The following is a 64,318-nucleotide window of genomic DNA, read 5'->3' as shown; positions in this document are numbered from 1 at the left end:
TCGTCCTCGAGTAGGTAAATGATAAAAAGAGAATTTTTGATGCGGAGTGCTACTTGGCATAATTTCAATGTAAATCTTCTTAATTGTGATATGAATATTCAGATTCGAAAGATTGAAGACAAAAGTTCATATTGACATAAAAATAATAATACTTCAAGCATACTAACAAAGCAATTATGTTTTCTCAAAATAACATGGCCAAAGAAAGTTATCCCTACAAAATCATATAGTCTGGCTATGCTCTATCTTCACCACACAAAGTATTTAAATCATGCGCAACCCCGATGACAAGCCAATCAATTGTTTCATACTCTAACTTTTTCAAAACTTTTTCAATCTTCACGCAATACATGAGCATGAGCCATGGATATAGCACTATAGGTGGAATAGAATGGTGGTTGTGGAGAAGACAAAAAGGAGAAGATAGTCTCACATCAACTAGGCATATCAACGGGCTATGGAGATGCCCATCAATAGATATCAATGTGAGGGAGTAGGGATTGCCATGCAACAGATGGACTAGAGCTATAAGTATATGAAAGCTCAAAAAGAAACTAAGTGGGTGTGCATCCAACTTGCTTGCTCATGAAGACCTAGGGCAATTTGAGGAAGCCCATCATTGGAATATACAAGCCAAGTTCTATAATGAAAAATTCCCACTAGTATATGAAAGTGATAACATGAGAGACTCTCTACTATGAAGTGGTGCTACTTTGAAGCACAAGTGTGGTAAAAGGATAGTAACATTGTCCCTTCTCTCTTTTTCTCTCATTTTTTTATTTGGGCCTTTTCTTTTTTTTATGGCCTCTTTTTTTATTTGGGCTTCTTTGGCCTCTTTTATTTATTTTTCGTCCGGAGTCTCATCCCGACTTATGGGGGAATCATAGTCTCCATCATTCTTTACTCACTGGGACAATGCTCTAATAATGATGATCATCACACTTTTATTTTTGTTATAACTCAACAATTACAACTCGATACTTAGAACAAAATATGACTCTATGTGAATGCATCCGGCGGTGTACCGGGATATGCAATATGACAATGGTGGAGTGTGTCATGATGAACTAGTTGGTGGAAAGTTGCATGGCAATATATCTCGGAATGGCTATGGAAATGCCATAATAGGTAGGTATGGTGGCTGTTTTGAGGAAGGTATATGGTAGGTGTATGATACCGGCGAAAGGTGCGCGGTATTAGAGAGGCTAGCAAAGGTAGAAGGGTGAGAGTGTGTATAATCCATGGACTCAACATTAGTCATAAAGAACTCATATACTTATTGCAAAAATCTAGAAGTTATCAAAGCAAAGTATTATGCGCATGCTCCTAGGGGGATAGATTGGTAGGAAAAGACCATCGCTCGTCCCCGACCGCCACTCATAAGGAAGACAATCAATAAATAAATCATGCTCCGACTTCATCACATAACGGTTCACCATACGTGCATGCTAAGGGAATCACAAACTTTAACACAAGTATTCTTTAAATTCACAACTACTCAACTAGCATGACTTTAATATTATCACCTCCATATCTCAAAACAATTATCATGCTTCAATCTTTTCTTAGTATTCAACACACTCAAAAGAAAGTTTCACAAATCTTGAATACCAAGCATATTATTATTAAGCAAATTACCATGCTATTAAGAGACTCTCAAAATAATTTAAGTGAAGCATGAGAGATCAATAGTTTCTTTAAAACAAATCCACCACCGTGCTCTAAAAGATCTAAGTGAAGCACATAGAGCAAAATTATAACGCTCAAAAGATATAAGTGAAGCACATAGAGCAAAATTACTTAGCTCAAAAGATATAAGTGAAGCACATAGAGCAAAACTACTTAGCTCAAAAGATATAAGTGAAGCACATAGAGTATTCTATCAAATTTTAATTCATGTATGGCTCTCTCAAAAGGTGTGTACAACAAGGTTGATTGTGGCATACTAAGACACAAAGACACAAATAATACAAGACGCTACAAGCAAAACACATATCATGTTGGTGAATAAAAATATAGCTCCAAGTAAATTACCGATGGAAGTGGACGAAAGAGGGGATGCCTTCCGGGGCATCCCCAAGCTTTGACTTCTTGGTGTCCTTGGATTATCTTGGGGGTGCCATGGGCATCCCCAAGCTTAGGCTCTTGCCACTCCTTGTTCCATGATCCATCAAAAGAATTCACCCAAAACTTGAAAACTTCACAACACAAAACTCAAAATAGAAAACTCGTGAGCTCCGTTAGCGAAAGAAAACAAAAGACCACTTCAAGGTACTGTAATGAACTCATTCTTTATTTATATTGGTGTTAAACCTACTGTATTCAAACTTCTCTATGGATTATAAACTATTTTACTAGCCATAGATTCATCAAAATAAGCAAACAACACACGAAAAACAGAATCTGTCAAAAACAGAACAGTCTGTAGTAATCTGTAGCTAGCGCAAGATCTGGAACCCCAAAAATTCTAAAATAAATTTATGGACGTTAGTAATTTATCTATTAATCATCTTCAAAAAGAATTAACTAAATAGAACTCTCCAAATAAAAATGATAGCAGTTCTCGTGAGCGCTAAAGTTTCTGTTTTTTTTACAGCAAGTTCAACAAGACTTTCCCCAAGTCTTCCCAACAGTTCTACTTGGCACAAACACTAATTAAACACAAAAAACACAACCAAAACATAGGCTTTTATTTATTACTAAGCAGGAGCAAAAGGCAAGGAATAAAAATAAAATTGGGTTGCCTCCTAACAAGCGCTATCGTTTAACGCCCCTAGCTAGGCATAAAAGCGAGGATAGATCTAGGTATTGCCATCTTTGGTAGGCAATCCATAAGTGGCTCTCATGATAGTTTCATATGGTATTTTGTTTCTAGGAAAGTGTTCCATGCCCTTTTTAATGGAAATTGAAATCTAAATATTCCCTTCCTTCATATCAATAATCGCACCAACCGTTCTAAGGAAAGGTCTACTAAGAATAATAGTGCAAGAAGGATTGCAATCTATATCAAGAACAATGAAATCTACGGGCACATAATTTCTATTTGCAACAATAAGAACATCATTAATCCTCCCCACAGGTTTCTTAATAGTGGAATCCGCAAGATGCAAGTTTAGAGAGCAATCATCAAAATTACGGAAATCTAGCAAATCACACAAAGTCTTGGGAATAGTAGAGGCACTAGCACCCAAATCACACAAAGCATAAAACTCATGATCTTTAATTTTAATTTTAATACTTGGTTCCCACTCATCATAGAGTTTTCTAGGGATAAAAACTTTCAACTCAAGTTTTTCTTCATAAGATTGCATCAAGGCATCAACAATATGTTCGGTGAAGGCTTTATTTTGACTATAAGCATGTGGAGAATTTAGCACGGATTGCAACAAGGAAATACAATCAATTAAAGAGCAACTTTCATAATTAAATTCCTTGAAATCCAATATAGTGGGTTTAGCAACATCTAGATTTTTATTTCTTTCTATCACACTTTCATCAATGTCATCATCAAGATCTAAATACTCCAAATTTTTAGAACGCCTTCTAGGTAAACGAAGATCATATTCAGTTTCATCAAGATTTATATTGCAAAACAAAGATTTAATAGGGGACACATCAATAACTTTTAGATCTTCATCTTCATTTTCATAGGAATTGGAAGAACACCCTTTAATAAAGGCATCTTTGGAAGCACGCATCCTAGCGGTTCTTTCCTTGCACTCATCAATGGAAATTATCATGGCTTTGAGAGACTCATTGATATCATGCTTAGGAGTAATAGATCTAAGCTTTAAAGAATCAATCTCAAGAGAAAATCTATCAACGTTTCTAGCCAAATCATCAACTTTAAGCAATTTCTCTTCAAGCAAAGCATTAAAATTCTTTTGTGAATTCATAAACTCTTTAGCACTATTCTCAAATTCAGAGGGCATCTTATTATAATTTCCATGAGAGTTGTTGTAGGAATTCCCATAATTATTAGAAGGATTACTATGATATGGCCTAGGATTAAAATTCCCTCTATAAGCGTTCTTACTAAAATTATTCCTACCAACAAAATTCACGTCCATAGATTCATTGTTATTCTCAATCAAAGTAGACAAAGGCATATCATTAGGATCATAAGAAACACTCCTAGTAGCAAATAATTTCATAAGTTCATCCATCTTTCCACTCAACACATTGATTTCTTCTATCGCATGCACTTTTTATTAGAAGATCTTTCAGTATGCCGTTGAGAATAATTAACCATAATATTATCTAGGAGTTTAGTAGCATCTCCTAAAGTGATTTCCATAAAAGTGCCTCCCGCGGCCGAATCTAAAAGATTTCTAGAAGCAAAATTCAATCCGGCATAAAATTTTTGTATGATCATCGACAAATTCAAACCATGAGTAGGGCAATTACGTATCATTAATTTCATTCTCTCCCAAGCTTGTGCAACATGTTCATGATCAAGTTGCTTAAACTTCATAATATCGTTTCTAAGAGAGATGATCTTAGTGGGAGGAAAATACTTAGAGATAAAAGCATCTTTGCACTTGTTCCATGAATCAATACTATTCTTAGGCAAAGACGAAAACCAAGCTTTAGCACGATCTCTAAGTGAAAAAGGAAATAGCTTCAATTTAACGACATCATTATCGACATCTTTTTTCTTTTGCATATCACATAAATCAACGAAGCTATTCAGATGAGTAGCGGCATCTTCACTAGGAAGGCCGGCGAATTGATCTTTCATAACAAGATTCAACAAAGCAGTATTAATTTCACAAGACTCAACATCGGTAAGAGGAGCAATCGGAGTACTAAGGAAATCATTATTATTGGTATTGGTGAAGTCACACAATTTGGTATTATCTTGAGTCATCGCGACAAATAAGCAAACTAGCACACAAGCAAACAAGAGCAAACGGGCAAAAGAGGCAAATAGAGAGGGAGGATAGAGAGAGAGGGCGAATAAAACGACAAGGGTGAATTGGGGGAGAGGAAAACGAGAGGCAAATGGCAAATAATGTAATGCGAGAGATAGGGATTGTGATGGGTACTTGGTATGTTGACTTTTTGCGTAGACTCCCTGGCAACGGCGCCAGAAATCCTTCCTGCTACGTCTCGAGCTTGCGTTGGTTTTCCCCGAAGAGGAAGGGATGATGCACCAGAGTAGTGTAAGTATTTCCCTTAGTTTTTGAGAACCAAGGTATCAATCTAGTAGGAGGCCACGCTCAAGTCCCTCGTACCTGCACAAAACGATAGCTACTCGCAACCAACGCGATTAGGGGTTGTCAATCCCTTCACGGTCACTTATGAGAGTGAGATCTGATAGATATAATATTTTTGGTATTTTTGGTATAAAGATGCAAAGTAAAAAGTAAAGGCAAAGTAAAAAGCAAAGCAGATTAAAGTAATGGAGATTGATATGCTGAGAATAGACCCGGGGGCCATAGGTTTCACTAGTGGCTTCTCTCAAGAGCATAAGTATTCTACGGTGGGTGAACAAATTACTGTTGAGCAATTGACAGAATTGAGCATAGTTATGATAATATCTAGGCATGATCATGCATATAGGCATCACGTCCGTGACAAGTAGATCGAAACGATTCTGCATCTACTACTATTACTCCACTCATCGACCGCTATCCAGCATGCATCTAGAGTATTAAGTTAAAAACAGAGTAACACCTTAAGGAAGATGACATGATTTAGAGAGATAAATTCATGCAATATGAAATAAACCCCATCTTGATATCCTCGGTGGCAACGATGCAATACGTGCCTTGCTGCCCCTTCTGTCACTGGGAAAGGACACCGCAAGATCGAACCCAAAGCTAAGCACTTCTCCCATGGCAAGAACTACCCATCTAGTTGGCCAAACCAAACGGATAATTCGAAGAGACTTGCAAAGATAACCAATCATACATAAAAGAATTCAGAGAAGATTCAAATATTATTCATAGATAGACTTGATCATAAACCCACAATTCATCGGTCTCAACAAACACACCGCAAAAAGAAGATTACATCGAATAGATCTCCACAAGAGAGGGAGAGAACTTTGTATTGAGATTCAAAGAGAGAGAAGAAGCCATCTAGCTACTAACTATGGACCCGAAGGTCTGAGGTAAACTACTCACACTTCATCGGAGAGGCTATGATGATGTAGAGGCCCTGCGTGATGACGGCCCTCTTCCGGCGGAGCTCCGGAACAGGCCCCAAGATGGGATCTCGTGGATACAGAAAGTTGCGGCGGTGGAATTAGGTTTTTGGCTCCTGTTCTGATCGTTTGGGGGTACGTGTGTATATATAGGAGGAAGGAGTACGCCGGAGGAGCACCGAGGGGCCCACGAGGCAGGGGGCGTGCCCCCCACCCTCGTGACTGCCTCTTTTGTTCCTTGGAGCAGGGTCCAAGTCTCCTGGATCACGTTCGGTGAGAAAATCACGTTCCCGAAGGTTTTATTCCGTTTGGACTCCGTTTGATATTCCGTTTCTTCGAAACACTGAAATAGGCCAAAAAAACAGCAATTCTGGGCTGGGCCTCCGGTTAATAGGTTAGTCCCAAAAATAATATAAAAGTGGAAAATAAAGCCCAATATAGTCCAAAATAGTAGATAATATAGCATGGAGCAATCAAAAAGTATAGATACGTTGGAGACGTATCATGTAGCAAATAGTGTTCTAAAGGATCACTAGGAGGTACGGCAATAAAAGCAAGACCAATAATTTCATCCTTACTAGGTAATTCTTCCTCACGATGTTGTTTACTAAATTTAGAGAAATTAAACTCATGAACCATATCATCCAAGCCAACAGTAACAACATTCTTTGTGCAATCTATGGTAGCATTGACAGTATTTAGGAAGGGTCTACCAAATATAATGGGACAAAAACTATCTTGTGGGGAACCAACAACAAGAAAATCAGCAGGATATTTAGTTTTCCCACACAAGACTTCAACATCTCTAACAATTCCCATTGGTGAAATAGTATCTCTATTACCAAGTTTAATAGTAACATCAATTTCTTCTAACTCAACAGGTGCAATGTCATGCATAATTTCTTTGTATAAGTCAATAGGTATTGCACTAGCACTAGCACCCATATCACATAAGCTGTGATAACAATGATCTCCTATTTTAACAGAAATAACAGGCACGCCTACCACATGTCTATGTTTATCTTTATCACAAGGCTTAGCAATTCTAGCAGTTTCACCTTCGAACTGAATAACATGCCCATCAATATTATCAGACAAGAGATCTTTAACAATAGCAATATTAGGTTCTACTTTAACTTTCTCAGGAGGTGTATAAGTTCTAATATTGCTTTTACGAACAACAGTTGAAGCTTTGGCATGATCCTTTATTCTAACAGGGAAAGGTGGTTTCTCAACATAAGAAGTAGGAACAATAGGATCATTATAAGTGACAGTTTTTTCTTCAACTTTAATAGGTGCAGCTACTTTTACTTCTATGGGAGGATGATATTTAAACCACTTCTCCTTAGGGAGATCAACATAAGTAGCAAAAGATTCACAGAAAGAAGCTACTATCTCAGAGTCAAGTCCATATTTAGTGCTAAACTTACGGAAAATATCAGTGTCCATAAAAGATTTAACACAATCAAACTTAGGTTTCATACCTGACTCCTTACCTTCGTCGAGGTCCCAATCTTCAGAGTTGTGTTTAATTCTATCCAATAAATTCCATCTGAATTCAACAGTCTTCATCATAAAAGAGCCAGCACAAGAAGTATCGAGCATGGTGCGATTGTTATCAGAAAGTCGAGCATATAAATTTTGAATAATCATTTCTCTTGAGAGCTCATGATTGGGGCATGAATATAACATTGATTTAAGCCTCCCCCAAGCTTGAGCAATGCTTTCTCCTTCGCGAGGCCAGAAATTATATATATAATTGCGACCACGATGAACAAGATGCATAGGGTAATACTTCTGATGAAATTCCAACTTCAGTCTTTTATAGTCCCATGATCTCATATCATCATATAGCCTATACCATATCAATGCGTCTCCCTTCAAAGATAAAGGGAAGACCTTCTTCTTAGCAACATCATGGGGTATACCTACAAGCTTAAATAATCCACAAACTTCATCCACATATATTAAGTGCTCATCAGGATGCTTTGTTCCATCTCCTGTAAAAGGGTTAGCTAGCAGTTTTTCCATCATACCCGAAGGAAATTCAAAGGGAGTTTCATTTTCAATAGGTTCAGTAGGTTGAGGAGCAACTCTTTGCTCTATTGGATGGGGTGAAGATACCCCGAACAAGCCCCTCAAAGAATTACTTTCCATAGTAGCAAGTGACAGTAAATTTCAGCACACTATATAAATTTTTCCTTACCAAATTCCACCTACCAAAGGCACTACACTCCCCGGCAACGACGCCAGAAAAGAGTCTTGATGACCCACAAGTATAGGGGATCTATCATAGTCCTTTCGATAAGTAAGAGTGTCGAACCCAACGAGGAGCAGAAGGAAATGATAAGCGGTTTTTAGCAAGGTATTCTCTTCAAGTACTTAAATAAGTGGAAACAAATAGTTTTGTGATAAGATAAATTGTAACGAGAAACAAGTAACAAAAGTAAATAAAGTGCAGCAAGGTGGCCCAATCCTTTTTTAGCAAAGGACAAGCCGGAACAAACTCTTATAATAGGAAAAGCGCTCCCGAGGACACATGGGAATACCGTCAAGCTAGTTTTCATCACGTTCATATGATTCGCGTTCGATACTTTGATAATTTGATATGTGGGTGGACCGGTGCTTGGGTGCTGTTCTTACTTGAACAAGCATCCCACTTATGATTAACCTCTATTGCAAGCATCGGCAACTACAACAAAAGTATTAAGGTAAACCTAACCATAGCATGAAACATATGGATCCAAATCAGCCCCTTACGAAGCAACGCATAAACTAGGGTTTAAGCTTCTGTCACTCTAGCAACCCATCATCTACTTATTACTTCCCAATGCCTTCCTCTAGGCCCAAATAATGGTGAAGTGTTATGTAGTCGACGTTCACATAACACCACTAGAGGCTAGACAACATACATCTTATCAAAATATCAAACGAATACCAAATTCACATGACTACTAATAGCAAGACTTCTCCCTTGTCCTCAGGAACAAACGTAATTACTCACAAAGCATATTCATGTTCATAATCAGAGGGGTAATAATATGCATATAGGATCTGAACATATGATCTTCCACCAAATAAACCAACTAGCATCAACTACAAGGAGTAATCAACACTACTAGCAACCTACTAGCACCAATCCCGGACTTTGAGACAAGAATTGGATACAAGAGATGAACTAGGGTTTGGAGATGAGATGGTTCTGGTGAAGATGTTGATGGAGATTGCCCTCTCCCGATGAGAGGAGCGTTGGTGATGACGATGGTGATGATTTCCCCCTCCCGGAGGGAAGTATCCCCGGCAGAACAGCTCTGTCGGAGCTCTAGATTGGTTCCACCAAGGTTCCGCCTCGTGGCAGCGGAGTATCGTCCCAAAAAGTTCCTTCTGATTTTTTTCTCATCAAAAGACTTCATATAGGAGAAGATGGACGTCGGAGAGCCACCAGGGGGCCCACGAGGTAGGGGGGCGCCCTAGGGGGGCGCCCCCACCCTCGTGAGCAGGGTGTGGGCCCCCTGGCCTTCATCTTTGGCGAGGATTTTTCTTTATTTATTTTAAGATGTTCCGTGGAGTTTCAGGACTTTGGGAGTTGCGCAGAATAGGTCTCTAATATTTGCTCCTTTTCCAGCCCAGAATTCCAGCTGTCGGCATTCTCCCTCCTTATGTAAACCTTGTAAAATAAGTGAGAATAGCCATAAGTGTTGTGACATAAAGTGAAATAACAGTCCATAATGCAATAAATATCGATATAAAATCATGATGCAAAATGGACGTATCACCAGGCTGACCTGGGCCTGCTCACTCCGACCTCTTCCTCGGCGGCCGGTCTCCAAATGGAGCCTCCGGGGCGATAGGGTCGTCCCCGGCCCCGTCCCCCAGTTCTCCCACTGGAGGTGCCCCGCCCGGACGTGGGGTCGGCCATACAGCCTCCGTAGGCTGCTATGACTCCGGCTCCGCTGGCTCCGCGTGGCGCTCCCTGCTCGGTGTTCCCTGCTCCTCCCTTGGTGCTTCCGTGCTCCGCTGCCGAGGAACTGTCGGTGGTGGTGATCACCCCGGTGCTCCCCCGCCCTCCCCCTCAACGGCGGCCCTCTCCAGGAGGGGCAGATCAACCTCAACCCTGGTGACTTCCTCACGCCGTAGTGCTCGGATCAAGGCGGCCAGACCAGTGGGTAGTCCGGCTCTGCCTATCCCCAAGCAGGCGGCACTCTGGGCCGCTGCCCGGAACCTCGAGCCAGGTACCATGTCCATCCCGGCCACCTCTGCTACATGCTCCTTTTCTGCTTTGGAGTCGGCTCCGCTTGGCCACGTCGCTAAGGTGGTGGCGGACTCAACCATAGTGTTTCGGGGGGAGGTTGCCCCCCGCTAGTTCAGATTGAGGCCATCCGTGCATGGGAAATCCTAGATGCTCGCCTCGCCGAGGCCCGTGCACAGGCCCCGCCTCCCTCGGGCGCGCCCTTCGGGGCTGGCCCGAGCAACCCTCCCCGTGCGGCAACCGCTCCGAATGAGATCCATGGCCGCACCCGCTCCCGCACCGCTGCCCAGAGCGCCTCACTTGTCTTGGGGTCAAGCAGCCCCCCGATGGATGCGTGATGCGAGCCCTCTTCTGGAACATCCGCGGTTTCGGTGAAGATGGTCGATGCCACCAACTTATTAAATACATGTGAACCGAGTGAATCAACATTGTGGCCATTCAAGAAACGATGCGTACGGAGTTCTCCCTATCGGAACTTGAGCATTTGAGCTCTGACCTATTTGCTTGGCACTGGCTCCCTTCTAGTGGGAGCACGGGCCACTCGGGTGGCATCCTCCTAGGAGGAAAGGATGCACCTTTAAGGGGGGCAGCATGGACCGGGGCGAGTTCTTCGTTAGCATGAAGGTTTTTGAGCGGCCCCTAAACTTCAAATGGGAAATCATTGCGGTTTATGGTCCGGCCGATCACCGCCATTCGGAGACCTTCCTCGCTGAGCTACGTAGGAAGGTAGTGGCCTCCCAGCTACCGGTGGTAGTGGGCGGCGACTTCAACCTCATCCGGATGGAAGAAGAAAAGAGCAATAATTTAGTGAACTTTCCTCGGATGCAAATGTTCAATGATTGCATCGCAGACATGGGGCTTCGTGAGCTCGATCTGGTTGGAGCCAGGTTCACTTGGACAAACCGCCAAGTTGATCCGACTCGATCAGTCCTCGATCAGGTCTTCGCCTCCCCTGAGTGGGAGATTCGTTACCCCCTAGCATCGCTTCGGGCGATCACACGGATTGGTTTAGATCACGTCCCCCTCCTCCTCTCTTCGGAGAACGAGTGCCCCCCTGCCACCATGCTTTCACTTCGGAACCTTCTGGTTGCCTCAGCCTGGATTCACCACCGCGGTAGTCGTCGGGTGGCATGAGGCGCGTGATGCCCCCCACCGCTCCCTTTCAGCCGTGGATTCGTGGCATTTCTGCGCCAAGAGGGATCGGCAATTCATGAAAGGCTGGGGTGCCAACATGGGTCGGGACATTCGTGAGCGTAAGAAGGCCCTTCTGTAGGGCATCCAGGCCCTTGATTTGCGGGCTGGCATTGCTGGCCTCTCGGCCGACGAATGGATGCTTCGGTGCGACCTGGAAGACCAGCTCACGGTCATCTACACGGACAAGGAGGCCTACTGGCGCATGCGGGGTATGCAGAATTGGGTCCTCAAGGGGGACGCTAATACTACCTATTTCCAGGCCATCGCTAACGACCGTAGACGCCGTAACTCCACCCCCTCATGTGGGATGGAGCGACCCTCCTGCAGCGGCCGGAGGACATCCGGGCCCATGTAGATAGCTTTTACAGAGACCTATTCTCTGCCTCCCCTCGGGGAGGTCTTGCCCTAGCGCAAGACATTTGGCCTGCGCACAGTTGCATTTCGCCCTCAGATAACGCAGCCCTCATGGCACCATTCTCCGAGGCTGAAGTTTGGGCGGCAATTAAGGGCATGAACCCATCCTCGGCACCCGGCCCGGATGGCCTCCTAGTGAAGTTCTTCCAGACCTTCTGGGAGATGATTAAACCTCACGTGATGGACCTATTTGATGAGTTCTTTTTTGGGTCCATCGCCCTAGCCCGGCTGAACTATGGGATAATCACCCTCGTCCCCAAAGTGACTGGGGCCTCGGACATCCGTCAATTCCGTCCGATTACGGTGATTAACGTCATCTTCCACATCCTCGCGAAGGGGTACGCCATCAGGGTGGCCCCTTTGGGCGACCGGATCACCCACCCTGATCAGTCAACCTTCATCCAGGGGCGCTATATCCTTGACGGAGTCTTGGTGTTCCAGAAGCTCTCCATGAGGTGCACTCCAAACATCTCAAGGCAGTCTTCCTGAAACTGGATTTCCACAAGGCTTATGACACAGTCAGTTGGACCTTCGCCCGAAAATGCCTAATCTGTAAGGGCTTCGACGACCGGTGGGTGACCAGGGTGACGTAGTTGGTATCCTCGGGTCGCACCGCGGTGAACATTAATGGGGAGATCGACCCATTCTTCCCCACATTCTGTGGGGTGCATCAGGGCGATCCCTTCTCCCCGTTCCTGTTTAACATGGTCGTCGATGCTCTGGCTGCCATCCTTGATAAGGCCAAGGCTGCGGGTCACATTAAGGGCATAGTCCCACACCTTGTTGGGGGAAACGGGATTTCCCTTCTCCAATATGCGGATACCACCATTATCATGGTGGAAGGTTCAGTGAGTGATATTTCGAACCTCAAGTTCCTTCTGCTGTGCTTCCAGCAGATGTTAGGCCTTAGGATCAACTTCGACAAGAGTCAGGTGATGGTCTTGGGATACTCCCAAGACGAGCGACAGAGCATTGCAGATCGGCTTAACTGCCAGCTCGGGTGCTTCCCCATGACTTATCTGGGGATACCCATTAGTGACTCCCGGCTCACGGTGGCTGAGCTGTGCCCCACGGTGGGGAAGCTCCAGCACCGCATCAAGCCCTGGCAGGGTCGGTGGCTCTCGAAGGCAGCCCGTACGGTGCTCATCAACTCGTCCCTCTCCAGCCTACTCTTATTCATCATGAGCTTCTACAGCCTTTCGGAGACTCTTCATAACGAGATTGCCACTGTTCAGGGGCGGTTCTTCTGGGCCGACGAGGGCGATAAGCAAAAGTATCACATGGTTCGGTGGTCAGAGATCTGCAAACCTTGCGACCAGGGCGGACTCGGGATCATGTCCTCAAAATGCATGAACATTGCCCTTCTGACTCGGTGGCTCTGGCAGATTGCCAACGGAGATGGTGGTCTGTGGCTCCATATCATTCAGCAGAAATATCTCCGCGGCCAGCCTCTCGCCTTCTGCCAGCGGTCTGGGGCTCCCAGTTCTGGCAATCCATCATTCAGCTCCTTCCTGTCCTCCAGATCGGGACCTCGATCGAGATTGGGTCCGGCACCGCCACGCTGTTCTGGTTTGATAGATGGACTGGCGACAGCCCCTTGCGGCCCGCTTTCCGGACTTGTTCTCCATCGCGGCGGCCCCGCGGATTTCCGTCGCGACCGCCCTTATTGACTTAGGGCAACTCGCGTTCCAGAGACCTTTTGGCACGGCTGAGAACGTGGACTGGCAGGAGCTGCTTAACTGCATTGCTCTCCACGAGCCAGATCTCATGACGGAAGATGACCGCTCCAGATGGCGACTAGAGCCTTCTGGGCAATTCTCCACCAAATCTCTCTACATGACCATCGCCCCCTCGCTTGGCCATGAGGCGCTCACCTCCATCTGGGAGATTCGCCTCCCCCTGAAAATTAGGATCTTATTGTGGCAATGGATTCGCGGTCGCCTCCCATCCGACGTAGAGGTCCTGAAGCGCAATGGCCCTGAGGATGGGCGTTGCCCGCTATGCGGGCCTGAAGAAGATTCGAACCATATCTTCTTCACCTGCGTGTCCGCGCAGTTCCTATGGAGTTGTTTCTGCAAGTTAGTGGGTGGAAGCTGGGACCATAACAACTCCCCCGCTCTCTTTTCCGAACTTCAGGCGATCCCACTCGCGGCGCGCCACATTAGGTGGCTGGCCATTGGGGTGCTTACCTGGACGCTGTGGACTGTTAGGAATAAACTTGTGATTCAGCGTATATCTATTCGTCATGCTACTGACGCTTTGTTCAAATGGTATGGTAACTTGCAGCTTTGGCGGCCGCTTAGCCATCCCAGGGAGAGAGAGACGCCATCACCTCCATTATCACCCAGCTTCGCGCGATGGCTCTCCGGATGGCTCCACCGCTCCCCCCACCACCACCGGAACCAGATTAGATCATCGTCTTCACGCCTCCGCCACCGCCATGTTTGTGTTGTTTCGCCGCTCGTTTGTGCTGGGCTTGTTGTGATGTGCCCACAGCTGAACTTGGGTCTGCCTATGTTTGTGCGTGTGTGTGTTGGACCTTGCCTGCGGTGGCTTTGTGGTGTGTTCAGTTGTGACCTTGACTCTGTATGATTGATGGTTGCTTTATTTATAAAGCGGGGCGAAAGCCTTTTTTGGCAAAGTACAAGACATGATCATGTTCGTGGAGGGGATCTTATGGCATGTACAATGGTGTTATTTTAGGACTGCCACGTAGGATAAATGATGAGGTGAAGGAGATGATCTCTTAGCACAATATGTCTCATCATATTTTCAGAAATAACTAGTTATTGAAGATAAGGCTAAGAAATGACCCATTGTAGACATTTCTTTTTGTCATCTCTAAATTACATGCAAGACTTAAGATGAGACTATCTTATCAACCATTGTACATGCCCTTAAGCTATGCTAACTAGGTTAAGGACTTGTAGTAATATTTCTATTTATATTGTTGCAACGCATGGATATTTTTGTTGGTAAAAGAAACCGAAATGAATCGGTAGCGCGTAGACTTGAATGCCTCGTCACCCAGCCGCCCGCCGCCGCCGCCGCCCTCCCTCGTCGTCCCCCCGCCGCCAATACATGGACGGAGAGTAGCAGATCCAGCACCCGCCGATCCCGTCTGCCCCAGCCAGCCCCCTTCGCCCCCGCCGTTTCCCTCCGCCCCTGCCGTGTCGCGAGCTGGAGCGGGAGCTCCTCCAGCTGCGAGGAGCTGGCTATCATGATCGAATGGGGAAGGAAAAGATAGTGTGGACTACACAGGAAACTGACTAGTGACCATGAGGGGCTTCAGTGTGGTCACTTGCACCTACTCCAGTGAAGAAACACATCGTCGTGGTCATCTGACTCACGAGGAGTCCCGACCACGTCGTGCCCGGGGCCGATGGGGCGGCCGGTTGTTGCGGGTAGGGGGAATAGCCACGAGATCATTCAGCCCTTCCTTACCGAGCGACTCTGATGAAGAGGCACTGTCCTACTGCTAAGCAGCGAAGACCATGCCAATCTTGGTGACCCTCTTCTCCAGATCCGGATATCAAGCGACTAGGTTGTCGAGCTTGGCGGTGTAGGACTTGACAGCGACCATGTTCGTGCGGAGGTCGACGCAGAAGTCCTTGAGCGCGACGTTGAACCACTAGAAGTACTCCTCTTTCAACGAATCAATGGCTTCTAGATGAAGACGAACCCGCTGAAGGCTCCTGGTCTCCATGAATTGTGATAGCGCAAGAGGAAGGAGTGGTGATTGGTCTCTAATACCAAATGTTATGATTCCAGTGGCCTTTCTGTGTATGTGTTCCACATTCTGATGAATTTGAGTAGTTGGTAACGATTACAATCACAAATTCGGGTTATACAAATGAGGAACAAAACAAAATGAACACGAAGAATAGCAAGTTGTGTCGTAACCACTTTATCCTGGTCCACTGGATGGCATCTTCTTTCGTGTGGAAGGGAATAAGTAGCGAAGAGACTGCGCTGGGCCTAAACTACACCTAGTCGGGGTCCAACCACACGAGAGTTGGCCATGCGACCCTGGTCGACGAGTTGGCAAGGTCGCTGCCAGCTGGGGCCGCCATGTCAGGGATGGTGACAACATTTCAGTCACCAAGTGTTTTTTTTTTTTGAAATGGAACACAACGATTCCATACTTCACACAGGTCCAGCCATAGTGCTGGGCAAGCGGCAGTTACCAAGTTGGCAACAAATATATGGATGGAAGTTTGGCAAGACAATTAAAACAGAGAGGAGGGGAAGGAACCTCGCCAGAATTTTATGGTGAAACAAATACTTGCCCAAAGCTAAACCATTTAATCGTTCCTCCCAAAAAAAGGAAAAGCTAAACCATTTAATCAGCACAGCCAAGTTTTGGAACACTACAATTAGCGTGATAACAGCATGCCCAGGAAACCAAGGCCAGCGTCAGCGAGGAGCAAGATCTCTCTCGTCTCGAATTCCACCCCGTAATTTCCTCACCTACCCGCACGTCCCCGTGCACGTACCCCCTAAACCGTTTTAGCCTTTCTGCTTCCTCCCTCCTCCCTCCTGGCTCCTGCCATTCGAAATCTGACTTTTCCAGTTCTAGGGTTCTTCTCTCTCAAGTCTCAACAGCACGCCGCCTTTCACCAGACAAAGAACAAAGTTCCATCCGAGGGATGTCGAGACCGGTCCCGAGGAACGACGTGGAGATCGAAGGAAGATTCGTGCTGCTGGAGCTCGGACCCCATGAGCAAACCAAGAGATCCAGGAAAGAGTTCTCTGTCGGGAAACGGAGATGGTATTGCCGCTCCTCCTATATATTTGCCTTTATTCTTCGTTCTTCAACAAAATTCTTGCAGCGGACGGGTTTTCGGTTGGTATTTTTGTTCTTTCCAAGTGTTCCTAATCGTTCCGTTTGAATTGTGCAGGCAACTGTCTGCGGTCCGAGTCGACGAGCATACTTCGGTGACGCTTTCGACATCTTCACTGTTTTGGGACAAATGCTTGGCTTCCGTTACCCTAAAACTGGTGCTCTTTCCTGAAAATCAACCGGTGGTAATTCATAATCGTCAAGGTAATATTTTCTTGTGTGAACTATGGTTAGCACCGATCAATGTGTAGCCTATTTCCCCTATCTTGCTATGAAATGTTCTCCTCAGACGACGGATAAATAACTAGAGCCGTTCGATCTAGAACCGAGATTTGTTCGGGTATACAAAAATGACAGGATCTTTATCAGGCCGTCATTGACACTTGAGACTAAACACTCAACTAAATGTCTTGTACTACTTCATAAAACTAGATATATTGTAAACTACTCTTCTCGGGTCTATTTATTGGTGGATTAATCACTCTAATCATGTTGACTCTTTCGTTACAAACAATGTGTATGACATGATACTTATCCGTGGCCTACCTGTTTGCAATGTTTACTCCATATCGTGGTTCTAAATCTCAAACAATATACTGTATTTTTTTTTCTCTTTTTAGACTTTGTATTTTCCACATACATGCATTTGCAATTGGTAATTTCGAACGGCTTTGTATCACTTATTTTACGTCTTTAACATGGGCAAAAAATTTCTAACATTACTGACAAGTAGTACACACATGCAGAAGTTGACCTACCTCTCAATGGTCCTCATACATGGACAGTGACAGATGGATGTAAATCTACAAGATGCTTGGTTGAGATCGAGTTTCGCAACATTACTGAGGTAAAACTCACATATTTTTCCTTTTCCTTTTCTTCCTTAAAGTACAGATGGCTATTTGTCAACTTCTAATATTATACTCCCTCAGTCCGAAAATAAGTGTCTTAATTTTTTATTAACTTTAGTACAAAATTGTAATAAAGCCGAGACACTTATTTTGGGACGGAGGGAGTAAGAGTCTAAGTCAGTCCCTTAAACTTTCTTTTTCCGGATACTCTTGAGCTCTCCGGATATTGTAAGAGTATAAGTTAGGGACTAAGACTATTCAACATCATAATTGAAGGACTTTCTGATGGTCTAGGGATAAGAAATGTACATGACACAAAGTTGAAGAGATTCAATGATAACTTCCTCATTCCTCTGATTGTGCAAAGAGATGGAAATCACCAGATTAGGGCTCACAATAGAGAGAGAAAAAAGTCACAATGGAGAAATGAGGAAGACACAAAGTAACTTCACCACCATCTATGAGTAGTCTTTAGCCTAAATCTGGCAATTTTGAGATTCAGTAAAATACAAAATAACATAGAAAAACAGAACACCCACAAATTCTACTATATATCACCTGAGTTTGTCAGTGTGATCGAATTTGGATTTCAAATTATAATGTTGTCAAATTATTTAAAATAATGTTCCTTCACCAATTTAATTTACATCACATGGATGATTGTACTTAAAGGCTAGATTGCGTTGAGTTTAGAGAGAATATCCCTCATATATGAATGGGACCGAATGTATGTCATTGCCCGCGCACATCCGTTTCTTGCTTTGTTTAGATGATTTATTGTCTGAATAAAGTGGAACCTTAAGGACAACATTGCAGCAGCAGCGCATATTACTGCTAGTGTAACGAACTAACGATGCAGTTTTCTGTATTACAGTATGGCAAAACAGAATCCTTTTTGCGCTCTACACAAATGAGGACGGCGTCAGTGGAGCAAGCCCAGTCTGGCGTCGCGCGCATGCTGCGAGAAGGCATCCTCACCGACATCACCGTCAACGCGGCCGGCGGCAGCATGAGGGCCCACCGCGCCGTCCTGGCCGCGCGGTCGCCGGTGTTCCTGAGCATGTTCTCGCACAACCTCAGGGAGAAGGAGCTCTCCACGGTGGACATCTCCGACATGTCCATCGACGCGTGCAAGGCCCTGGTCCGCTACCTCTACGGCGACGCCAGGTCCGAGTGGGAGCTGCTGGAGCACCGGAGCGAGCTCGTCGCCGCCGGCGACAAGTACGGCATCGCCAACCTGAAGAAGGCCTGCGAGGAGAGCCTGAGGGAGGATGTGGGCGTGGAGAACGTGCTGGACAGGCTGCAGATGGCGCACACCTACAGCCTGCCGGCGCTCAAGCGGACGTGCGTCAGGCTGCTCGTGGACTTCGGGAAGATGTACGAGATCCCCGAGGACTTCGAGGCGTTCATGGCGGCGGCAGACCAGGACCTTGCTGACGAGATCCGCTCGACCGCAATTCTCAGAGGGAGAAAGCTCGCGGCCAAGGAGAAGAAACCTGCAGCTAAAAAGACTCGGCGCCCCAGTGTGAGGAAGTCTCCGCCTAGCAAGGCTTCAGGCAGCAGCATTCTGGCTAGGAGGTCCAAAGTCCCGACGTCCACGCCTAAGCTGGATGCGAGCAACACCGCGGGAGGTAAACGGGGTCGCCGGCGGAAGTCCACGCCAAGCCAGGATTCCGATGGCGGCGCTCCGGATAAACGAGCCCGGCGGCTCAATGTCCGGCTTGCAGGCGACGAGTGGGCCAAGTGAATTGTGCCCGCTTCGTCTGTTACAAGATTCCCATTCTAGGTCTCGCAAGTGTTTGCTCAAACGTCTGTGCAAGCGGTTCAATGTCGGGGCTTTGTAGGCGATGAGTGGGCTAGATGAGTACTGCATTCCCGGTTCGTGAATTGCATAAGTATAAATTGTGTTGCCCAAGCTTTGTGCATCAGGGTGTGATGGATTGCATGTTTCCTTTTTTTTGTTTGACAAAAGATTGCTAAGTCCATTTATGATCTGTATTTTTTAAAAGAAATACACATGCCCGACTTTATAAATAAAGCCACGCAGAGTTAATAACCAACATAACAATACGAGGATGCAAAGTTAACCACCGACTACTGCGGAAATCCCCGCTGCTTCTGCTACCTAGGCGAGAAGTCGTGCTCTTGTCTGGAGGTCTGCCCAGCTCAACGCTTACATCGACGTTTCCTCCATATCCGGGTGCTGCCTGCGATGTTTAAAGTCCTAGGGTCGGTCCTAGGCCATGGCAAAAGGCCTAGGGCCCAATACATCTACACACCCAAATAATATTTTTAAATGTGATTTAAAGAACATAACGGCGGAGTGGGGGCATATGCCCCCCACCTTCCGCGCACACTTAACCATGTTGTATTTATTCAATAGTTATTTATAATTGAGTACATTTATCTTATAAACATTATTTGCATCATATAATTACATATAAATGATGTATTAAGACTTTATTTGCTAACTAAATTACAACTTTAATGTTTATGCCTTTATAATAATTATACTTCCTCCGTTCCATAATGTAGTGCCTATAGATTTTTGCAAAAGTTAAACACTACAAACTTTCACCTTATTTATAGAGAAAAGTAGGTACATCATTGAATATACCATGAGTTTTATTTACGCAATATGTTAAAAAAATTGCATGCACAATATTTGGTTTATTCCTCTAAAATAATGTTACAGTATGCTAATACAAAAGTAGACACTGTCTGGCACACGGTGCAACCAACATGTGGTGCTACCTCCAGAACGACCAGTATTAGCTAAACAATGAGCAACACAATTTTGGTGATGATCTAATTTCTGCGGAATAAACCTACGCGGTTCGAGGAGCCTCTTAATTTCCAGAATCAAATGTCCATGAGCAGATTTGTCCAATGACTCGTTAGTTAATGCAGCAACCAGGACAGAACAGTCAGATTGAATAATAATAGGAAGCCCCGTCCTCTGCAAACTGATTGAGATACTTTCCAAGTTCCAACATGGCGCTGATTTCGGATTCTAGAGCATCTTTGCAATGGAAGAGATATCTGTAGGCCGAGATAATATCTGTCCCTACCGAGTCTCTATGAACCATATCCGTACCTGCCAACCCAATTTTCTTGACATAAGAGCCATCAGTTGATAGAGCAACCCATCTAGCTGGCGGTTTAGGCCAGGGTAATTGTTTCTTTCTAACAATGGTAGGTTCAACAGGGAGATCAACCGCCGGCATCTTCCCTTTAATAATTTCCCCAATATCGTAATTTGTTCTTAATATGCATAACACGTCTGGAATTGCCGTCGAGATGTGATCCATAAGATTGCGTAAAATACCGAATCATTAAAAAATGTCACAAAATATTCAAGGATACATCTCCATTCAACAATTGATAAACATCAACGGTACACATCACCATTAAAGGGGAATATGTCTTATAACAACCTGAATTTGTATATGTATAGCACAAATTTTCTCTGAAAAGCTGATATCACGATATTCACAATCTTCCCAAACCCCCGCTCAAACCTAAAGTGACATCCCTTCTTCTTTTTTGACGTTGTGACATCCCTTCAGTAGTGGCTTGCTTACAGAAGATGTTGCTGGTCAGTAGTTGGAAATTCTTCAATCAGATCTTAATCCTTTAATTTCCCTGGCTAACAAAGTACAGTATGCTTTATTAAAGCAATCGAACGTATAGGCCAGACGGTAAGAAAAATCATTGATAAAAAACAATTTATGTGCTAAAGCATAGCCAAGTAACCGCCATTTTTTCTTAATCAAATACTCAATGCTCCAGCCAGTTTCCACATAGAAAGGCACATCAAGCAAATCAGCTTTTGTGTAATGTCTTTCTGGAGTACAATTTTTATTAAAAATTGGACATAACTTAAAATGGGTAGTAAGAAAAAAATTGAGGGTCAAGACCAGCACAACAGAGAGAGGATACAGATGAAACATATTGACAAACCAAGAAAATGTTGTGCTTGTAAAAAGTATTATATGGAGCCCCAATTATGGCCACCGAAAAAGACTTGCTGTAACACGCGCTATGTTCCCCGTCCCCTCAGATCGATGCTGGTTTAACATTTTCAGGGGGAGAACCATGAAGGTTTAGCCACGCGTTGTTTGATGCCAACTCTGACACTTGCAAAAAAAGAAGAGAAAACTGCGGGCAGATTTCGGTCACTAATTAGTTGGCAATAAATATTTTGCATGCGACTCTAAAAAATACATATTGCTTTTCATGCAAGTTTGCAATATAAATGAAATGGAGACGAGGAGGGAAGAAATCTCGCTGGCGAATCAAATATTTCGTGAAAAAAGAATGCCCAGGAAACGAATTCAGCGTCAAGGAAGGAACAATATCTCGCTTATCTCAAACCCCAGCGCGTAATTTACTCACCTACCCGCACATCACCGTGCACGGACCCCCTAAACCGTTTTTGGATGGCATCTGCTTCCTTCCTCCTGCCATTCGAAATTTACGGTTTCCAGTTCTAGGGTTACCGGCCTTCTTCTCTGAACAGCACGCCGCCTTTAATCAAAAAGTCCATCCGAGAGATGTCAAGATCGACCACGGGGAGCGACGTGGAAGTTGAAGGAAGATTTGTGCTGCTGGAGCTCGGACCCGATGAGCAAATCAAAAGATCCAAGGAAGACTTCTATGTTGGGAGCTGGAGATGGTATTGCCGCTGCTCCCCTTTTCCCTTATGCTCCTTTCTCAACAAAATTTCTAGCGGAACACTATATTCAATTTTTTTAACTCAACACTATATTCTTTGCTGTTATGGTTATACTCTCTCGGTAAACTAATAGTGATCTAAACGCTTTTATATTAGTTTACAAAGGGAGTACACCTTACAAGGATGATTTCCAAAAGATAGGGGTACTGCTACTGTAACTTGTAAGTGCTTATAACAGACTAATCCGATTTCTGAAGGAGAATCCTGCGGTGGTGGTTGTTGTGGGCTAGGATCCCCCAGCATCCGATGATTACGCATTATTTCTATATATTTTTTTCCAAATACTATATGGTTTCCAAATACTATATTTTTTTCATACCTTCTCGGAGCAAGACTGGGCTCAGCGCTACGCGCTTGAGGCCCAGGTCGAGTCCCTCCTTAGAGCTGAGGAGGAGTACTGGCGTAGACGCGATGGTATCAAATGGACGCTCAAGGGTGAAGTGAACACTCAATATTTTCACGCCTATGCTAATGGCCGTCGCCGCAAATGCGCCATTCTGCGCTTGCAATCTGAGCAGGGGCTCCTTTTGCGGCAACAGGATATCGTCCGCCACATTTACGAGTTCTACATCCAACTTATGGGTTCCAGGGAGGAATCCCGCGCCCGGCTTAGGGCGGATGTGTAGGACCCTGCGTTGCGGGTCACGGACGATGAAAACGAGGGCCTGGGATTGGCCTTTACCCCAGAGGAGATTGACAAGGCTGAAGTAAATATGCCCTAGAGGCAATAATAAAGTTATTATTTATTTCCTTATATCATGATAAATGTTTATTATTCATGCTAAAATTGTATTAACCGGAAACATAATACTTGTGTGAATACATAGACAAACAAAGTGTCACTAGTATGCCTCTACTTGACTAGCTCGTTAATCGAAGATGGTTATGTTTCCTAACCATAAACAAAAGAGTTGTTATTTGATTAACGGGATCACATCATTAGGAGAATGATGTGATTGACATGACCCATTCCATTAGCTTAGCACCCGATCGTTTAGTATGTTGCTATTGCTTTCTTCATGACTTATACATGTTCCTATGACTATGAGATTATGCAACTCCCGTTTGCCTGAGGAACACTTTGTGTGCTACCAAACGTCACAATGTAAATGGGTGATTATAAAGGTGCTCTACAGGTGTCTCCAAAGGTACATGTTGGGTTGGCGTATTTCGAGATTAGGATTTGTCACTCCGATTGTCGGAGAGGTATCTCTGGGCCCTCTCGGTAATGCACATCACTTAAGCCTTGCAAGCATTGCAACTAATGAGTTAGTTGCGGGATGATGTATTACAGAACGAGTAAAGAGACTTGCCGGTAACGAGATTGAACTAGGTATTGGATACCGACGATCGAATCTCGGGCAAGTAACATACCGATGACAAAGGGAACAACGTATGTTGTTATGCGGTCTGACCGATAAAGATCTTCGTAGAATATGTAGGAGCCAATATGGCATCCAGGTCCCGCTATTGGTTATTAGACCGGAGACGTGTCTCGGTCATGTCTACATTGTTCTCGAACCCGTAGGGTCCGCACGCTTAAGGTTTCGATGACAGTTATATTATGAGTTTATGAGTTTTGATGTACCGAAGGAGTTCGGAGTCCCGGATGAGATCGGGGACATGACGAGGAGTCTCGAAATGGTCGAGACGTAAAGATTGATATATTGGACGACTATATTCGGACATCGGAAAGGTTCCGAGTGATTCGGGTATTTTTCGGAGTACCGGGTAGTTACGGGAGAAGCAATGGGCCTTGATGGGCTTTAGTGGGAAGAGGAAAAAGGGCCAGGGGGCTGCTGCGCCCCCTCCCCTCTAGTCCGAATTGGACTAGGGAAAAGGGGGCCGGCCACCTTTCCTTCTCCTCTACTTCCTTCTCCCTTCCTCCCCTCTTGGTGGACTCCTACTAGGACTTGGAGTCCTAGTAGGACTCCACATCCTGGCCACACCAAGCCTTGGCCGGCCTCCTCCTCCTCCATCCTTTATATACTGAGGCAAGGGGCACCCTATACACACACAAGTTGATCCACGTGATCTTATTCTTAGCCGTGTGCGGCGCCCCCTGCCACCATAGTCCTCGATAATATTGTAGCGGTGCTTAGACGAAGCCCTGCGACGGTAGTGCATCAAGATCGTCACCACGCCGTCGTGCTGACGGAACTCTTCCCCGACACTTTGCTGGATCGGAGTCCGGGGATCGTCATCGAGCTGAACGTGTGCTAGAACTCGGAGGTGCCGTAGTTTCGGTGCTTGATCGGTCGGGCCGTGGAGACGTACGACTACATCAACCAAACGCTTCCGTTGTCGATCTACAAGGTACGTAGATCATACTCTCCCCTCTCGTTGCTATGCATCACCATGATCTTGCGTGTGCGTAGGAAATTTTTTGAAATTACTACGTTCCCCAACAGTGGCATCCGAGCCTAGGTTTTATGTGTTGATGTTATATGCACGAGTAGAACACAAGTGAGTTGTGGGCGATATAAGTCATACTGCTTACCAGTATGTCATACTTTGGTTCGGCGGTATTGTTGGATGAAGCGGCCCGAACCGACATTACGCGTACGCTTACGCGAGACCGGTTCCCCGACGTGCTTTGCACAAAGGTGGCTAGCGGGTGACAGTTTCTCCAACTTTAGTTGAACCGAGTGTGGCTACGCCCGGTCCTTGCGAAGGTTAAAACAGCACCAACTTGACAAACTATCGTTGTGGTTTTTTGATGCGTAGGTAAGAACGGTTCTTGCTTAGCCCATAGCAGCCACGTAAAACTTGCAACAACAAAGTAGAGGACGTCTAACTTGTTTTTGCAGGGCATGTTGTGATGTGATATGGTCAAGACATGATGAGATATAAGTTGTTGTATAAGATGATCATGTTTTGTTGAAGTTATCGGCAACTGGCAGAAGCCTTATGGTTGTCTCTTTATTGTATAAGATGCAAGCGCCAAATAATTGATTTACTTTATTGCTATGCGATAGCAATAGTTGCAAGAGCAGTAGTTGGCGAGACGACCATATGACGACACATTGATATAGATCAAGATGATGGAGATCATGGTGTCATGCCAGTGACGATGGAAATCATGACGATACTTTGGAGTTAGAGATCAAAGGCACAAGATGATGATGGCCATATCATGTCACATATTTTGATTGCATGTGATGTTTATCTTTTATGCATCTTATCTTGCTTTGATTGACGGTAGCATTTTAAGATGATCTCTCGCTAATTATCAAAAAGTGTTCTCCCTGAGTATGCACCGTTGTGAAAGTTCTTCGTACTGAGACACCACGTGATGATCGGGTGTGATAGGCTCTACGTTCAAATACAACGGGTGCAAAACAGTTGCACACGCGGAATACTCAGGTTATACTTGACGAGCCAAGCATATACAGATATGGCCTCGGAACACGGAGACCGAAAGGTCGAGCGTGAATCATATAGTAGATATGATCAACATAGTGATGTTCACCAATGAAACTACTCCATCTCACGTGATGATCGGGCATGGTTTAGTTGATTTAGATCACGTAATCACTTAGAGGATTAGAGGGATGTCTATCTAAGTGGGAGTTCTTAAGTAATATGATTAATTGAACTTAAATTTATCATGAACTTAGTCCTAGTAGTATTTTGCAAATTATGTTGTAGATCAATAGCTCGCGTTGTTGTTTCCCTGTGTTTATTTTTTATATGTTCCTAGAGAAAATTGTGTTGAAAGATGTTAATAGCAATGATGTGGATTGGATCCGTGATCTGAGGTTTATCCTCATTGCTGCACAGAAGAATTATGTCCTTGATGCACCGCTAGGTGACGGACCTATTGCAGGAGCAGATGCAGACGTTATGAACGTTTGGCTAGCTCAATATGATGACTACTTGATAGTTTAGTGCACCATGCTTAATGGCTTAAAATCGGGACTTCAAAGACGTTTTGAACGTCATGGAGCATATGAGATGTTCCAGGAGTTGAAGTTAATATTTCAAACAAATACCCGAGTTGGGAGATATGAAGTCTCCAACAAGTTCTATAGCTAAAAGATGGAGGAGAATCGCTCAACTAGTGTCATATGCTCAGATTGTCTGAGTACTACAATCGCTTGAATCAAGTGGGAGTTAATCTTCCAGATAAGATAGTGATTGACAGAATTCTCTAGTCGCCATCACCAAGTTAGTAGAACTTCGTGATGAACTATGATATGCAAGGGATAACGGAAACGATTCCCAAGCTCTTCGTAATGCGGAAATTGACGAAGGTAGAAATCGAGAAAAACATCAAGTGTTGATGGTAGACAAGACCACTAGTTTCAAGAAAAAGGGCAGAGGGAAGAAGGGGAACTTCAAGAAAAACAGCAAGCAAGTTGCTGCTCAAGTGAAGAAGCCCAAGTCTGGTCCTAAGCCTGAGACTAAGTGTTTCTACTGCAAACGGACTGGTCACTGGAAGCGGAACTACCCCAAGTGATTGGCAGATAAGAAGGATGGCAAAGTGAACATAAGTATATTTGATATACATGTTATTGATGTGTACTTTACTAGTGTTTATAGTAACCCCTTAGTATTTGATACTAGTTCAATTGCTAAGATTAGTAACTCGAAACGGGAGTTGCAGAATAAACAAAGACTAGTTAAGGGTGAAGTGACGATGTGTGTTGGAAGTGGTTCCAAGATTGATATGATCATCATCGCACACTCCCTATACTTTCGGGATTAGTGTTGAACCTGAATAAGTGTTATTTGGTGTTTGCGTTGAGCATGAATATGATTTGATCATGTTTATTGTAATACGGTTATTCATTTAAGTAAGAGAATAAATTGTTGTTCTGTTTACATGAATAAAGCCTTATATGGTTACACACGCAATGAAAATAGTTCGTTGGATCTCGATCGTAGTGATACACATAATCATAAATTTGAAACCAAAAGATGCAAATTTAATAATGATAGTGCAACTTATTTGTAGCACTGCCGTTTAGGTCATATTGGTGTAAAGCGCATGAAGAAACTCCATGCTGGTGGGCTTTTGGAATCACTTGATTATGAATCACTTGATGCTTGCGAACCATGCCTCATGGGCAAGATGACTAAGACTCCGTTCTCCGGAGCGAGCAACTGACTTATTGGAAATAATACATACTGATGTATGCGGTCCGATGAGTGTTAAGGCTCACGGCAAGTATCGTTATTTTCTGAACTTCACAGATGATTTGAGCAGATATGAGTATATCTAGTTGATGAAACATAAGTCTGAAACATTTGAAAAGTTCAAAGAATTTCAGAGTGAAGTGGAAAATCATCGTGACAAGAAAATAAAGTTTCTACGATCTGATCGCGGAGACAAATATTTGAGTTACGAGTTTGGTCTTCAATTAAAACAATGTGGAATAGTTTCACAAACTCAGGCCACATGGAACACCACAGCATAATGGTGTGTCCGAACGTCATAGCCATACTTTATTGGATATAGTGCAATCTATGATGTCTCTTACCGATGTACCACTATTGTTTTGGGGTTATGCATTAGAGACAGCTGCATTCACGTTAAAAGGGCACCATCTAAATCGGTTGAGACGACACCGTATGAACTATGGTTTGGCAAGAAACCAAAGTTGTCGTTTCTTAAAGTTTGGGGTTGCGATGCTTATATGAAAAAGTTTCATCCTAATAAGCTCAAACTCAAATCGGAGAAGTGCGTCTTCATAGGATACCCAAAAGAAAATGTTGGGTACACCTTCTATCATAGATCCGAAGGCAAGATATTCGTTGCTAAGATGGATCCTTTCCAGAGAAGGAGTTTCTCTCGAAAGAAGTGAGTGGGAGGAAAGTAGAACTTGATAAGGTAATTGTACCTTCTCCCTTATTGGAAAGTAGTTCATCACAGAAATCTGTTCCTGTGGCTACTACACCAATTAGTGAGGAAGCTAATGATGATGATCATGTAACTTCAGATCAAGTTACTACCGAATCTCGTAGATAAACCAGAGTGAGATCCGCACCAGAGTGGTACGGTAATCCTGTTCTGGAGGTCATGCTACTTGACCATGACGAACCTACGAACTATGAAGAAGCGATGGTGAGCCCAGATTCCGCAAAATGGCTTGAGGCCATGAAATCTGAGATGGGATCCATGTATGAGAACAAAGTATGAACTTTGGTTGACTTGCCCGATGATCGGCAAGCAATTGAGAATAAATGGATCTTCAAGAGGAAGACGGACGCTGATAGTAGTGTTACTATCTACAAAGCTAGAATTGTCGCAAAAGTTTTTCGACAAGTTCAAGGTGTTGAATACGATGAGAGTTTCTCACTCGTATCTATGCTTAAGTCTATCCGAATCATGTTAGCAATTGCCGCATTTTATGAAATCTGGCAAATGGATAAACAAAACTGCATTCCTTAATAGATTTATTAAAGAAGAGTTGTATATGATACAACCAGAAGGTTTTGTCAATCCTAAAGGTGCTAACAAAATATGCAAGCTCCAGCGATCCATCTATGGACTGGTGCAAGCATCTCGGAGTTGGAATATACGCTTTGATAAGTTGATCAAAGCATATAGTTTTATACAGACTTGCGATGAAGCCTGTATTTACAAGAAAGTGAGTGGGAGCACTACAACATTTCTGATAAGTATATGTGAATGACATATTGTTGATCGGAAATAATGTAGAATTATTCTGCAAAGCATAAAGGAGTGTTTGAAAAAAAATATTTAAAGAAAGACCTCGGTAAAGCTGCTTACATATTGAGCATCAAGATCTATAGAGATAGATCAAGACGCTTGATAAGTTTTTTCAATGAGTACATACCTTGACAAGATTTTGAAGTAGTTCAAAATGGAACAGTCAAAGAAAGAGTTCTTGCCTGTGTTGCAAGGTGTGAAATTGAGTAAGACTGAAAGCCCGACCACGGCAGAAGATAGAAATAGAATGAAAATCATTCCCTATGCCTCAGCCATAGGTTCTATAAAGTATGTCATGCTGTGTACCAGATCTATTGTATACCCTACACTGTGTTAAGCAAGGGAGTACAATAGTGATCTAAGAGTAGATCACTAGACAGCGGTCAAAATTATCCTTAGTGGAATAAGGAAATATTTCTCAATTATGGAGGTGACAAAAAAGGTTCGTCGTAAAAAGTTACGTCGATGCAAGTTTTGACACAGATCTGGATGACTCTAAGTCTCTATCTAGATACATATTGAAAGTGGGAGCAATAAGCTAGAGTAGCTCCGTGCAGAGCATTGTTGACATAGAAATTCGCAAAATACTTACGGATCTGAATGTGACAGACCCGTTGATTAAAATTATCTCACAAGCAAAACATGATCACACCTTAGTACTCTTTGGGTGTTAATCACATAAATAATGTGAACTAGATTATTGACTCTAGTAAACCCTTTGGGTATAGGTCACATGACGATGTGAACTATGGGTGTTAATCACATGGTGATGTGAACTCTTAGTGTTGAATCACATGGCGATGTGAACTAGATTATTGACTAGTGCAAGTGGGAGACTGAAGGAAATATGCCCTAGAGGCAATAATAAAGTTATTATTTATTTCCTTATATCATGATAAATGTTTATTATTCATGCTAGAATTATATTAACCGGAAACATAATACTTGTGTGAATACATAGACAAACATAGTGTCACTAGTATGCCTCTACTTGACTAGCTCGTTAATCAAAGATGGTTATATTTTCTAACCATGGACAAAGAGTTGTTATTTGATTAACGGGATCACATAATTAGGAGAATGATGTGATTGACATGACCCATTCCATTAGCTTAGCACCCGATCGTTTAGTATGTTGCTATTGCTTTCTTCATGACTTATACATGTTCCTATGACTATGAGATTATGCAACTTCCGTTTGCCGGAGGAACACTTTGTGTGCTACCAAACGTCACAACGTAACTGGGTGATTATAAAGGTGCTCTATAGGTGTCTCCAAAGGTACATGTTGGGTTGGCGTATTTCGAGATTAGGATTTGTCACTCCGATTGTTGGAGAGGTATCTCTGGGCCCTCTCGGTAATGCACATCACATAAAGCCTTGCAAGCATTGCAACTAATGAGTTAGTTGTGAGATGATGTATTACGGAACGAGTAAAGAGACTTGCCGGTAACGAGATTGAACTAGGTATTGAGATACCGACGATCGAATCTCGGGCAAGTAACATACCGATGACAAAGGGAACTACGTATGTTGTTATGCGGTCTGACCGATAAAGATCTTCGTAGAATATGTAGGAGCCAATATGAGCATCCAGGTTCCGCTATTGTTTATTGACCGGAGACATGTCTCGGTCATGTCTACATTGTTCTCGAACCGTAGGGTCCGCACGCTTAAGGTTTCGATGACAGTTATATTATGAGTTTATGAGTTTTGATGTACCGAAGGAGTTTGGATTCCCAGATGAGATCGGGGACATGACGAGGAGTCTCGAAATGGTCGAGACGTAAAGATCGATATATTGGACGACTATATTCGGACATCGGAAAGGTTCTGAGTGATTCGGGTATTTTTCGGAGTACCGGAGAGTTACAGGAATTCGCCGGGGAGTATATGGGCCTTATTGGGCCATACGGAAATAGAGGAGAGAGGCCAAAAGGAAGGAGGCCTGCGCCCCCCCTCTGGTCCGAATTGGACAAGGGGCGCAGCCCCCTTTTCCTTCTTCCTCTCCCCCTCTTTCCCCTTCTCCTACTCCAACAAGGAAGGAAGGAGTCCTACTCCCAATGGGAGTAGGACTCCCCTTGGCGCGCCCCCTCCTAGGCCGGCCGCCCCCTCCCCCTTGCTCCTTTATATACTGGGGCAGGGGGCACCTCTAGACACACAAGTTGATCTTCGTGATCGTTCCTTAGCCGTGTGCGGTGCCCCCCTCCACCATATTCCACCTCGGTCATATTGTAGCGGTGCTTAGGCGAAGCCCTGTGACGGTAGAACATCAAGATCGTCACCACGCCGTCGTGCTGACGGAACTCCTCCCCAACGCTTTGCTGGATCGGAGCCCGGGGATCGTCATCGAGCTGAACATGTGCCAAGAACTCGGAGGTGCCGGAGTAACGGTGCTTGGATCGGTCGGATCGTGAAGACGTACGACTACATCAACCGCGTTGTCACAACGCTTCCGCTGTCGGTCTACAAGGGTACGTAGATCACACTCTCCCCTCTTGTTGCTATGCATCACCATGAGCTTGCGTGTGCGTAGGAATTTTTTTTGAAATTACTACATAACCCAACATGTTACACCAGAGTTACCACCTCGCACAGAGCATTTAGTACGCAGTTCAACCCCTAAATCCTTTATTCGGAAAGTTAGGGTCACCCACCCGTCCAAATACCTGCTCCCGCCTTTTGCCACCCTCACACCGAGCGAGGAGGAAGAGTATGTTTACAATGAAGTTATCAAGCATACTACTGATTCCAACTCTAAGATTAAAGAGTATGTTTTCATCCTTTTTCTCATTTTTTTAACATAAATCATTACTTGTGTGCCATTTTTTGAAATGTATTTTTTTAAATCTTTTTTTGTTTTTTGTAGTGTTAGGGTTATCGACATTGATGGTAGGTGGGTCACCCTCAGTGAGCTTGCCGATTGTGTGAAGGGAGTTGGGAAACTATCAACCAGCATTGCCGAGTTACATGTTCGCATTCTCCGGTATAAGGAAACGCCAAACAGGCTCATCTTCCCTTGGCTGCTATCTGTGTATCTGTCGATAGGAGACTTCAAATCCAAGTGTGTATTGAAGTATTTTTGACGGGACAAGTCTTACATTCTTAGTCACCAGGATCAGGTATGTTATGTTTGCTGGATCTGGTAACTTTACAGTTAGTGTCTTGGTAACTTCCTGTTAATATCATGTAACTTACTGTTATCTGGGGATATTGTTTTGTTCTTCATGTCATGATAACCTCTTTCATGCACACTGGCAACTTTGACCTTTCTGCCCTGATAATTTCTTTTTCTAGTTGCCTCCCATGTGAATTTCATGACCATTTGTTATCTTGGTAATTTTGTTTCTTTTCCAACTCCTTCTATGCTTACTGCCTTTTAATTTTTTGCAGCTGCTATTCCCTGCTTTGCAAAAGTTGGGCCTCGGTCCAGATGACGGGCATTGATATGTGCTGTCACTAAATCTTAGGGCGAAGCGGTTTGAAGTTCTAGATTCATTGCGTGAACAAGATAGTCCTTCTCTTCTCGAGCATGCGACAAGATACATGAACGCTATAAAGAAGGCTTGGTTGATAAATTACAAGGACTCGCATAAGCAGATTCAGGACTATGAACTTGTGTACATTGATGTGTTCAAACAGGATAATGGGTTAGTTGTGGATTATTCACTCTCTTTTTAACACCCCACTATATGTTTCTCATCCCTGTTTATTGATCTGGTCACAAAACTTCAATTTAAACTGATTTTGTGTTGTTTTTTTCATCACAAATGTTTCAGCATTGATTGCGGATTTTTTGCCTGCACGTACCTTGAGGTGTGGGATGGCAAAAATGTTCCAGCCTTAACTCAGGAACAAATTCCAGCTCTCCGGAAAATTATGACATTCAGGTGGTTAGATCATTATCAAAACAAATGCAAACAGTGGCGTTATCATCTGTTCGGCAGCAGGTGATGAGGTGATATTTTTTTTACTACTGTGTGATAACTTCTACCAAAATGTGTTGATAACTTTTTTATATGAATCTGTCATCGACAATGCCATGGAGCAAAGGGTGATGAGGTGATATTTTTTTTACTACTGTGTGATAACTTCTACCAAAATGTGTTGATAACTTTTTTGTATGAATCTGTCATCGACAATGCCATGGAGCAAAGTGTTGACATGCTGTTTTACTATAGTATACACAGTGCGAAGTCACTGACTATATGATAAATTCACTACTGTGATTATATTTTGTTAATAAGCAATTTTTAGAAGTGTAAGAAGGCCTAATTTTTTGTTCATAAGTAATACAATGCAGTGCTGGTAGCCTTCAAAAAATGTAGATATAAAAATATTGGATTTACAAATCCATGTCAATTTCATCATACATTGCTGGTAACTGGCAGAATAGGGTACTGATAGCTTGCTTAAATTATAGATATACACTTTTTGCATTACAAAGCAACTATAAATCCATGATACAATGCTGATAACTGGAATGTTATTGGGGCTTGTAGCTTGCACATTATGGTCCATGAAAAAATTGTAGACACCATCTTTCTTTTTAATAGCACCTTCTTCATTTTTATCTTGCTAGGGGAGATTTGCATGTGCGTTTGTCATGTTCCAGACTTCCGCACACACCACATTTCCTTTTTGGCTTGGGTTTTGCAATCTCAAAACCTGACTGCTTTCTTTTTGACTTTGGTCGCCCCTTTGTTGTAGTCTTGGGACGGTCTAGTATCAACTTTGTGTTTGAGGACGGAGCTGCATCAGGATGTGGGGGCTGGATGACAAAAGCATGATTGTTTTTGCTAGTATGTATCGTCACACACACACTTTCTTGCTGTGTGGCAGGGTTACCCTCTCGCTGCACATTAGTAGCACTTTCTTGTTGTGTGGCGGTGTTCTCCTGTCGCTGCACATTAGTGGCACTTGTTTGCTGTGTGGCTGGTTTCTCTGGATGTCTTGCATGGGGGGCGTTTTGGTGCTGTGTGACGGGGTTGTCTTCATTCATCCGCCCCACAGGTATCGAGCAGGAATCTGCCTGTCCTTGAAACGATCCTTTTGCTTCTTCCTTTTCCTTTCTTGCTTTTTTAAGTTGATTGTTCTTTAGGGTTTCAAGCTCCTCCTTGAAATTATACAGGTGTTTTCTTGCCAATCTGGTCCCGTCATCTGTTAGGAAAGCGTCTTTGGCCGATGCCTTAAATTCTTTAAGAATTGACGTGTATCGCATGACGCTTTTCCCCTCCTCTGGCATCGACTTCTTAACTGTTGGCTGTTCGAAATCAGGTTGAATAAGATCCTCCTCTGGATCCCAAGTCCACCTTTTTAGGATGTACTTTTCAGGTATCTCGTATACCCCAATTTGGTCCATAACTCGTAGTACGTGCGCGCACACTAGACCGTCACGATCAAACTTGCAGCAACTACACGAGTATGTCTCTTCAACCATGTTTGCTTGCACATGGTAGTCCCTGTCTCCATATTTTGGTATTATCCCCCGCACTGAGCTGACCTTGAAAGTACCATCATCCAATGCGTCGCATCTGTATGCTGATTTCACCTTCATCTCCACCTGGAACTTGCAAAACAAGTTATGTGTGTACAGCCCCCGCACCTGCATCTCCAGCGGGTTCATCGAGTACATTTCGGTTTCTTTGTACACTGTTTCCAACTGCTCTTTTGACACGCTAGCCATCACCTTATCCTGTATCGCAGTGTACTGTTGTGCGAATTCGACCAGTGAGTTGTTTGGGTTGACATACTTCTTGAGCACAGAGTTAAAACCCTCGCTTCTTGCCGTGGTCTGCAAGAATGGGAAAAAAATCGTGATATAGTATACCGGGACCCAACACTTCCTGTTCTCCCACAACCATTGGAAATGCTCGTTGTCGGTCTGGCCATACGCTTCCATCACCACCCACCACTTGTACTCAAACTCCTCAACTGCATTCATAACATAAACATGGTAACATCAAGTATTTGAAGGATGGTAACATTGGTTCAAACATATTTGGTAACTAGGGAACACCACTGTTGTTGATAATTCTGTCACACACACCTGGTTACTTTAGTTCAAGCATCATGGTAAGTACTTTGCACACAGGATAAGTTTTTTTTCCAAAGCGATTACCACTCTGTGTGTAGTAGAAGCATCATTTTTAACTAGCAACAAAAAGATACTCATATCAATCAGCACTAGCTGGTGATTGAAAAGTTTTTGTTGTAAGTAGTGGGGTGAACAACTGAAATGTGTACATCAAACATGAACATGATAGGGGTAGTACAGAAAGCAATTAATGTAGGTAATTTTTCTATAATCCTCTGGTAACTTGTCACCTTGTTAGATGGTAACTGTTGTTATCATGCATCTAAACCCATTTTCTATGTGCCCATTTTTCTGTGTTTTAAGTTAGTGAGGGGTGGGAAGTAAAATACCAGCCAGGCTGTTGTCAACACAATCCTTGAATGCATTGTTTAGTGGCTCATTGTCAGCCATCAGCTTCCCAAGCTTCTCTTGTGCTTTTTTCATTATATGCCAGCGGCAATTCCTGTGTACTATCCCGATGAACACCTCATCAATAGCACTCCTCATTGCAAAATCTTGATCTGTTATTATGTTCTTTGGCGCAATTCCACCCATTGCATGCAAGAATGCATTAAACAGCCACACAAAGTTACCAGATAGTTCGTTTCGAACAAACCCACAACCAAATTGGATTGACTGCCCATGGTTATTAATGCCAATGAAGGGCGCACATGGAATTTTGTACATGTTTGTCATGTATGTTGTGTCAAATGAGATGACATCATTGTATCTAGCATATGCCCTGCGCGACGCACCATCTATCCAAAATAAATTTTCCACTCTGTCCTCATCATCAAGCTTTATTCTCCAATAGAAATCTGGATCTTGTGCCTTCATATCTTGGAAGTACGAGATTGTGCTCCCCACATCAGCATTGCGGTACTCCATCCGGAATTTAGCTCGCTGGTTTGCGATGTCCTTTGTTGTGTATGGTACATCTTTAGGATTCCCGTAGAACCATTACATTAGTTGCATCTGTCTTGCTGTCTCTATGTTGCATCCGTGCAATATCTTCAAGAAGTCCTGCTCATCTTTTGGAATGTTCCTATGTGTTGATAGGAACTTTGTCAAGGACGGCTTTCTTATTAGAGGGTGGTTGTGGTCGTCGTTGAAGCGTTTGACTCTCCACCACGCATCCGTGTGGGTGATGTAAAGGTGGGCCGGACATCCCGACCTCACAACCTTCCCTCTTTTCCTCTTCTTCAGGATGCCTTTTGGGTCCTGCACATCCTCTTTCTCCTCCTTGTTTGTTTTTGGCTTGCCGTATTTCCCACAAACCAAGAGGACTCTGCTTACAGTATTGTCTTTAATTGTTTTTCTGTATTCCAGTCTCATTCCAAACCCATGTCTCAGTGCATATTGCCTGTAGTGTTCATAAGCTTCCTCAAAAGTATCAAACTTCATCGTTTCATCAGGAGGTTTCGGTGTGGAGTATGCCTCGGTATTTTTGTCTCCCTGTTCAGCATTCTCTCCTCCTGTTTCTGGACTCGCCGGCTCGCTGACTGAATGATCAAAGAAGTTTTCTCTCCCCCCTATGCTGCTAGTAGTCGGTTCTTTGCTTGTCTCTCGAACCACCGGGTTGCTTCTAGATGTAGCACCTGTAATGTGATTGAAAGTTGTTAATTTGTGTTATATTTTCTACACGCCAAAACTAGTGGTATCTTGTACTCCAGTTTCTTGGTAAAGTTTGCATGCATTAAGATGTTTTTTGTAGCTGTAAAGTGAAAGCATGTAATTCCAATTGTAATACAGATTGCATGATAATTCGTATGCAGTAAGTGTGGTAATTGTACCTAAATTCATGGTAACCTGTGCGCATCAAGCTACGTGATTGATGAACTGTTTCATGGTGAATGTGATAGTTGTAAATAACATAGGGTGGTAGTTGCAATTCAAGTACGATGGTAACAAGTTTGTGTACAAAAATGTGGTGGCATGGTAAATGTTTTACCTTCATCTGTTTTGGCAGAACCAAAGCTTGCCGTGTGTGCATATTCACACTGTTGGTTTGTCCCCACACCACTCATAATGATATCCACATTATCCCCGTTGTCATGCGCCATTTTCTTGTGTTGCAGCACCTGCTAGCACATGTGATTGCATCCATTAATTTTCCACACTTACAAGCAATTTTGATTATTTTTTCACAACAACTATATTTTTTTCCTTTTACTGCACTCATTACTTCTTTTTTGTAACAGGTATCGTTTTGGCAGTAACCAGCATATGGGAGTATGACAGCAATAGTTTCTATCAACCTCATTTCATGAACATCATTTCTTATCAAAAAAGTCTGGTGGCAACAATGTAAATCAACACATGGTATTCTTGTAGTGTTTTTTGCACCTTTGGTTCTGAGTTTTCCTGGTAATTTGTAATGAATTAGCATGATAACTTGTTCTGACATGGGTTTGTTCAATATAAAAAGGAAGAAAATGATCTTTTTTTATGTTGAATAAATCTTAAAGGATGCTGATTACTCAATGTACACATTCTGGTAATCTATATTCATTCGAGATGGTATGTCAGTTTTAATGAGAAAATTCATACATGTATTTCTAACATGCTCCAAAAAAGATAGCTTGACAGATTGATGATGATAACCTATATGCGTTTATGTTGGTAACTTAATGATGAGGTAAATCAATGATGTAATCTGTAGGTAGGAACATGGACCAATTTTACCAACTTTTTGGTTGTAAAAGAGGAAAATTTAGTCAATCTTTTTGTTGGTAACCTGACTGAATTTGAGTGGTAACTCAATTTACAACCGAGGAATTTGATTTTATTGGTATGAAATGCAAATGCAGCAGGTGTATAGAGGTTGAATCACTTACCTCCTTTCTTTTTTGCCTAATTATGACGAAATAGAGACGAACTGATGTAACCCCTGTGATGTTGTTGCGGTAAACCGGGGCCCTCCCTCAAATCCTTGTGTTTTGGTGATGTTTTTCGCGGTTTCCTTTTTTTTGGTGGATCAGGTCTAGGGCGGAGGTCGCCGGCGATGGAGGCGCGTCGGGGAGAGAGGAGAGAACTGATCGGGGCAGGTGTATATTTCTTGCGATGGAGGTAAGAAACTAGGTTTTGGGGTGGTAAGTCACGTGCAGGAGGGGGGAGGTGGGCCAAAGGGGCTGTGTTAACAGTCTTGGGCCTCAATGCGTTGCGCACGGTGGGCCTCGCGAGAGAAGGCTGGGTCGTGGGTGGGGCTGCCGAAGTGGGTCACGCGCGGGGAGGGACACAGGTTTTCGATCGTGCGGATTTGTCGCTAACCACCAGTCGACTAGTGGTTAGTCGCGTCCTATAGAAAATGCGTTTTAAGCCGATTTCTAGGAAAATCGGCTTTATCTACGTTTTTATGAATAATCAGTTTATGAAAAGCTATGTTTGGTTACGAAGGTAGATAGCCCCGTGACTAGTTAATCTTTGCTCGTCGCTTTTCCCAAATTGGCCTCCATTGCTTATCCATTGAAAAACGAGCTAGGAAGGCCTGGGTGCTTGGACTGGCGCTTAAGGAAATTAAGAAAAGGATAATCGCGTAGCAGCGGCCGTTAGCGTCTTGTCCTCCAACGCCAGCGATAAGGTAGAGATGCTTAGGGCATCTTCAACGCTGGGTGCTTGGAGAGGATTCCTTTCCTGTTAAATTCCTGGTCGTTCGGCGGTTGAGGCCGTCAAATTCCAGCGCCGGGCACTGCATCGACGCAAAGAGAGGCATCAGGCGCTTCGCTCCTTTCTCTACTGCATGCGGTGCATGGCCAGTTCAAATTAGCATCCAATTAGCATCGGCTGTTTAGCATCTCGCGTTGGAAGACATGGATGCTTAGATATTTTTTAATTTAATACTATTTTCTTCACGTCTATAAGCGCCTGGACAAGCGTCGGGCATGGTACATGCCCTTATACGACACATGCTTGAGTCCTTGCACGGAAGAGAAAAAGGGCTAGCGCCCGGTGGCTGATTTTGCGTCAACGCTTCACAATTTCCTCGGATCGAACGGGGTTTCGCTCAAACGGCTGGGAATCAGATCCTCGCGCCTGTCTTTAGCGCCCCATCTACAATGAAGGTGCTTAGCACGGGCGCTAGGATCTAATTCACGGTAGTTTCAATAGAATCCCATTCAATCCCAGTAAATCAGCTAGCGTCGGCGCAACAGGAGTCACCGGACGCTAGGGGTGTTTCTCGTTCTTTTTCTACTTTGTGTTGCGCCCATATATTAATTCCAGCGTTGGAAGCATGGACGGCAGACCAGGCGCTAAGACAAAGAATATTTATTTTCTTTTCCTAAGCGCCTGGGTAAGCGCTTAAGCATTGTAAATGCCGGGTAATATAATTAGGGAGTCTCGAACCTCGCACCCGCCTCTACATGCAACTCAATCGAATCAACAACTGACTACTCCGTACTCTTTCCGTTTCTAAATATTTCTCTTTGTAAAAATTTCAACAAGTGACTATATATGAAGCAAAATAAATGAACCTACATTTTAAAATATGTCTACATACATCCGTATGTTGTAACCATTTAAAATGTCTAGAAAAACAAATATTTAGGAACGGAGGGAGTAGTACCTAACTGATGTTTTGAACAAGAAATATTCTATATAAGTACTTTCTCCGTAAAAAAAATATAAGAGTACATATTAATAGTTTTTTTTAATCGCAACATGTCCTCCAGCTGCTCTCCTCCTAATATCTATCGTTCTAACTTTCATTTTTCAAAATCCGGCCATGGCTTTGCCGCTACAAAGTATTGTATCAGTTCTTCCATGGCCCTGCAATTATGCAAGTGCAGTGTTGCATATCTGCTCGAGTTTGTCTTCTTAGCATTGCAAAGTGCATTGGTTTTGGTATACTACTAATCCAATTCAACTTTAATACAAGCTTATGCTAGTGCAAGTCTGATAATAGCAGAAGTTTTGCAATGCTCATATAAAAAGAGAAGCCCGTTTTAAACCTTTAACTCTTAAGGTCGGACTGAATTGAACCCTAAACTCCCGATCCGTGAAATTGGCGACCTGTACTTATTGATGCAAGTCAATAAGCAGGCTAGCTGACGAGTGCATGTTCAATTTGGCGATGACATGTAGTCGAGGAGGACGTGGGTAACAACCGCCCAGGAGGTCGGCGAGAGCGTCGACCGAAACAAATGGGGTGCAGCGAGAGGTTATTTTTTTTACGGAACCTCGTCAGAGGGCGGGGAGCTCCCGCATTGCATTAAGACAGCGAGAGGTTATTGGTGGTCGTGCCTTGCTACGTTGCATGATCAATCTTGGAGCAGCCTTCTGTTGGATTGTCCCGCGAGCACGAGATTGGGAAGGATGTAGGGCCTTGGTCGGGAACACAATGTGTCTATGTTGGATGGGATTAGTGAGGCGGATTGGAATAATAGAGTGGAGACAGGTGCTGATGACCCGGAGTTGTAGGGGATGAGGCCACACATACCGCATCATGTAGAGGAGACTATACATGGCAACATGCTATGGTTCATTGGACACCAGAGTAGCTCTATGACAAAGGCCGACAATAAGGGCGACAAACTGGCGGGCCCAAGTCGAGGTGGGTACAATGTGGCATCATCCATGCTCGAGCCCTATCCGTGGCATAGTAGTTGAAGGGCGACAAGCACGAGCATGAACGCGTTTGGCCCACCAACGATGATGTCGTTGGCCTCCTTATCGGAGACCACCTCTAGTCCCTTCTAGTCTACCATAGTGGCCAGTGGCGGAGCCAGGATTGGCTGACACCCTAGGCGAGAAACTAAGTGTAAAAAAAATCCAGTTTCAAGCATAGTTTTAAATAGCCGGCTATAGCCCCGCTATAGCTCCGCTATAGCAGTTTGAGCATGTTGTCGCTAAATGATTTCATATGCAATTTGCCGCTATAGCCTCGCTATAGCTCATCTATAGCCGTTTTTAAGGATCGCCGCTATATGCTATATCCCGCTATTTAAAACATTGGTTTCAAGGCATATAAAGTTAAGTTATAACTAATAAAAATCCAAACACAATATTCAATGGCGGTATTTGTTCATTCACAGTTTAACTAATAAAGTAAAACATATTAAAAGACAATATCTAACATATAAATGATACAAAAAATGGTACCAAATCAAAGGATTGATTGATATGAGCCTCCTATGACTGCATGCAATAAAGAAAGACATATGATGTCTCTCCTCCAAGGGCGACTAGGGTTCCTGCCGCCCGACAGCAGCGGCGGCGCCATTCTGCCTCGTCCCCTGTGGCTTTAGTCCATGGGGCGTGGTGGATCCCGGCCCTTGCCGGCGGGAGGACTCTGTTTTTAGACATTTATTTGAGTTTTTTAGGGCTTATGTCCTACTCAGGAAGCGAGATGGTGGCGTCTCCCTAAAGATGGAATCAGGTTCTCCCTGCCTAGCCCCCATCCTGATGGTGCTGTTGGGGAACGTAGTAATTTCAAAAAAATTCTTACGCACACGCAGGATCATGGTGATGCATAGCAACGAGAGGGGAGAGTGTTGTCTACATACCCTTGTAGACCGTTTGCTGAAGCGTTATATCAACGCGGTTGATGTAGTCGTACGTCTTCACAATCCGACCGATCCAAGTACCGAAAGCACGGCACCTCCGAGTTCTGCACACGTTCGGCTCGGTGACGTCCTCGCCTTTCTCGATCCAGCAAGAGGGGTGAAGTAGTAGATGAGTTCCGGCAGCACGACGGTGTGGTGACGGTATTGGTGAAGAACAATCTCCGTAGGGCTTCGCCTAAGCACTACGAAAACTATGATGGAGGATAAACTAGAGGGGACGGGGTTGCCGGCACACGGCTTGGTGTTTCTTGATGTGTCTTTGGTGCTAGCTCTGCCCCTCTATTTATATGTTGAGCCCTGGGGTCGAAACTTGGAGCGAAAGCCTCCTCAAAGTCGGTTTTGTCCGAAAGGCAAGAGTCTCACTCGGACTCCAGGACCAAACGCCACAATCCTTGGCGTCTGGCCTAGACGCCATGGGCCTCGGCGTCTGGCCCAGGGCCAGACGCCAGGGTCTCCGGCGTTTGGCCCCCTGGCCTCCGCAAAACTCTTTTTGCACCGACTTATAGCCCCCATGGGCCTGACCCCTTGGCCAAACCATATCATTCAATATATGAATATTTACCTCCGGACCATTCCAAAGCTCCTCGTCATGTCCGTGATCTCATCCGGGACTCCGAACAACATTCGGTCACCAACATACATAACTCATATAATACTATATCGTCAACGAACGTTAAGCGTGCGGACCCTACGGGTTCGAGAACTATGTAGACATGACCGAGACACCTCTCTGGTCAATAACCAATAGCGGGACCTGGATGCCCATATTGGCTCCTACATATTCTACGAAGATCTTTATCGGTCAGACCGCATAACAACATACGTTGTTCCCTTTGTCATCGGTATGTTACTTGCCCGAGATTCGATCGTCGGTATCTCATACCTAGTTCAATCTCGTTACCGGCAAGTCTCTTTACTCGTTCCATAATACATCATCCCACAACTAACTCATTAGTTGCAATGCTTGCAAGGCTTATAGTGATGTGCATTACCGAGTGGGCCCAGAGATACCTCTCCGACAATCGGAGTGACAAATCCTAATATCGAAATACGCCAACCCAACAAGTACCTTCGGAGACACCTGTAGAGCACCTTTATAATCACCCAGTTACGTTGTGACGTTTGGTGGCACACAAAGTGTTCCTCCGGTAAACGGGAGTTGCATAATCTCATAGTCATAGGAACATGTATAAGTCATGAAGAAAGCAATAGCAACAAACTAAACGATCAAGTGCTAAGCTAACGGAATGGGTCAAGTCAATCACATCATTCTCCTAATGATGTGATCCCGTTAATCAAATGACAACTCATGTCTATGGTTAGGAAACATAACCATCTTTGATCAACGAGCTAGTCAAGAAGAGGCATACTAGTGACACTCTGTTTGTCTATGTATTCACACATGTATTATGTTTCCGGTTAATACAATCTAGCATGAATAATAAACATTTATCATGATATAAGAAAATAAATAATAACTTTATTATTGCCTCTAGGGCATATTTCCTTCAGGTGCGTCTAGCATTGTCGGATAGGGTGTGGAGGTGTTTCTTCAGCGGATCTCACACAATTCAGTCGGTGGTTGTATTTGATGCGCTTGTCTTATAAGGCCTTAGTACGACGACTTCCGACTATCTACTACATGCCAGCTCCGGCGAGGGAGGGCGATGACGGCGGCACAATTTTTGACTCGCTTCAGTGCTTGTAGTCGTCGTTAGGTGGTCTATGAACTCGAATGTAAGTTTTATTATTTTTAGTGTTCATTGTACTGCTATATTTGAAGATGAATAGACTAAAAGTTTTCCGGCAAAAAAATTATAAATTTTGAAATACAAATCAGTGTATTCAAGTAATTTTTTTAAAAAAACTTAGCAGGTTTAATAACAAATGCAAAATGTGAATTACTAAATCGGATTCCACATTTATCTTCTCTGCAGAACAACAAAAGTAAGTAAAACAATATAAAAAGGGAAAGAATTAAAGATCATGTTTGAATCAAGCCTTAAATAGTGACAACTTGCAAGAGAAATTCCCTGCAAAAAAACTAGCACGAGAAAATGGGATTTGAAAACAGTGGCAACTAGCAAGAGAAATCTCTTCATCAACTAGCTAAGATGGGTCATCTTTCTTTTCTAGACAAAAAGACTCCCGTACGCAACGCACTAGCAGCTCAGGCTTTTGTGTCTTTCTTGTTCTCATTCACTTTTTTATTAATTGATGAAGTGGGCTGCGCCCCTGGCCAGTGTTTTGTTCAATGGCCCGGCAAGAGGAGTAGGAAGTGGGCTGCGCCTCAGGCCAGTTTTTTTGTTCTCTAGATATATAGGCTGAGAAATTTTTCACGCCCCAGGCCATTGCCTGGGCTGCCCGGGGCCCAGATCTGCCCATGATAGTGGCTATGGAGAGCCTCCGCGTACCTGTTTGAGGTGAGGTGTGGCTTCGAGGGGGTATGAGGATGTGGCGGATCTGCAGGGAGTTGCCGGTGGTACATGAATATGACATATGGGGCCGTGTAGTCACTAAGAGTGGTGTGTGATCCCAATTTTCCCATGCGCCAAACAGCTACTTGGTTGACATTGTCGGGTATCAGTAAGTTAAAAAGGTGGCAACTTGAGTATTAGGAGTTCATTCGATTCAAATTGACTCCACGAGTTTGAAGGTTTAAGAGTTTCCTCGATAACTATAAAGCACCAATAGCCAGTGACCATTCGCCAGCCGGGATGACATTTGCGAACGACGCGGCTGAACAGTTTTTGCAGTGGGGTGACATTTGCAAAACTGCAATGGCAACGTTTAAATCGCGTGACCTTTTTATGTAAATTCGTAAAGACTGCAATGGCATTTGCCATTGACTATTTTTCTTTTGGGTCATTGCAAAAAAACAAATTCTTTTTACCCATGGCATTTTTTGTGCTTTAAAAAAGTCTGATGACATTTTTGTTTTGTAGCACAGGAAAATCCGGGCTTTAATCTGGCACAGCAAAAACCTAGTTGGGCTTTTTTCGCTGGAGTACGAAGAAGTCGTTCGGTCTGGGAGTCCAAAGAGAAAGGAAACGGGAGAAGTTCTTTCACGCACGAGGGAAAAAACAGCCGCAGAAAAAGAAAGGGGGGGAAAAGCTAGAGAAGTGCCCACGTACGAGAGAAAAACAAACCACGGATAAGAAAAGGAAACGGACAGCGCTACGATCGGGATCACATAGTACGAGTACGAGACTAGAGAAAAAACAAACTTCTAGAATAAAAAAAAAAAGGAAAACGGGATTAGGGAGATCGACGGGGAAGGAGAATCGCGCTAGATAATCGAACGTGGGACGAGGCGTTCGGTACTTTCACACACACAAAAAAAGATTTGGTGTGCGCCGTCGCCGTCGAATCAAATCTAAAGCGAGAAGCAGCGCCCGGGTGCTTGGACTCTGAATTTGGGAGCGATGTCGTTCGCTTACAAGTTCAGGTACATCGTCGTCGGCGACACAGGTGCGTGCCCTTCTTCTCGACCCCGCGCCGGCGCGCTCCCGATGTCCATCTGCTCTCTTTCGTTTCTAGTCCATCGTGCCCTGATTTTATCATCGGTTTGTTGCGTGATCTCGTACGCGAATCCACTTCCGGTTATAAGTAGAAACTCGAAATCTTGTTCCTTTTTCATCGACGGCCGCCGTCCAACAACGTGCTGCCGCGCGGCTCGGATCGTACTTGCTATATTATGGCTACAGTTTCGATCGACGCAACTGTAGGGTTTTATCTTTTCAGTAGAAAGCCTTGTATATGCTTGCGTTGGCCTAGGCCAGAAGCCAAGAAGCAACCATGACCATGTTAATTATGAATTTGCTGTCCCAGGAGTTGGAAAGTCATGCCTCCTGCTGCAGTTCACCGACAAGCGGTTCCAGCCCGTGCACGACCTGACCATCGGCGTCGAATTTGGGCAGCGGATGGTCACCATCGGCAAGAAGAAAATAAAGCTTCAGATCTGGGACACGGTCCGTAAGTTGTTCCGCTATGAACCTTCAAACGAAACTAAGTGCATTCCCTACTGTCAAACCTTTACTGAAGTGATCTGCATGCATGATGCAGGCAGGTCAGGAGGCTTTCAGGTCAATCACAAAATCCTACTACAGAGGTGCGGCCGCGGCTCTCCTGGTTTATGACATCACCAGGTACATTCACCAGATTAAGCATGCATTTTAAGTTGCTGTCGTCTTAGAATTTTACCAGTAGACTAAGAATGTCGATCCTTTCCTCTGGTGATGAGCAGGAGGGAAACCTTCAACCACGTCGCGAGCTGGCTGGAAGAAATGAGGGAGCAGGCGGACGGCAACAACAACATCACCATCATGCTGGTCGGAAACAAATCAGATTTAGGTCAGAGGCGGGCCGTCAGCACGGAAGAGGGCGAGCAGTTCGCCAAGGAGAACGGCCTCGCCTTCATGGAGACCTCGGCCAGGACCCGGCACAACGTGGAGGAGGTAACTCGACGCACCGAATCGCATCGCGGCGGCGCGCAATTCACCATGGCATTTTTCTGACATGACCTGACCTATGCACGCAGGCATTCCTTCAGAGCACGTCCATGGTGTACGAGAAGATCCAGGAAGGCGCCATCGATCTCTCCAAGGTGAGTGTCTGCTAGCAGCTGCTTATCGGGTTAATTTTTTTAAAACAAGATTATCGGGTTAATTTGTCCACTGTTGTCTCTCTTGCAGTGTAGTGGTGTCACGCCCGGAGTTGATGAATTATGCAACCTTGACAGGGACACGCTGCCGTCTGGAGCCTAAGGCTGCTGCAGCAGCTGAGGGCTGAGCATAACTTGGACGACACAGTTCCGTCTCTCAGATGATGTTTGATACTAGTGCAAATCTGTAGTATATATGTAGATCACTTGGCAGTTTAAAATGATGTAAAGCGTTTTACAGTCTTTCAATGTTATATTTTTTCTAGTGTCTTGATTTTTACTTTGCTATACTTTTTGTCTTGTCGAGAGCGAGAACTTGGAAATTGCTTTTGGCTCCCGGCTCCATGGAGCCTGGATATTGAAAAATTCAAAACTATGAGAGAGAGAGAGAGAGAGAGGAAGGGAGGGAGAGAGACTAGTTTGTAAATTTTCATGATGAAACATGATTTTTAAGTTTTAAAAATTTCTAAAAACACACACATACATATGGATGTATACTAATTTTTGTAAACTTTCATGATGAAATACATTTTGGTGTTGGGTACACAAAAAAGACAAACTCAGGCATTTCTAGCACATACTAGTATTCAGTATAAAAACTAGACGACACCGCACGAGTTTTTCTGCAAAAAAAAAGACACCGCACGAGTTGCTGCGGGGACTTTTAATAAGCATAAGTGAGGATTTGATGAAATAAAAAAATTGACTCTGAAAGGCAGGTGCCCTGCCTTTTCATTGAAGATTAGGAATTTACAGGAAGGAGCAGAGGTAAGGAAGAGAACGCAGTTATTGGAGATGCGGCATGAAACAACTACATTAAAGAGCTACAGCTATCACTTCTAAATCAGCTTTCACCAAAGCGATCACCCCATTTTCTGGTGAATACTCTTCTGTTTCGCTCATTCTAAATGTGCCACGCAAAGTAGGCCGTGGCGGCAGTGTTCTTCTTGGGGCCCTGGTAGCAGAAATGCCACCAAGTCTGGATGGAGTCCAAAGAGCTAGGAAAGATCAGACAATGTTGTGGCAAGGTATAGTGCAGTTTGAACCAAACTTCCTGGGCAAAAGTGCAAGTGCTGAAGAGGTGCAGCGCAGACTCAAGCTCCTGATTGCAGAAGGAGCGCACATTGTTATGATCGGAGTCTTGGGCACGCAATCTGTCTGCAGACTCAGGGAGTGTTTGGTTCAGAAATCCTAGGACCTTTTCTAGTCTCAGGGACTAATAAAAAAAGACTCTCCAGTAAAGTCTTTTTCTAGTCCCTGTAGAAAAAGTCCCTCCCGTTTGGTTCCTAGAGACTTTTTAGGGACTTTTTCTAGTCTCTGAGACTAAAAAGTCCCTGAACCAAACACCTCCTCAAGCTTCTGATTGCAGAAGGAGCACACATTGTTATGACCGGAGCCTTGGCCCTTGGGCACGCAATCTGTCTTTAGTGGGAAGTCGATTTTGCGCCAAGGTCAAATGATTTTTTTTTTACTTTCCTCTCAATCTTCAGCCTCCAGGTCATCTCAAGGTCTGGCCTAGAAACGGATCCAATGAATTGACACGAGTAGGCCGAGCTGGCAGAGTATTGTTTTGAAGACGTCCAATTCCAGTTGATTCTATCCTGGACATGAGTGAGGCTGATATTCTGATTTTTTTGGCAAAGGGATAGAAAAGCATCAAGGTCAGATAATTTGTAGTGACAAGTGACGTAGCAACATTGTACAGATAATTTGTGCACAGGAAGCCAATGAAGCATGTAGGTAGGTCGTGTGTGGCATTGTGGATGTTTAACATTGTGTCATTGTGGATGTTTATCAACCAGCGATTAAGCGCGCATGTTTATCTGTCATTAGCTGCTTCATTTGGTCAGCTGGTACTGCAAATCTGGTGTCCAACTAGCTTAGCAGGACAATATGCTTACATCCATAGGTAAATGGTTCTAGTTATCCTGAACCACATTCAGGCGTCCCATATCATGACGACCGCGATGACACCGACGCCAAGCGCAACGGCGAGCCACCGGCCGACGGGCCTCTGGGGCCTGTACCCCTTGGCGAGGAGGTGGTTGATGGAGACGTAGACAAAGATGCCCGTGGCGAGGCCCATGGAGATGGCATAGATCCAGTCGGCCACCCGGCCCTCCGTGGTGGCGTCGACGAGTATGCTGACGGCGACGCCGATGGGGCTGGAGACGGCGAAGGCGAAGGCGTAGCCGAAGCAGGAGAGGAGGGGGCGGTCGGGGAGCATCCGGAGCAGCGAGATGCCCATGGCGATCGCGGCCAAGATCTTGTGCAGGCTGATGGTCCACAGCGCCTTCCACGCGTCGGCTTCCGTCTCTGCGAGTAATCGCCGATTCGAAGACCGGATCAAGTAGAAGTAGGCATGAAAATCAGTGACTGAAGCAGGGTCGAGAGGTACACACACATCTAGTAAGATGCAGAGATCCTCTCATTCATGGCAGTCAAAATCCAGGAAATTTCAAGCTCTGTCTCTGTCTTACCGGCAACTCCAATGGCGATGCCTTCGAAGACGGAGTGGAAGCAGAGCGCGGCGATGAGGAGCACGCCGTCGCCGATGGTGCTCGCGTTGCGTAGCATGGATGCAGTCGACGGTCCGTGCGCGTCCTGCACGCGCGGCACCGCCAAGTTATTACATACTGCACGCGCGAGTACACAGAGCTGTGTGGTAGTCTGAACGACTGCCAAATCAACACCGGACTCGGAGGCTGCACTTACAGATGTTTGTGGTTCGATGCTGTTGTCATCGGTGCTGCTCAGCTTGCCCTCCTCCAGCGCTCCTGGAAGTTTGTAAACAGGGTTGGATTCTCAAGTGAACGTTTAAACCATGACTAATAAGATCGCAGGAGTAACGATAAGACCGTGAAAATGCGCATCGAAAGATTGCCAATCACCCCTTCAAAAAAAAAAAAAGATTGCCAATCACGTAGCACGTAGCGCCCGCCCCGGAATAGAAAGGGAGCAAATTTGCATTTAACCCGACGAGCAGCTGCCACCTTTACACCGCCGGCCAGCTGGTGTATGCGCAGATATAGCAGTTAGTTTCAGCGGAGAACGTGGGACCTGCTGCTGCTCACCTGCACTCGGGGCGGTCCGGCCGGGGCCGCGCGCGACGACGGAGGAGACGAGCATGATGAGGACGTACCCGGCGCAGGCGAGCATGGAGGCGAACGGGTAGTCGCTGTGGGGGGCGAGGTCCCCGAAGGTCTCGTCGGCGTCGCTGAGGAAGTGCATCATGGCGGTGCCGAGGATGACCCCGCCGGCGAACTGCGTGCCCAGCGCCAGGAACGCCTCGTTCCACCGCATGAAGTAGGGGGACACGCCGCCGGCCAGGGTGCCCGCGAACACCAGTGCCAGGCACCACAGCTTCACCGCCACCAGCCCCGGCGCCCGCAGATCCGGCTTCGCCTTCGCGCCGCCGTCCGCGTCGCCGTCGCCGTGTCCGCCACCTCCATGGGCCCAGGCAGTGCTCGCGGACGCGCTGAGCCAAAGGACGAGAAGGAGGAGGTGGCGGGAGCTGGTGGCCGATGCCATGCCCATGCCCGTGCGTGCCGTTGCTGTGCTGGGCAGTGCGGGAACCATGCGGAAGGTAGATAGGAGCCGAGGACGGGGAGGGGATTTATACGTGGGCGGGAAGCTTGCAAGGAGCTGATGTGTGGGCCCACGTGTTGCCGGAGTACACTTCTTCTCGGGCTAGTACTCTTTCTCTTCTTAAATTGTTCTCGTTTTGACAATCAAATCCTCCTTTATTCAGTCATAACAACCATTGCATCGTTTACAATCAAAGGAATCACTGCATATTCCAACCAAGTGTTCGATGGAGAAAATCTAGCTAGTCTAACCAGTTCGTGAGCTACATGATTACTCTCTCTATTACAATTATCAAAGATAACATGCCGAAAACTAAAGACTTAAAATAACAGTCGTCGAAAACGGCAGTGACCAATGAAGAAGAAGAACCATTTTTTAATGCCGCGACAACCTCCACGCTGTCTGAGTCGATCTCAATTTTACTGCAACCAACAGTTTGCGGCCTAGCTTGATCAAGTTATATATCGACGGCTTGGGGGGGCCTAGTTGATGTCAATAAAGGTGATCCTACTTCAACGGCTTGGCCTTGGACTTATGTGCCACGTAAATCCTTGGGCCCTAGAATCTGGATTGTACACTTCGACACGGCTCCGCACTCCATGGGCTAACAATTTGGGGGGGGGGGGGGGGGGGGGGTATGGAACACATACACCATAATGGCGACCAGTACTCCAAGATGAAAAATGGTAAGGCCGAGATTGAGAACATGGGAGGTCGGGGACGGCTGGTCCTACTTCAACGACTTGATCTTGGACTTGTGTGCTATATAAAGCATGAGGCCATAAAATCGGGATTTGTACACTTTGACACGGCTCCGCTCATGTGCATCTCTTCCTTTTTGGTGCTCAATTATTTAAAGTGGAAAAATTATTGTACCAGTATAGGTAGCATGCATGAACCAATCTGCCTCATATGTGTTGCTTGAGAGCCTTTTGGCTCGCTGTGACTGCTAAGATTCCTTTTAAAAATCAGATATTTTTGTTGTTGATAGGTTTTTGCCCTATGAGAAACTTTCCTAAATGTAGGTTTTGCTGTTGATAGGTTTTTGCCCTATGACATGTATTTGGCACATGCAGTGGCTTTTTTTGCCAATGTATTGAACTCACTCTTCCTTCTTCCCTTCCTAGACATTGTTCTCGTACTGATTAAGTTGTTAATGAAAAGGAACAGAGCCTGGTTCAAAAAGAAAATGTTGCATGAGAGAGAGAGAGAGAGAGAGAGAGAGAGAGAGAGATAATGATGCAGTTGCGTGCAAATGAATATACGAAGTCATAGCTCTCGCTAGAGGCGACCGACCCGAGTGACGTCGGTTGCCCAATCAGAATTGTTACCCCACAATTTTACTCATGTAATTCATGAACCAGGAAGTCATTTAACCCACGACATTGAGCAGCTCATATAACATCATATTATCATCACACTCATGGCGTGAACACACGTTTGAGCAAATAACCATGTGCTAGAGCTAGAATGAAAATATGCTGCAGCAAGGCAACAATGTATAGTATTATCATGTAAATACTTCAGTTCAAAATTTTGTCTCCTTACGTCAGTTATTTCGAAACAGGGGGAGTAACTGACAAATTAAGCGGGCACAATTCACTTAGCCCACTCACTGCCAGCAAGCCGGAAATTGGGCTACCGAGGCCGTTTATCCGTGCCGCCTTCAGAATCCTGGCAAGATGCTGAGATGTTTGGCGACCCTGTTTACCTGCTGCAGTGTTGCACGCATCCAGCTTTAGACGTGGACGTCCGGACATTGGAGCACTGAACCAGAATGTTGCACGAAGCCTTGCTAGAAGCTGCGGCGCCGAGTCAATTTAGCTGCAGTCTTCTTCTCTCTGGCCGGAAGTTTTCTCCCACTGAGAGTTGCAGTCGAACGGATGTCGTCGATGAGATCCTGGTCCGCGGCGTCCATGAACTCCTCAAAATCCTCAGGAATCTCGTACATCTTCCCGAAGTCCACAAGCAGCCTCACCCAGGTCCTCCTGAGCGCCGGCAGGCCGTAGGTGTGTGCCGCCTGCAACCTCTCCAACACGTTCTTCGTGCTCACGTCCCTCCTAAGGCTCTCCTCACACGCCTTCTTGAGGTCCGCGATGCCATACTTGTCACTCGCGGCGAGCAGCTCGCCCCGGTGCACGAGCAGCTCGTCCTCCGACGCGATGACACCGTAGAGGTAGCCGACCAAGGTCTGACACGCGTCGATGGACATGTCGGAGATGTCCACCTTGGAGAGCTTCTTCTCCCTGAGGTTGTGTGAGAACATCCTCAAGAACATCGGTGACCGCGTGGCCAAGACGGCGCGGTGGGCCTTGATGCTGCCACCAATGGCGTTGATGGCGATGTCTGTGAGGATGCCTTCTCGCAGCATACGCGCAAAACCAGACTGTGCTTGCTCCACCAACGTCCTCATCTCCCTAGAGCGCAAAACAGACTCCGGTTTGCCACGCTGTATAACAAAAAAAAACTTCATTTTACACTAGTTGTAATATATCTTCCTACTTCATCGCTGTCCTTAAGGTCTCAATGTATTTAGATAGCAAGCTCAAAATTCACACAATTGCTTTAAGGAAGAAAATGAAAATGAAGGAAAGGAAATATGAGTTTTACCCTAGTCATTTTGATAAATTCGATGTCAATCAAGCATCTTCTTGATTTACATCCATCGGTCACTGTCCATGTATAAGGACAGTTGAGAGGCACGCTAACCACTGCATGCGTGTGCTACTTGTTAGCAACGTTTGAAAAAATCCACCCATGTTAAAGAGTAAAGACGTACATTAGCAAAATAGAGTGGTTTGTAAATACCAAAAGCGCACCAATATACTTGGAAAAAGATACTCCCTCCAATCCGAATTAATTCACACAACCTCTATGTCGGATCGGAGGGAGTACAAAGTCCAAAACACTAAAAAGGGACAAAAATAATTACAGTAAATTGTTTGAGGTTTAGGACCCATGATTTGAAGTAAACATCACAAAGACATATATATTGTAAAAAAACCCAGAAGTACGAAATTAGAAACTGTTATCCGCATTTGAGTGATTAAGCATGTTATGTCTTAAGGGACCTAGTTCACAAGACTGATCAATGCGTCTCTTTCTGGCAGGAAAGAGAAGGCTATCGGTAAATATCACGCCATACACACTCACAAAAGAAAGGTGAACATGATTAGACTCTGATAGACAGAACCCTTTCGGTTAAATTAATGATAAAGAAGTGCAGTCTGCTAATTACAAACCACTTTCGAATGTTTAGTATTGAGTGTTGATAACCATCCGATCAAGATCCTCTCATTCTTTTTATACATGTACTCTTTGTTCTAGATCGAACGATACTAGTTATTCATCAATTGAATAGCAAAACCAAAAACCACACACACACACACACACACACGATATTTCTGCAAACTACGCGTGGATCCACAAAACTTACTCTTATATTTGTGAACCAAACCATAAACAGTTTAAAATTTGTTTTTTCCGATTGCACAAAAGGGATGACCATAGTGTACACTAGAAAATTTTACCTTCAAGGTTTTGAACCACGCCCGGGCGATTTTCAGAAAAATGTATAAGTTTCAGGGAATCAGAGGCAGCGTATTTGTCAAAAGATCGTGAAGATGGCGAAAGCGTCACTGAAGTATGCCCGTTCGTTCGGACTGCGGATAGGTGCCTACACAATTTTTTTAGAACATAGACGTCAGGGACGTCCGGCTTTAAATTAATAAAGCCCACAACATAGGCAGCGTATGACAACCACATGACCAACACACGGCACCAGACAAAAGACGAGCAGGTCTTGAAAACAGCAACCGGAGAAGGAATAAAGTACGTTACAAGGCACGTCCGGCCTAGCGAAACGAGCACGCAGGCTCGGCTGAAACTACAACCAAAAGGGGCTGCCCATCCCTATGCGACAGCAGACGGCGCGGACGACGGAGTGCGGGACTCGGCGTAAACTAAGCGAAGACGGCAAAGATCTTGGCGATGAAGATCAGAGTCCTGTTGTCTGCCCAGCGGTGCCCATTGCTGCAAGAAAACGATGCATTTGAAGATAACGTCAGCGGGATGCGAGGGAAATACGCCCTCAATAGTAAACTTGTTACGAATATGTCAGATAGCCCATAACATGGCCGTCGCACACGTCCACATGACCCGACGAGCCGGGCCATGAACCAATGACAAAGAAGACACTAGCGCGGCTCGGGAGCGGGGATCCCAATCCACCCCCGCGGCCTCACGGACCGCGCTCCAAGCAAAGCGCGCCAAAGTGCATCGGAAGAAAGCGTGGTCAGCATCTTCCGGAACCCCACACAAAGCACAAGGGCCGGAGGCGGGGCCGTTGCGCTTAGCAAGGTTGGTAGAGGTAGGAAGGCGATCTTGGCAGAGTTGCCAGAGGAAGACCTTGATCTTGAGAGGGATTTTAGCCTTCCAAAGCCCCATGGCAGCCGAAGGGACCTGGCCGCGGGTCAGCTCTCTGTATAAGGAATTGACAGAGAATTTGCCATAGCCCGAAAGTCTCCAAGAGACCGTGTCCGCGGAGTCCAACAGGCGAACATCCGCGATCAAATCCCGAAGGCGGTCCCACTCCGCCATTTCCGTCCCCGATAATTCTCTTCTGAAGTTGATGTAGGGTGGGGAGGAGCTAAGAGCCGAAGCAACCAGTTGGTTGGGCTCGACTGCAATGGAGTAGAGTTGGTGAAACTCCGACCATAGGGATTGGTGGCCAATCCAAAGGTCTAGCCAAAACCGCGTGGAGCGCCCGTTGTTAACCCCAAACTTCGCGCCCCTGGCGAATAAGGGTTTTAGGGCTTGAATGGAGTTCCAGAAGGGGGACCCACGAGAGGCCGCCTCGAAGAAATTCCCGTTCGGGAAGTATTTCGCACGGAGGAGGTCGATCCAGAGGCCAGTCTCACCCTGAGACATCTTCCAGATCCATTTGCACATGAGTGCAATATTCATCAGCTTGGAGTTGATGATCCCAAGGCCCCCCTAGGCTTTAGGTCTGCAAACGGCCTGCCATTTGACCATATGGTATTTCCGTTTGGGTCCCGCTCCTTCCCAAAAGAAATGGGACCGCGGGGTATCCAACTTAGTGTGTACCCCACCCGCCAGCAAGAACAAACCCATGGCGAACATAGGTAAGGATGAGAGGCTGGAGTTGGGTAAGATTAGTCTAGCCCCTGAAGACATAAATCTACCTCTCCACGGACACACCCTGCCCGCTACCTTGGAGGTGAGAGGTTCCCAATCGGCGATCGAACATTTCTTCGCCGCGATCGGGAGGCCGAGGTAAGTGAACAGAAACTGGCCAAGTTTGTAGTTAAGCAAGTTGGCTACCCGCTGACTTTCGGCGCGTCCATCCCTATGGACACCACTTCACACTTGTGGAAGTTGATTTTAAGCCCCGACATGAGTTCAAAACACAACAGAATGGCCTTGACCGTTGCGTTACTGTGTGTGTCGGGCTCGAAAAGGAGGAGTCTGTCATCCGCGTATTGCAGGTGTGACACTCCTTCCGGGATCAGGTTGTCCACCACTCCCCTGATGTGGCCAGCCAAACGAGCTCTGTCGAGCATGGCGCCCAAGGCGTCCGCTACAAAGTTAAACAGCAACAGCGAGGCTGGGTCCCCCTGACGTAGCCCACGCTTGTTGCGGAAAAAGTTCCCTACTTCTCCGTTCACCGCAATCGCCGTTTGGCCCCCCGAGACCAACTGCATCATGCGATGAACCCAAACCGACGAGAATCCCCGGTCCAGGAGGACCTGACGGAGAAACTCCCAGTTCACGCGATCGTACGCCTTCTCAAAATCAAGTTTTAGGAGAATCACGGGCTGGCGAGCGCGTTTTAGGGAGTGCACAATCTCTTGGAGGGCCAACGGCCCCTCTAAGATGTTGCGCCCCCGAATAAAAGCCGATTGGTTCCTACTAATAATACGGTGAGCTATCGGAGACAAGCGAGTCGAACAAGCCTTAGCACAAATTTTAAACGGAACATTAATCAACGCTATGGGATGAAAGAGCCTAATATGATCCGCGCCCGGAACTTTGGGGATCAGAGAGAGAACCCCAAAGTTTAGGTGAGAGATATCTACTGTACCCCGCATAAAACCATTGCAAACGTCAAAAATAGGCCCTTTGAGCACTTGCCAAAACCTTTTGAACATCGCCACCGGCCACCCATCCGGCCCGAGTGCGGTGTCGGATTTCATGCCAAGGGTCGCCTTTGTTGGGGAACGTAGTAATCTCAAAAAATTTCCTACGCACATGCAAGATCATGGTGATGCATAGCAACGAGAGGGGAGAGTATGATCTACATACCTTGTAGATCGACAACGGAAGCGTTTGGTTGATGTAGTCGTACGTCTCCACGGCCCGACCGATCAAGCACCGAAACTACGGCACCTCCGAGTTCTAGCACACGTTCAGCTCGATGACGATCCCCGGACTCCGATCCAGCAAAGTGTCGGGGAAGAGTTCCGTCAGCACGACGGCGTGGTGACGATCTTGATGCACTACTGTCGCAGGGCTTCGCCTAAGCACCGCTACAATATAATCGAGGACTATGGTGGCAGGGGGTGCCGCACACGGCTAAGAATAAGATCACGTGGATCAACTTGTGTGTGTATAGGGTGCCCCTTGCCTCAGTATATAAAGGATGGAGGAGGAGGAGGCCGGCCAAGGCTTGGTGTGGCCAGGATGTGGAGTCCTACTAGGACTCCAAGTCCTAGTAGGAGTCCACCAAGAGGGGAGGAAGGGAGAAGGAAGTAGAGGAGAAGGAAAGGTGGCCGGCCCCCTTTTCCCTAGTCCAATTCGGACTAGAGGGGAGGGGGCGCAGCAGCCCCCTGGCCCTTTTTCCTCTTTTCATAGAAGCCCATCAAGGCCCATTGCTCTCCGTAACTATCCGTACTCGAAAATACCCCGAAATCACTCGGAACCTTTCGATGTCCGAATATAGTCGTCCAATATATCAATCTTACGTCTCGGACCCATTTCGAGACTCCTCTGTATGTCCCGATCTCATCCGGGACTCCGAACTCCTCGGTACATCAAAACTCAAAAACTCATAATATAACTGTCATTCGAAACCTTAAGCGTGCGACCCTACGGGTTCGAACAATGTAGACATGACGAGACACATCTCCGGTCAATAACAATAGCAGGACCTGGATGCCATATTGGCTTCCTACATATTCTACGAAGATCTTATCGGTCAGACCGCATAACAACATACGTTGTTCCCTTTGTCATCGTATGTTACTTGCCCGAGATTCGATCGGTCGGTATCCAATACCTAGTCAATCTCGTTACGGCAAGTCTCTTTACTCGTTCTGTAATAACATCCCGCAACTAACTCATTAGTTGCAACTTGCAAGGCTTAATGATGTGGATTTACGAGAGGCCCAGAGATACCTCTCCGACAATCGGAGAGTGACAAATCTAATCTCGAAATACGCCAACCCAAACATGTACCTTTGAGACACCTGTAGAGCCTTTATAATCACCCAGTTACATTGTGACGTTTTAGCCACACAAAGTGTTCCTCAGGCAAACGAGTTGCATAATCTCATAGTCATAGGAACCTGTATAAGTCATGAAGGAAGCAATTAGCAACATTACTAAACGATCGGGTGCTAAGCTAATGGAATGGTCATGTCATCACATCATTCTCCTAATGATGTGATCCCGTTAATCAAATAACAACTCTTTTGTTTATGGTTAGGAAACATAACCATCTTCGATTAACGAGCTAGTCAAGTAGAGGCATACTAGTGACACTTTGTTTGTCTATGTATTCACACAAGTATTATGTTTCCGGTTAATACAATTCTAGCATGAATAATAAACATTTATCATGATATAAGGAAATAAATAATAACTTTATTATTGCCTCTAGGGCATATTTCCTTCAGTCTCCCACTTGCACTAGTCAATAATCTAGTTCACATCGCCATGTGATTTAACAGCAATAGTTCACATCACCATGTGATTAACACCCATAGTTCACATCGATATGTGATAAACACCCAAAGGGTTTACTAGAGTCAATAATCTAGTTCACATCGCTATGTGATTAACACCCAAGGAGTACTAAGGTGTGATCATGTTTTGCTTGTGAGATAATTTTAGTCAATGGGTCTGTCCCATTCAGATCCGTAAGTATTTTGCGAATTTCTATGTCAACAATGCTCTGCACGGAGCTACTCTAGCTATTGCTCCCACTTTCAATATGTATCTAGATCGAGACTTAGAGTCATCCAAATCTGTGTCAAAACTTGCATCACGTAACTTTTTACGACGAACCTTTTTGTCACCTCCATAATTGAGAAATATTTCCTTATTCCACTAAGGATAATTTTGACCGCTGTCCATGATCTAGCTCTTAGATCACTATTGTACTCCCTTGCTTAACACAGTGTAGGGTTATACAATAGATCTGGTACACAGCATGGCATACTTTATAGAACCTATGGCTGAGGCATAGGGAATGACTTTCATTCTCTTTCTATCTTCTGTCATGGTCGGGCTTTGAGTCTTACTCAATTTCACACATTGTAACACAGCCAAGAACTCTTTCTTTGACTGTTCCATTTTTGAACTACTTCAAAATATTGTCAAGGTATGTACTCATTGAAAAACTTATCAAGCGTCTTGATCTATCTCTATAGATCTTGATGCTTAATATGTAAGCAGCTTCACCGAGGTCTTTCTTTGAAAAACTTCTTTCAAAACACTCCTTTATGCTTTGCAAATAATTCTACATTATTTCCGATCAACAATATGTCATTCACATATACTTATCAGAAATGTTGTAGTGCTCCCACTCACTTTCTTGTAAATACAGGCTTCACCGCAAGTCTGTATAAAACTATATGCTTTGATCAACTTATCAAAGCGTATATTCCAACTCCAGATGCTTGCACCAGTCCATAGATGGATCGCTGGAGCTTGCATATTTTGTTAGCACTTTAGGATTGACAAAACCTTCTGGTTGCATCATATACAACTCTTCTTTAATAAATCCATTAAGGAATGCAGTTTTGTATCCATTTGCCAGATTTCATAAAATGCGGCAATGCTAACATGATTCGGACAGACTTAAGCATAGATACGAGTGAGAAATCTCATCGTAGTCAACACCTTGAACTTGTCGAAAACCTTTTGCGACAATTCTAGCTTTGTAGATAGTAACACTACTATCAGCGTCCGTCTTCCTCTTGAAGATCCATTTATTTCAATGGCTTGCCGATCATCGTCAAGTCAACCAAAGTCCATACTTTGTTCTCATACATGGATCCCATCTCAGATTTCATGGCCTCAAGCCATTTTGCGAATCTGGGCTCACATCGCTTCCTCATAGTTCGTAGGTTCGTCATGGTCAAGTAACATGACCTCCAGAACAGGATTACCGTACCACTCTGATGCGGATCTCACTCTGGTTTACCTACGATTCGGTAGTAACTTGATCTGAAGTTACATGATCATCATCATTAGCTTCCTCACTAATTGGTGTAGTAGTCACAGGAACAGATTTCTGTGATGAACTACTTTCCAATAAGGGAGAAGGTACAATTACCTTATCAAGTTCTACTTTCCTCCCACTCACTTCTTTCGAGAGAAACTCCTTCTCTGGAAAGGATCCATTCTAAGCAACGAATATCTTGCCTTCGGATCTATGATAGAAGGTGTACCCAACATTTTCTTTTGGGTATCCTATGAAGACGCACTTCTCCGATTTGAGTTTGAGCTTATCAGGATGAAACTTTTTCATATAAGCATCGCAACCCCAAACTTTAAGAAACGACAACTTTGGTTTTTTGCCAAACCATAGTTCATACGGTGTCGTCTCAACAGATTTAGATGGTGCCCTTTTAACGTGAATGCAGCTGTCTCTAATGCATAACCCCAAAACGATAGTGGTAGATCGGTAAGAGACATCATAGATTGCACTATATCCAATAAAGTACGGTTATGACGTTCGGACACACCATTATGCTGTGGTGTTCCATGTGGCATGAGTTTGTGAAACTATTCCACATTGTTTTAATTGAAGACCAAACTCGTAACTCAAATATTTGTCTCCGCGATCAGATCGTAGAAACTTTATTTTCTTGTCACGATGATTTTCCACTTCACTCTGAAATTCTTTGAACTTTTCAAATGTTTCAGACTTTATGTTTCATCAAGTAGATATACTCATATCTGCTCAAATCATCTGTGAAGTTCAGAAAATAACGATACTTGCCGTGAGCCTTAACACTCATCGGACCGCATACATCAGTATGTATTATTTCCAATAAGTCAGTTGCTCGCTCCGGAGAACGGAGTCTTAGTCATCTTGCCCATGAGGCATGGTTCGCAAGCATCAAGTGATTCATAATCAAGTGATTCCAAAAGCCCACCAGCATGGAGTTTCTTCATGCGCTTTACACCAATATGACCTAAACGGCAGTGCTACAAATAAGTTGCACTATCATTATTAAATTTGCATCTTTTGGTTTCAAATTTATGATTATGTGTATCACTACGATCGAGATCCAACGAACTATTTTCATTGCGTGTGTAACCATATAAGGCTTTATTCATGTAAACAGAACAACAATTTATTCTCTTACTTAAATGAATAACCGTATTACAATAAACATGATCAAATCATATTCATGCTCAACGCAAACACCAAATAACACTTATTCAGGTTCAACACTAATCCCGAAAGTATAGGGAGTGTGCGATGATGATCATATCAATCTTGGAACCACTTCCAACACACATCGTCACTTCACCCTTAACTAGTCTTTGTTTCTGCAACTCCCGTTTCGAGTTACTAATCTTAGCAACTAAACTAGTATCAAATACTGAGGGGTTGCTATAAACACTAGTAAAGTACACATCAATAACATGTATATCAAATATACTTATGTTCACTTTGCCATCCTTCTTATCCGCCAATCACTTGGGGTAGTTCCGCTTCCAGTGACCAGTCCCTTTGCAGTAGAAGCACTTAGTCTCAGGCTTAGAACTAGACTTGGGCTTCTTCACTTGAGCAGGAACTTGCTTGCTGTTCTTCTTGAAGTTCCCCTTCTTCCCTCTGCCCTTTTCTTGAAACTAGTGGTCTTGTCTACCATCAACACTTGATGTTTTTCTCGATTTCTACCTTCGTCAATTTCCGGATTACGAAGAGCTTGGGAATCGTTTCCGTTATCCCTTGCATATCATAGTTCATCACGAAGTTCTACTAACTTGGTGATGGTGACTAGAGAATTCTGTCAATCACTATCTTATCTAGAAGATTAACTCCCACTTGATTCAAGCGATTGTAGTACTCAGACAATCTAGGCACATGCTCACTAGTTGAGCGATTCTCCTCCATCTTTTAGCTATAGAACTTGTTGAAGACTTCATTTCTCTCAACTCGGGTATTTGCTTGAAATATTAACTTCAACTCCTGGAACATCTCATATGCTCCATGACGTTCAAAACGTCTTTGAAGTCCCGATTCTAAGCCATTAAGCATGATGCACTAAAATATCAAGTAGTCATCATATTGAGCTAGCCAAACGTTCATAACGTCTGCATCTGCTCCTGCAATAGGTCCGTCACCTAGCGGTCAATCAAGGACATAATTCTTCTGTGCAGCAATGATGATAAACCTCAGATCATGGATCCAATCCGCATCATTGCTACTAACATCTTTCAACACAATTTTCTCTAGGAACATATCAAAATAAACACAGGGAAGCAACAACGCGAGCTATTGATCTACAACATAATTTGCAAAATACTACTAGGACTAAGTTCATGATAAATTAAAGTTCAATTAATCATATTACTTAAGAACTCCCACTTAGATAGACATCCCTCTAATCCTCTAAGTGATCATGTGATCCAAATCAACTAAACCATGTCCGATCATCACGTGAGATGGAGTAGTTTCAATGGTGAACATCACTATGTTGATCATATCTACTATATGATTCACGCTGGACCTTTCGGTCTCCGTGTTCTGAGGCCATATCTGTATATGCTTAGCTCGTCAAGTATAACCTGAGTATTCCGCGTGTGCAACTGTTTTGCACCCGTTGTATTTGAACGTAGAGCCTATCACACCCGATCATCACGTGGTGTCTCAGCACGAAGAACTTTCGCAACGGTGCATACTCAGGGAGAACACTTCTTGATAATTAGTGAGAGATCATCTTAAAATGCTACCGTCAATCAAAGCAAGATAAGATGCATAAAAGATAAACATCACATGCAATCAATATAAGTGATATGATATGGCCATCATCATCTTGTGCTTGTGATCTCCATCTTCGAAGCACCGTCATGATCACCATCGTCACCGGCGCGACACCTTGATCTCCATCATAGCATCGTTGTCGTCTCGCCAATCTTATGCTTCCACGACTATCGCTACCGCTTAGTGATAAAGTAAAGCATTACAGCGTGATTGCATTGCATACAATAAAGCGACAACCATATGGCTCCTGCCAGTTGTCGATAACTCGGTTACAAAACATGATCATCTCATACAATAAAATTTAGCATCATGTCTTGACCATATCACATCACAACATGCCCTGCAAAAACAAGTTAGACGTCCTCTACTTTGTTGTTGCAAGTTTTACGTGGCTGCTACGGGCTTAAGCAAGAACCAATCTTACCTACGCATCAAAACCACAACGATAGTTTGTCAAGTTGGTGCTGTTTTAACCTTCGCAACGACCGGGCGTAGCCACACTCGGTTCAACTAAAGTTGGAGAAACTATCACCCGCTAGCCACCTTTGTGCAAAGCACGTCGGGAGAACCGGTCTCGCGTAAGCGTACGCGTAATGTCGGTCCGGGCCGCTTCGTCCAACAATACCGCCGAACCAAAGTATGACATGCTGGTAAGCAGTATGACTTATATCGCCCACAACTCACTTGTGTTCTACTCGTGCATATAACATCAACACATAAAACGTAGGCTCGGATGCTACTGTTGGGTTATGTAGTAATTTCAAAAAATTTCCTACGCACACGCAAGATCATGGTGATGCATAGCAACGAGAGGGGAGAGTGTGATCTATGTACCCTTGTAGACCGACAGTGGAAGCGTTGTGACAACGCGGTTGATGTAGTCGTACGTCTTCACGATCCGACCGATCCAAGCACCGTTACTCCGGCACCTCCGAGTTCTTGGCACACGTTCAGCTCGATGACGATCCCCGGGCTCCGATCTAGCAAAGCGTCGGGGAGGAGTTCCGTCAGCACGACGGCGTGGTGACGATCTTGATGTTCTACCGTCGCAGGGCTTCGCCTAAGCACCGCTACAATATGACCGAGGTGGAATATGGTGGAGGGGGGCACCGCACACGGCTAAGGAACGATCACGAAGATCAACTTGTGTGTCTAGAGGTGCCCCCTGCCCCCGTATATAAAGGAGCAAGGGGGAGGGGGCGGCCGGCCTAGGAGGGGGCGCGCCAAGGGGAGTCCTACTCCCACCGGGAGTAGGACTCCTTCCTTGCTTGTTGGAGTAGGAGAAGGGGAAAGAGGGGGAGAGGAAGAAGGAAAAGGGGGCTGCGCCCCTTGTCCAATTCGGACCAGAGGGGGGGCGCAGGCCTCCTTCCTTTTGGCCTCTCTCCTCTATTCCCGTATGGCCCAATAAGGCCCATATACTCCCCGGTGAATTCCCGTAACTCTCCGGTACTCCGAAAAATACCCGAATCACTCGGAACCTTTCCGATGTCCGAATATAGTCGTCCAATATATCAATCTTTACGTCTCGACCATTTCGAGACTCCTCGTCATGTCCCCGATCTCATCTGGGACTCCGAACTCCTTCGGTACATCAAAACTCATAAACTCATAATATAACTGTCATCGAAACCTTAAGCGTGCGGACCCTACGGTTCGAGAACAATGTAGACATGACCGAGACATGTCTCCGGTCAATAACCAATAGCGGAACCTGGATGCTCATATTGGCTCCTACATATTCTACGAAGATCTTTATCGGTCAGACCGCATAACAACATACGTAGTTCCCTTTGTCATCGGTATGTTACTTGCCCGAGATTCGATCATCGGTATCTCAATACCTAGTTCAATCTCGTTACCGGCAAGTCTCTTTACTCGTTCCGTAATACATCATCTCACAACTAACTCATTAGTTGCAATGCTTGCAAGGCTTTATGTGATGTGCATTACCGAGAGGGCCCAGAGATACCTCTCCGACAATCGGAGTGACAAATCCTAATCTCGAAATACGCCAACCCAACATGTACCTTTGGAGACACCTGTAGAGCACCTTTATAATCACCCA

At 44.7% G+C, this 64,318-nt stretch overlaps 3 protein-coding genes and 1 pseudogene across 3 annotated transcripts; 2 read left to right on the top strand and 2 right to left on the bottom strand.

The window, feature by feature from the left end:
* Window positions 1–16,595: 16,595 nt before the first annotated feature.
* On the top strand, window positions 16,596–19,574 carry LOC125556254 (BTB/POZ domain-containing protein At1g55760-like). The gene is made up of 5 exons (XM_048719024.1): window positions 16,596–16,779; window positions 16,910–17,055; window positions 17,598–17,698; window positions 18,577–19,227; window positions 19,357–19,574. Exons 1-5 carry the CDS (start codon window positions 16,658–16,660, stop codon window positions 19,447–19,449), a joined length of 1,113 nt encoding a protein of 370 aa, XP_048574981.1. The 5' UTR covers window positions 16,596–16,657; the 3' UTR covers window positions 19,450–19,574.
* Window positions 19,575–45,183: 25,609 nt separating this feature from the next.
* On the top strand, window positions 45,184–46,524 carry LOC125507133 (ras-related protein RABB1c-like). Its single transcript, XM_048671815.1, has 6 exons — window positions 45,184–45,229; window positions 45,590–45,729; window positions 45,824–45,906; window positions 46,005–46,215; window positions 46,299–46,364; window positions 46,453–46,524. Exons 1-6 carry the CDS (start codon window positions 45,184–45,186, stop codon window positions 46,522–46,524), a joined length of 618 nt encoding a protein of 205 aa, XP_048527772.1.
* A 1,631-nt stretch (window positions 46,525–48,155) lies between these two features.
* LOC125556253 (zinc transporter 2-like) lies at window positions 48,156–49,997 on the bottom strand. Its single transcript, XM_048719023.1, has 4 exons — window positions 49,496–49,997; window positions 49,137–49,198; window positions 48,902–49,025; window positions 48,156–48,737 (listed from the first exon to the last, which is right to left on the bottom strand). The coding sequence occupies exons 1-4, from the start codon at window positions 49,956–49,958 to the stop codon at window positions 48,361–48,363; spliced, it is 1,026 nt and encodes a 341-aa protein (XP_048574980.1). The 5' UTR covers window positions 49,959–49,997; the 3' UTR covers window positions 48,156–48,360.
* Window positions 49,998–51,608: 1,611 nt separating this feature from the next.
* On the bottom strand, window positions 51,609–53,591 carry LOC125556252 (annotated as a pseudogene).
* Window positions 53,592–64,318: the final 10,727 nt, after the last annotated feature.

This window comes from Triticum urartu, chromosome 5 (genome assembly GCF_003073215.2).
Source record: "Triticum urartu cultivar G1812 chromosome 5, Tu2.1, whole genome shotgun sequence".
NCBI classification, from domain to species: Eukaryota; Viridiplantae; Streptophyta; class Magnoliopsida; order Poales; family Poaceae; genus Triticum; species Triticum urartu.
Note: the sequence above shows the minus strand (reverse complement) of the source record. Positions and strands in the feature narration are given on the sequence as shown.

Bases quoted from the DNA above. Each gene is read 5' to 3' on its own strand.
- LOC125556253 (XM_048719023.1), bottom strand. From the start codon at position 49,958: ATGGGCATGGCATCGGCCACCAGCTCCCGCCACCTCCTCCTTCTCGTC. The intron at 49,026-49,136 runs GTAAGTGCAGCC...CCGCGCGTGCAG, and splicing joins GCATCGAACCACAAACATCT to GACGCGCACGGACCGTCGAC. The intron at 48,738-48,901 runs GTAAGACAGAGA...GATTACTCGCAG, and splicing joins CATCGCCATTGGAGTTGCCG to AGACGGAAGCCGACGCGTGG.
- LOC125556254 (XM_048719024.1), top strand. From the start codon at position 16,658: ATGTCGAGACCGGTCCCGAGGAACGACGTGGAGATCGAAGGAAGATTC. The intron at 16,780-16,909 runs GTATTGCCGCTC...TGAATTGTGCAG, and splicing joins TCTGTCGGGAAACGGAGATG to GCAACTGTCTGCGGTCCGAG. The intron at 17,699-18,576 runs GTAAAACTCACA...TCTGTATTACAG, and splicing joins AGTTTCGCAACATTACTGAG to TATGGCAAAACAGAATCCTT.
- LOC125507133 (XM_048671815.1), top strand. From the start codon at position 45,184: ATGTCGTTCGCTTACAAGTTCAGGTACATCGTCGTCGGCGACACAG. The intron at 45,907-46,004 runs GTACATTCACCA...GGTGATGAGCAG, and splicing joins CTGGTTTATGACATCACCAG to GAGGGAAACCTTCAACCACG. The intron at 46,365-46,452 runs GTGAGTGTCTGC...TCTCTCTTGCAG, and splicing joins GCGCCATCGATCTCTCCAAG to TGTAGTGGTGTCACGCCCGG.